Genomic DNA, 71037 nt, shown 5'->3' on the forward strand with positions numbered 1-71037 from the left:
AACAAAAACTTCACATGAAAGATCATAGAGATCGATCGCATACCATGCATATCCTTCATAGGAGCCAATATTTTTGAGGAGATGAAGTTGCTAGATATATAGCTTGAGCACTATGGAAGTGCAAAACAGTGTGTATATATAGCTTCTATGCTTTTAAAAATATTAAGTTATTGGTGATTGTAGGTTTTCGGCCCTTCGATTAAGAGATGTGCGATTAGGATAACAATGATCCTCTAGGGTTGAGTAAGCGGTTGGTTGAATAATATGATTTAACATATAAAAATAATCAAAATGCTAAATCTAACAGCAAAAAAGTTACAAGCACTGAATGCTTTGTGCTTTTATAAGTACCAACTCTCTCTCTCTCTATATATATAAATATCTATATATACTGAGGATATAAGTCAGCTAACACTTGTTTAATTGGTCCCACTGTCGCTTTAATTTTAGCTAAAAAGCATCTCTAATAGAGAATATTACACAAAATAAAAAAAGTGCAAAATCTTTGCTGTACTAAAAAGGCTATATGGATTTCTTAGAACCTGTTTGGTATTACTCCCGTATTATTTGAGAACAACTAGTTAAAAAAAATGCTAAACATTTTTTTTTTTTGAGAGAAAAAAATACTATACAAAATTAAAACGTACGAGTAAGAGGTTTTACTTTTAGACCTAATGTGCCACACTACACCATACATGCTTATTTTTAATTGCCAAAAGCTTTAGCTGAAAATAGAAACAATGGCGAAATAGAGATTACTGCATACAGAAAAACGGTAACCACTAGATAGAAATTAATAAAAACTCTAATTCAAAGCTGTCGGATCGTTGGTGCTAACTATCAATCCCAAAAGCTCGAATTGTTAGAAATACGCAACTAATTAATTCACTTAAAGCGTACAGATACAGCATCCAAAGGTATCAATTGTGATATACTCGGCCCATCCGGCCTCACACTACTTCGAACATGACTCGACCTATCCAGCCTCACGCCATTTCGAACGTGACTCAGCCCAACCCGACCTCCCGTCATATAGCAGAATGCTCACCCATTTAAGTCAACAAAAGCTTCTATTTTTGTAAGAAAGAAAAGCTGTTGAAAAAAGAGAATATAGGGCATTTCTATTTGGAAGAAGAAAAATATATCAGATATATACGTCCAGTCACTTTCCTCAGTTTCGTTTGCTGCTATTGGCGATCACACATTCGACGTACGTATCTAGCAAAGAATTTAACAACAGTAGGTAAAGGACATAAACATGCATGATCGTGCATGCATGCATGCATGGACCCCTCAAAACAATTAAAGGCGCTGTCACTATCTTAGTTTTCTCACACATATATATATAAATCATTTAAAAACATTGCATATGATTCAGCATCTATATGCTGCAACTACAATATCTATGTTATAGACGACTTGTTATAGCTTCCCATTAGAGAGATTGATCAACAAATTAATCAGAGCCCCCACAACTTTGCCTGAGAAGAAGAACACAGTGGAATGTTGTTTTAGTCACTATTTTCCAGTTTTTATTTCTTTGGAAGTATCTATAATTATCATGTCACCGTCATTTTTCGCATGCAAACCTCTCGATCTATAACTTGCTTATTGTCTTTCAATTTCATAAGATCTTAAACAACCTAATGATCAATTAATCACTTGTTGTTTTCTCTTTGGTCTTCGCCATCACTTTTCATGTACGTAGTACAAATTTGTTCTCTTTCTTATACGCTCTTCTTTGTAACCTATGCTTTTGAAAGAAAATTATTAAAAAGTGTACTCTCAAATGTACACATACATCGTACAATATCTTTTCAAGTGCGGCTAATGAATTAGTATTTTTCATATAATTAATGATTTCGTTTTTTAGACTTTGATTTCGATCGGTGTCAGACGGAGGGTACTAACTTATGACAATACTTAAAAGGATCTTCTAATGTACTCTAGATATTACTCAAAAAATTGGAGTACAATTTTTCTTTTCCCTTTTTTTTTTTAAAAAAAAAAGAAAGAAAGCACCAAGGAAAATAGCAAAAGCATACTGGCCAATGCTAGAAGTCAAAGAAAGGGAACGAACCACTTTTTATTTGCGATGGAGACCAAACATGGTCATACGTTTGTCTCCGGTGGAAAATTAAAAGAAAAAAAGTAGACCAAACATCATGGTGGTGTACAGATTCAAGGAGTTGCTGAAATTCTGAGAGCTGTGTGCATAAACTGCTAGACGTCCTACCATAACGGTTTTTTTTTTTTTTTTTTTTTTTTTTTTTTTTTTTTTTTTTTTGCACCCCTCCTTAGAGGTCCTGGCTGTCTCACCCATGTAGCCTAATTCATATTTTCAATGAATGAAGCATGTAGCGTGTTATCTTTTTTCAAAAAAAAAGTAGACCAAACATAGTCATACGTTTCCCTCTGGTGGAAAATTAAAAGAAAAAAATAAAAAAATAAAAAAAAAGAAGAGCAAACATAGCTAAATGTTATTTTACTTTGAGAAGGGACGTTTAAAGCAATTTGGTACCACCAAGCTTCTTCCGGGCTCTTGGATAGGGATGCAAACTTGGCAAATACGACTAGTCCTCTAACTTCTCGCTTTATTTTCTTGGCAGATCAGGAAAAACTCAAAATAAGTTAATTTTTAATCCTTTTTTTTATTATTATTTTATTCTGGATAGGTCGGAACTAAAGTGAATTTTTAAAATTTTTTTGATAGATCGAAATGAATCCAACTTTACTTTCTTAACAGATTTAGACCGATTCAGAATGAATTATTTTTTTTTCCTGTTTTTAGCCCCACCTACTATCTTATTCAGAACGAATTCAAAGGGATGGGGACAGAAGCTTTGTCAATACTAATCAATTGGCATCATAATTCTGGACCATTCGATGGATTTGGCCGAACGAACACGTCGATAAAGATTGCTTTTGCTTTTCGTGACTTTTTCATCCTCACTTTTCGCGTTGTCCAGCTTTGCAGAAAGGCCCGTGAAAAGACCAGCGAGCAATTATTTTGTCTAACTTTTTAAATTCTATAACAAAAAGGAGAATTACTTTTCTTATTTGATAAGTTTTCTTTTTAAAAGTTTCTTTTATTTTTTTTAATAATAAATTTAGTTGAAAATATAAACCAACTAAAATTCAAATTTGAGACTTCAGATATCAACCAACAAATTCTTTACCATTTGCGTTAGGAACAGCCGGTCTTATTTGATAAATTAAATAGCTCCCACTATTATATCATATGTAAAAATTAAGTACATGTATTTCACGTTAGAAAACAGTGTTTAAACATTTTTATAGTTAACACTTATTTAACATTTTTCCTCACGTCTGGACTCAAGATTTTTTAGTCGACCCATGATGTGAGCTTGAATTAAATGGAAGAAAATTAATATGCTAGGAGCCTGGCGTGACTCGAACTTAGAACCTCCCGCTCTAATACCATAAAAATAAAGAATACTTAGAGAAGATATATATTTCTTTCATGTTTGATAAATTACAAAAGACCTCTTTATATAAAGAGAGGTTAAACTAATACATAGTGAATCATGAATTGGTAAGAAAACTAATATAGTATATAATTATACAAGGAATGTCTAATATCCTGTAAAAAAAAAAATTATTTATATAAAGTAACATTTCATATATGAAACATAATATCTTGCATGTAAGTATACAAATCTTCTTCGTCTTCTTCTTCTTTTTGACATATTTTCAAGTGAATATTGTCATAGTCCTCTATTATTTTTTTTTATATCCAATACTTGCAGGCAGTAAATATAGTAGAGACTCAGCAGAGTCTAGGGGTGTAATGTGGGCCGTGCCGGACCGGCACGGCCCACATTTTCCGGGCCGAACCGGGCTGGAGAGTGGCCTGGCCCGGCCTGTGGCTAAATCCGGGCCGGGCCGTGCCGGGCCCGAACTCCCTACCATCCGGCCCAACACGGCGCCTGGGCCCGGAAGGCACGGGCCGTGCTCCGGGCCGGCTCCTTTTTTATTTTTTAAAAAATGTACATATAATTTAAAAAATATAAACAATAAATTATATTTATATAAACTGATATTTTGATTAAAAAATTTAAAATTTATAAAAATAATTACAAAAAATAAATATTTAAATTTATTTAATATATTTTTGTATTCTTTTTTTGAAAAAAAAAAAAGTTGAGAAGGGTTTTTGGTCCAATGGACCAAAATTGCTTTGGTCCGTTGACCAAAATCACTGCTCCCAAGGTCTTGCTAGGCAGACCTTGGAGGAGCTCTCCTTGGGAGGAGGGCCAAGCCCTCCACCCGAGGAGAGCAAACCCCAGGCGCAAGGCAACTTTGCCTTGGGCCTGGCGTTCCGGGCCGTGCTAGCCGGTTGCCTTGGGCCTGGGTTCCGGGCCGTGCTGGCCGGCTGGCACGGCCCAAACGGGCGTGCAGTACCGGGCCACGGGCCTCTCCTCGGCCCGGCACGGCTCAGGCCTGTTCAGGCCGTGCCGTGTCGGCCCGACTTCAGGCCGTGCCGTGCCGGACCGTCGGGCTCCAAATGTGAGGCCAGCACGGCCCGAAGTGCCTGCCGGGCCTGGCCCGCCCAGGTACTACAGTGGCCGTGCGGGCCACGGCCCGGCCATCAGCCGTGCCGGGCCGCGGCCCACGTGCCGCCCGGCCCGTTTTACACCCCTAGCAGAGTCTCAGATAGTCAGATATTGGTATATTTTCTCTATTTTTTTAAAATTCGACATTCATTATCCCATCGCTATGAAGAGTTGAGCCACACACACACACACACACACACACACACACACACACACACACACACACACAACCCCCGCCGCTAGAGTTGGAGCCACACAAAATTCAAGCGCACCGCTAAAAATTTGTTTGCAAGTGGAAATAGCATGACTTTTAAACTCGGTGCCGATGCCTTTGCCAGGTAACCTATGTCACCTCGTGAACTACAATTGGTGAATTGATATTTGCATCATTCCGTTCATAGAAAATAAAAAAATATTTATTATAATATTGATGCTGTGGATGTCTCGTCAAAATTACGTAAACGCCAGTAACAAAAGATGCATCATTAGCCTTGCCTTTGCTCGGTCCATGCCATATTTGTTTGGCTCGGTTTTTGCAATGATTTTTCTATTCAAAATTATAAAAGCTAAGAAATTTTGCAAACCCGTGAGGATAAAGCGTCCAAATTATAGTTGAAAGGTCCACAAGAGTAAAAAGTAGAAGTTCTCATTTAGCTTTATAATATTTTTTTTTTTTTGGTTGCAACCCTCATAACCAAATATGTTTTTTACCAACTTCTTTTCTCCCTTTACTTTCAAAGTTTTTTTTAAAAATTAATTATCATCTATCATTTGGTCAGAGTGCAATTACAAACTAATCCATCATACAACAAAAAAGGAAAATTCATTTACTGACTTATCAAATTATATAAAGTTTATAATTTCTTTTAAAAAAAGCAATGCAGATCAAGACATTACTTTCAGGATTTTATTGCTGTAACTTTTTTCCCTTTTTTTTTTACACTTTCGCTTGTGGAGTCCACGAGAATTCGAAAATCCAATTGGGCCCAAAGGGCCGTGCAATAATAAACATCCTCGTGAACATCATGTTTGGGTGCCCAGTCCACAATCACAGCAACAAAGGTTTAAATAAACAGGATAATAATCAATTAAAAAAAATATATATAGAATGCATAACTATAGAAAGGAATATTTAAGTCAATTTAATAAGCATGATTTCGACATGCAAAGAAAACAAAGCACCCACAGAGCAGACTCAGGGAGCACCTACGAAGGTTTCTTCCCTGATATAGAAAAAACATGGCACCTAGCACTAGTAAACTACGAAAAAATCGGGATAAAAACATTGTATGTTAATTGAAAAGGTTTGATTATAATTGAAAAAGTTGATTGGCGAATGAGTAAAAACATAAGAAAGCATCAAAGCTGTAACTACTTAGAAGGGCAATCCGATGTCAAACGCGAGAACAACAGTTAACATGTTAAAGCAGAAATTTAAATAAGTGGCAACCATATCTGTTTAAGCGCAGGAAACATTGTTTATTGTACCAGATCCTGACAACTATTTCTGAATTAAGGGGCGATAAAGTAAAAGAGAACACAGGCAAAGATGGGTACAAAGGGCAAAAAGAGGTCTGCTGCTCGAATCTTCTACTTACCACCAAGTGTGGGGAATTGCCCGGGATCCTCTATTGCAGGGGCCGCATGAGAGCTCGTGTTGCTGCCACCAAAACCACCTCTGAATGAACCCCTACCACGGCCTCGGCCACGGCCACCTGGTTTGTAGTATTCCTCTCCCTCTCCGGGCTTCAAAAACTCATTGATACTCAGAGACTGCAAGAAAAGGAATTCGAGTACAATTGATCTATCCATACGCTAAATGTATATACATCCTGAAGAATCATCTATTTATGCATATTCCCTGTAAAAATATGGATTATCATATCTTGTATAGTTGGAGAGTAATTCGATAAATGGGGTAAATTGGTTTTCTATCTAAGAAAAAAAGTTGCTTAAAGAGGAGTATTTTTCTCAAGTACAAAGATATATCCCTACCAAATCAAGTTTTATAGGGCAGACGTGAAGATTCAGAGATCAAAGGGGGATACATATGGATAGATAATAGGTCGAACAGCCAATTTCTTTTTTTCTCTTCTTTTTTTTTTACCTTTTTAACCCTTTCATCCCGATCGTTATCTCTTTTCTTACCAGCATCCTTGTCAGAACCCTATCAAAGATCATCATTCTGTTAGAGAAAACCTCCGCATTGTTGCTACAAATAAAGAACCAAGTAGGGCAGGGAAGCTTTACCAATTTTATGAAGATATCATCATTGTCTTTCTTTATTGAAAGCTGCTTCATAGACTGGAAATCCTTGTCAAATTCAACCTTCCTCTCTTGAGCCTTCATTACAAGTAAGGCTTTTCGCTTTTCCTCCTTTATTTTCTCATATTCCTCTAGAGTCATTTCCTGTTACAGCCAGCAAAGGTCCATGAAAACATGTGCAGAAGATCAAAGAAAAAGGAATAAAGAGCAAATTGTAGGAGCAGTTGAAACTTTGTCACTGCCTTTATAACATACTGCCTCACTTATCATATTATGTCTTACTGTTTAGTTTGTACTTTCTCAGATGAAGTTACATGTTCCAATTTTAAAAGGACCAACTTACCAAGCAAAGTTTCTATGGAATGCAAGTATTTCAGGAATGGCATAGAATTTAAAAATTGAAAATTTTACTGCATATTTCTACACTACAGCAAAATACAATCTGGATTCTGGAGTATAACTTTCATTCGTTTATTGATCCTACTCTTCAAGAGAATTGAGTTTCCTAAGCTAGTAAGGTAGATCGGTCCATAAAAAAAATGCTTAATTTGTGCATGTTCCAATAAAACAAATGAAACATCATTTGTTTATCGAATAGAAAAGAGCCTAGAGATACAGTTTGATCCTAAATCATATTTTTACAGGAAATGAAAAAAGAAGTATTTTGTAATAGAAAATCAGTTCTTCTTAGTCCATATCTTTACAATGTGAATTTTCATATACAAAGAACTTTCTAAAACAATAACTTCATGCTCATTTCATGTTTCTGAAAAATATATAAATGAGCCATTTATATAAGAATGCTCTTTCTGGGGACAGTAAAATAGTGGCATTGCCCAAAAGAAGAGATCATGGGGGGAAAAAAAATAGGTGGAAAAAACCTCAACCAAGACCTTCCTAATGGAAAGGAACCATAAGTAGGTCATCATAGATATATACAGAGAAGCCTACTTGGAGGAGATGCTGCTATAATGTTTATGCATTAACCTGTATGGCACCAAGAAGCAATGATTTTTCTTGTCAAAACTGATATCAGATATTTCGAATAGATTCACAGCTCTCCTAGATATAAATTCTCAAAAAATTAATGGGATACGAGTTACCAAAAATCACAAGGAAAAGAATAAAGGTAAGACAAAAGAAAAATCTAGAAACAAAATGGGCAGTGAATCTAATGAGTACTCGATTAACAGAAGTGAGTTATCACTATTTATGATAGCTTTAAAAGAGCAATCTTGGAGGGATGCAGTACCTTGATGCTGCAATAAATATGGGCAACAAGAGTGCACATGATGCACTAATTTACACTATCAAGACCTTTTGGTCAGGCTACATTATCTAGAAGAAAGTTAAAACAAATTAACTTGCATTTAATTTTCATCTCAACTCAGTCTGGAGTCCTTGAATCTGAGGAAAAGCAGCAAAGAAATATTAATGCTGCGAAACAAAGAAACTAGCTAGATACAGGGCGCCACTAAAAGCTCTATGTTGAGGCTCAATCTGAGTTATACAATCTATTCAGGGTTTTCATCATGATTATTTCAGCTATACTTCAACCACAAGTGCAATGAATGGCTCACAATGAGCCTTCAAAACTAGCTAGTTAGTGCCCCTGCATGTGAGTCATTCACAAAATAGGATGGCTCAATTAAAAGTTAAAAAAATATTCCAAATCCCTGCTGGAAGCAGCAGTTAGAACAGCTGAATCCATATAGATAAAAGGGCTTTTGAAGGAAGTCATTGTCCGCCTGCAACGGAACCAATAGTGGCATAAGGAAGCCATATGGTTCTCTCAAAGGCGAGAAAACGAGTCATTACTCATTAGACCTACCAAACCTGTCCAAATGGACAAATTCTGGTACCTGATTGTACATTCAATACATCATACATATACTGTGACCGGTTAGTCTTAAACCCTTAAATCCAACATGCTATTTCAATGCTCTTATTTAGTGGTTGTGTATTAAGACGTTCAATCATAGTCATTTTCTTAGGTTAATTTGTTTGTTTTCCTTGTCATTCTCTTAATGCGGCCTGCATCTAGTCCAGATGTGCATAGCCTGAAGCATCCATATAGTACAGGCTTACATCTAAGAGATGAACAAGCATCATATATACCTTATCCTCTGGTTCCTTCTCCTTATCTTCATTCTCCGCACCTTCCTTATCCTTATTTGCATCGAGTGCTGGCTCACCATCCTGCTCTGACTGCTTCTCAGGAACAACAGCCTTCTCATTGATGCCCACATTTTCATTTACCCTTCCCAAAACAAAAGTTCAAGCAAGCAAATAGGTAAAACAAAAACAAAACATCTAAGTAACATCTGTAGGATATGTGTACCTCAGAATGTACCCTAGAATGTAGCTTACAACTCAGCTTTGTGTACATGACAGCAGTTAGTTGCTTAGCTTATCAAAGTTGTAAGTCCATGTTACATGTCGTGTCTGATAATGTGAAAAGCTAAACTACCACTAGCTCCCATGTAAAGAAAGCTTGCTCATCGACAACAATGGGGGGTACTAATGCGGTAAATAGCAATACAGAACCAAGCAGTGAAAGGAAAAGTTCTTAACTGTGCAATCATATCATCATTGGTGGTTCCCCAGTTACCCCTTCCAGCTCCATCACGCTTAACCTCGTACCCACGGCCGGTTCCGCTCCTTCGTTCGTACATTCTCCGAGGCGGCTGTTCAGAATCGCCTTCAGCCTCTCTGTTCCCGTACCCACCACGCCTGCCGCCACGATAAGAAGGCCGATAGCCGCCTCGCCCCCTCTCTGAGGGCCTACTGCTATCTAAATCTTCACCACCACCTCCACCAACATTACTAGGAAAGCCATTGGCATCATTTTGCCCAAAATCCCGATTTGATCCAATCCCACCTCCTCGCCCACCCCTCCCACGCTGCGGCGGCCCACCACGGCCCGCACCACCTCGTCTCGGCGCCTCACCATCTCTTGCCTCTCTCACTGTAAAAAAACGCATTAGGTTTAACACAAACTTTGCCAATAATAGCACAACGACGAAGAGAATATGCAGTTAGTATCAAAATGTGAGCTTGACCTTTTTCCTCAACAAAATCTACAGTACAGTTCTCATCCAGTAGCAAATTAGACACGGAAAAGCACGTGCTAAAGCGTAGAAGACAACTGTAAAAGCGAAATGGTACGCACCTGCTTGTTGAGGAGGGAGCGGCTTCGAGGGGAGCTTCGCTGGAGCAGCGGCCGCAGGCTTCTTGGGGGCGATCTTCTGCTGCTGCGCGGCGATCTTCTGCTGCTGCGTAGCGATCAATTGCGAGGGGTCGTCGTTGTCGTCGTCTCCGAGGAGATCGAAGGGGTTAGCGGTGGCCATTTCCGCGCAGGGGAGGGGTCGGGAGGCGGGATCGGAAGAGGCTCGCGGCGGGGTTAGCACTCGGAGGAGATCGCCGCGGTGTCGAGCGCCATGAAACTCTCGGATCGGATAGGGAGGGGACTTGGAGGAAGAAGAGGGCTAGGGTTTTAAGATGGCGGCGGAGAGGAGGAGAGTGGAGAAGAACCCTAGCTTTGTTTCGGGTAAGCTCTTATAATAAGCGGAGATAATCTCTCATCATAGGAAAATGACGAAATTAGACGTTGATCCATTGGGGTGCCGTACATGTGTATTCACGTTTGAGTGCACTTCCACTCTTTTCCACTGAACTCGGCAATTTCGGTTATTTCGTTGCAGACTCTATTGAGGGGACTGCACAGTAAGCTGCAGAAATTGCACCATAATCCCAAAAGTAAATTTAATACGACCTGTGCATAATTCTCATGCACTAGATTCATCCACATGCTAGTTTTTAATAGAATTAATCCGTGCTGTCTGATCTGGAATTTTTTTTTTTTTTTATCCTTCATCTAGCAGGACTCTCGATAGAGTAAGCTGGATGGTGTTATATTGTTATTCGATCTTGTAACCCACGAAAACTCGAGAAAGAAAATGTCCTCTCAAGGTGGATTTTTCAACTACCTCCTTGAAAGCCAAGGTGTACACCACTTGGCATTTCTCTAGTTAACCTGTCGCGGTGTAGGGAGGTTGTGACGTTCAAAACCTTTCTTCTAAAGCCTTTTCTAATTATACTTTTGGCAGACCATGGTGTGAATAAAAAGCTTATTGGTTCTTTCATGCTTATTCATTAGAGCTAGTGAATGTTAAAGAAGGGATCATAGTTTTTCTACTAATCTGAAATATCATTAGAGTAGTTTTATAGTCCTGTTCCAATCCAGAATGCAGTGCACACGGCGTTGTACTCAATTCTAGCCCCATAATCCCCAAACTTTCGACAATTCTTATTTTTATATTTTCAAAGTTATAATTCGTGCATTCAATAGTATAAATTTTTAAAAGTGTTTCACTTTAATTTATTTACCGCTGGAAGAAAATACACACACACATACACATTTATATGTTGCATTCATCTTGTACATTAGTACACGAAAATTTACTTGTATATCATGCATCCATTGATTTTGATTTTATTTCATATTTTAGGTTTACTTTTCTTTTGACTATGTTATATTATTTTTTTTTTATACTTAGAAAATAGTCAATATGTCTGGAAGTATGAGATCGATGAAGGATTAAAATATCCTGAATAGAAATATAGATTATTTTTTTCTATAATATAGACCGAAAAATAAAATAATCCTAAAAGTTTGAGACGTGGGACGTCCTATTTATGTCCAATTTAAAAGTCAAAGGAGCAAGTACAAGATTAGAAGAACTTGGGGGAGATAAGGTGCAATTTACCCACTGGAGCTGTTTCGGCACCGAGCTCGGCAATTAAGAAGTCTCGTCACCGACTTCAGTTAACTCGGCGTCTTACTAGGAGTCGCCGACGACTTGTTCAGTAACCGGCACTTTATGTCGAAGAAGCCTCTCTCTCCTCCTCCTCTCCCCTCCCCAAAAAACCCACCCAACATTTCCTCTTTCTCGTGCTCGGTGTTTTCCGGCTCTCCTCGACCTTGCTCGAGGTATTAAAAAAAAAAAAAAAAACCCTAGTTGTAGATGTCGTTTTAGTTTACCTTGTCTATGGGAGACTCAAGTTAGGATCATCAAATTTCCATATATATGTGTTGCTGTAATTTGATTCTTATTAGTTTGTGCAATTTCATGTTCGAATTTCGTGGAGTATAGCTCAAATTCATCTGGTATTTTACGAATTTACTGGATATTTCACACTTTTGTTTCATGTTTTGTGGAGACATTAACTTCGTGTTTCGTGTTCTATACACTTCACTGCTACAATGATTCAGGAGTTCACTAATAAAGGAAGAGGAATTAGAGCATTAGAAGACACTTTATTTTCGATATAAATCATTAATTTCCAATCTCATAGTCCCTTAGATGGATAACTTTTGTGTAAATAAAACTGCTAATTCTCAATGTATGAAACTTATCCCTGCGAAAACGTGGTTAAGTTGCACTCAATACAAGAATACGTAGTTGTAGCAAGGAGGATAAGCTATTAGATGAGTTGAGTAGGTAAGAGGCTTTTGTCACCACAACAAGACAAGAAAAAGTCGAAGGATCTAAAAGCAAAGCGAAGATCCTTGAATATCAATAGATGGAGTTTTTTGAGAGGAATATCAATAGATGGAGTTGATGAAGTATTCAAGGGGTTTGTAATCGGGCCAAATTTGGCCTGATGAATTCTCGGCCAATAACTTCGGTTAATTAGGATGAGATTTGACCATATAATGCTCATGTACACAAAAGAAACTTTTCGTGGAAATTAAGTACTTCTATTAGTTGAGGGGTGTCAATCAAAATAAAGTAAATAAATAAAAGTTGAGGAGGCCGTCTTGAAATTGCCTATAGCTGAGGAGTTCTTCATACATTTTCACCTATCGGAAATTTCAATTCTTTCTCTCAGCATTAATTTTTGTTTTATTTTTTTTTTCAGAATAATTGTGGAAACTTTACTTACCATCCAACATTTGAATAATGGAAGAATCTATAGACAAATATTCAGGAACACTCTCCCCCTCTTCGACTTTCCCCAACTTTAGTCAAACTTTTTTGCTTACGCAGTTTGACTATGGGGATTTTACTGGTTAATCGCCAAATGACATAGTCAATTTTTTTCAAATTGTTAGGGCTGATGTCCAACTACATGTTGACTATGAAGTTAACAAAATGTTGCTGGTATTTTTCTGTCAGGGGGTAGATGAAGACTATTTGTAGATTGCTCACATTTGATCCGTACACCTTTTGAGCTGTTCTGTGTGTTTCAGCTACCCATCATCTATCTCAGAACTCAAAATAGGGAAGAGTTATCAATAATGAGGGGCAAAATAAGTTGATTTTATTTGTAAACAAACTATACTAGATTAGTGAAATTTTCAAATTCCCTGCTGTTTAAACCTTAAGGTTCTTTAAACTACTTTGAAGAGGGAAAGTTTTAACAAGTTATTGATGACGCTTGTGGAATCTCTCTATTCTCTAATTAACTATTATAACAAACAATTGTTTCAGTTCAGTTGCAAAGAAACAATTTCTTTTGTTAAGTTTGTTCGGTGGCTAATCCTTGTCTCTTATTTTATTAATAATATGAAGTTCCTACGTTTAATACATTTATATTTTGCCTATATAAATTCTTACTAATCAACCATTTTAATCCTTTATATATTACATTGGCAATATAAAGTATGACGAATAGAGAAGGATTTAATGTGTCCTCCCAACCAACTTTTGTCATATTCAAGCATATATTATTGGAAGAGTGTATGGGATGCTCTCTTCTGTATGCCTCTTTTGAAGAAACCATGTGTTATTCTTCTGATATTGAATTAGTTAACATAGTTACATAAGGGTTATTTTGAATATATACGCAATTCTAGTGGATTAAGATATGGATTTGTGATGGAGACTTCGATCCAAATCTGTGATGGTGATGCGCTCCTTTTGCCAGAAAAGTCATCAACGACGAATAATTTGACTTTAATCTTTTCTTAAGCAAACTATTTCTAAAGACTTTACTTCAATTGGTCATCTGTATTCATAAAGGGGAAATGTCTTTGTCACAGTGCAATATGACAGTCCCCACCAAGTAATTTAGCTCCTAATAATTAATGCAAGTTTAATAGACTTGATGTGATTACCACTAGTGTTACCGGGCATCTCTTCTATCTTAAAAGTATTCATTGTAATGCCCGTACCACTTAGGATTGGTAAAAAAATCTCAAATTTCGCTGTAAACGCTACCTCGTTAGCAATATTTTTCTTTTGCTGTCTTCTTTGCTTGAAGGTACTAAAGTTCTCTGTATCTCACTAAAATTAAATATGATACGCCCTTCTGTGATTGCCCTGTTACCTTCCCCACATGTTGCGACCATTACTTTCAAGATCTGCTTCTTTAAAAGAGGATTTTATATAAACTGGGACATTGAACATTTGTCCTAAACATACTCCACCCAGAAGTTAATATTATTAATTTTATTGCCTTGAAAAAGTATACTAATGTAGTACAAAATGCACTTACATTTACTACCAAACAGTGGCTCTTTTATTCCTTTGGCCTTTTTGGGTTGTACTGTTTTGGTTCCTTTTTAATCGCTCACATCTGTTCCAACTTTCCATTTTACTTTTAGATTTGAAATGTTGCTGCTACTTTTCTGTAAAAATTAATGGAATCTTACTGGTGACTTTATCAGGAATGTGAGTTGTAGGGAGTGCTAGGAATCTTCTACAGGAATCAACAGGATGGTAAAGTGATTATCAGATGATATGAAGGTATTTTGTAAAGAATCATGACCAGGTACATTATATTCCTCATTGTAGACCATGAGTGAGATGGCCGTACACTGCATTTTTACATCAGCAACCTGTGGTTAATTTTGTATCACCTACGTACCCTATGGTTGCTATGTAGGTTTTGCATAACATACGTCCTTTCAGTCGATCCTGCTAAACTTGAGTTTGGGTTAGATTTTGATCTACATTAATGATTAATGTGTTCGGATTGTATTTGGCTTGGACATTGATCTGAACCCAATCCCAAACCTGTTAAGCCCTTACAGAAAACCAAAATAGCAATCATAAGGCTCCTAGGTGATACAAACAAAACCATAAAACACCTGTGTGCTGATGCGCTATATCAGTGAGCTTATTAAGTTTATTCTTTTTTCTTCTTTTGCTAACATCGTGTAGGATGAGTAATAGGCTAATCATCCAAGACAATGGCGTATTAGTAATTTTAGGTGGAACCTTTCTCCTTTGTTATATACTTTGGTGGATGTTGAAGAGGCAATTTGTTTGCATAATTGAGGAAAAGACCTACCAGCAGCTTCTCTAGAAAAGTGATAGTCCAAAAAGAAGGACCTAACTCAGGACAAATATTTTTATTAAGCACTCAAGAAAGGTGGACATTAAAAACCAAGTAAATCCAAAAAATCTTTATCCTCAGTTGCATTATCTTAGAAAGATTCCCATGGATGAAAAGGCCAAGGCAGGTTGGGGTGATCTTACTACAAAAGCAAGTTATTTGAATGCCAACAACTTGACACTACCATCCTGGAGATTGTAATATTTAACTATTTTAAGTGGGTATCTGACCTTAAAATTTCTGTTTCAATAATGATTTTTCTATTAGTAGATCAGTTAAGATTATGCAAAGTAAAATATCTTTGTGCTTTTATGCCTTTAATAATGTAGATTTCTTTTGCATGCTTGCTTGTATGTTAAGAGAGCATTTTTTTAATTCATTCCCATATTATGGCCATTGGTCTTATAAACATTTTTTTTTTTTGTCTCTTTAGCATTTTTTTTTTCAGGACTGTAGGGGCCTTTTATTATTTGCCTGAAATAATTATTAACTTATTGTGCTCCCATGATGGTCCTACCATTCAGATTAGATCTATAATAACCAGTCAAAATAAATTTCATTCTATTATATCAGGTGCAAGTAAGATAAATTTTTAGATGTAGAACTAACATTACATGTTGAATCATTTAGGTGAAATTTTGTGTTTGGATTTAACAATTATTCTAGGTTTTTGGAGCTATTTGAGATAGTAATAAAGAGCAGAATTGAAATTAATACAATATTTTTGCAAAATTAATTGAAATATGAGCTAAAGTGTAGAGAATTTTTATATAGCCCAATTTTTTTTTTTTAAAAAGTGATTAATACCCTCTTTGAATTTCTTTTTTTATTTTCATATTTTTTCTTTTTTTGAGGAAACAGGGATATACCCTATTTGTACATTTTCATATTTTTTCCATTAGTTCCAACTACCAACATCAAAAAAAGAAAAAATATGAAAATAAAAAAAGAAATTCAAAGAGGGTATTAATACAATATTTTTGCAAAATTAATTGAAATATGAGCTAAAGTGTAGAGAATTTTTATATAGCCCAATTTTTTTTTTTTAAAAAGTGATTAATACCCTCTTTGAATTTCTTTTTTTATTTTCATATTTTTTCTTTTTTTGAGGAAACAGGGATATACCCTATTTGTACATTTTCATATTTTTTCCATTAGTTCCAACTACCAACATCAAAAACAATTGTTACCTCTCTTGCTCTCACACACAATTTAGGATAAATAAACTTCTTTCCTAGTGTGAAGAGCAACTAAAATATTCTTATTGGGCTAACATGTCAAAAGCATCATGGCTCACAATTTCGACATCTGGGTATTATTCTACATGCAAATACCAGTATCCAGCTCATAGAATCTCAAATTCTAGATGTAGAAAGTGTGGCCATACATGAGTACATATGTACGCATAAACACATGCAAAACTACAAAAGCATCATACTCCATGGAATTGGCTTATGTGTTACGACTTAGGAGATGTATATTAATATTAATATTAATTGACTGCTTGGTAGTATCTAATTCAAAGATTCTCTTTCTTGAACCAAATAAAAAACCACAGATTCTGCAATTTAAATGCAATTCATGTATGACATGCATGAGCATTAATACATACCACACATAATGACATATCTTATTATATACTAATGCTTGTCTCCTCAAGTAACCAAAAGAAGGGTAAAAAAGAAGAAGAATAAAGGAGGGGGAAAAAAAAGGTCTCAATAGTCTCTTCTCATTATTGGTAGTTCCCACTAATAAACCTCATCTCTTCTTAAGACAATCATACAGAAGTGAAGTGCCTCTCTTTCTCTTTCTCTCTCTAGAGTTGGATTAGAGAGAGTTGAATTAAGATGGCTAGGAAATGTTCTCATTGTGGCAACAATGGGCACAATTCAAGGACTTGTGGCAGTCTTAGAAGCCAAGAAGGTGGTGGAGTGTTGAAGCTTTTTGGGGTGCAGCTTCACATAGGAGCCCCCATGAAGAAAAGCTTCAGCATGGAGTGTTTGTCCACTTCATCTTCTTCATGCCCTCTCTCTTCTTCATCATCCCCTTCACCATCTTCTTCTCTTGTTTCAATAGAAGAAGCTGCTGAAAAGATTAACACTGGGTATCTCTCTGATGATCTTGTGGGCAAAACACAAGAGAGGAAGAAGGGTAAGTCACCACAGCAGTTCTCTTTCTCTCTCTCTCTCTCTCTATCTATCTCTCTCTCACTCTTTTTTTAATCATGAATCTCACTCTTTTGACTGTTGGAGGATGTGAGGGCTACAATTCTTCTTTCCTAATAAGAGAAACCTCTGAAGCATGTTAACTCTCCAACCCTATGTATTGTTTATATACCTTCTTTTTTTTATATATTTCCTTCTCTTTTTTTTTTTTCCAAAGGAAATGTTTGTTGTTCGTAATATTCATTTCTCTGGTATTTATCAACATCATTTCAAAGCATTGATGTGCTACTGCAATTAGCCTCTAGTGCTTCTCTTTGGATTGTAGTATGTTTTGCATACTCTGCTTAGAAATAAAACTAGATGTACACTTAAATTCTGCAAAACTGCTTACTCTTGATACATATTCTACTTTTAGATCTACCTATTGGAGCTTCTATTTTTACCTTTTTTGGACTATACCATTTAAAGAAACCTTTGTTCCTTTTTGTTCATTCCTTTGGTACTACTAGATGCTGCTTTTTCCTTTCAATCTAGTAAATTAATAGCCAACTCTCTCCTATTCTTCAACCGCCGACTAAAATTGGATTTAAAGAAACAGATCTATGAAATTTCTTCTATATTACAACCTGGGTAATTTAGCGACTACTATGATTGCCAGGAGTTCCCTGGACAGAGGACGAGCACAGAACATTTCTGGCAGGTCTAGAGAAACTCGGAAGAGGCGACTGGCGAGGGATTTCGCGACACTTTGTGACCACAAGAACTCCAACCCAAGTGGCTAGCCATGCTCAGAAGTACTTCCTCAGGCAGAACAGCCTTATCAAGCAAAAGAAGCGCCGTTCCAGCCTCTTTGATGTGGTAAATACCAAATGCTTTTACAGGTTAATTACAAATTTTATTCTCACAAGTTTGTCCTCTTTTTCAATGTCATCCTCACAGCTTCGGTTGCAACAACTTAGTCGGTAAAGTTTATTCTATGTCATAATTTAGGCGTTCAGTTAAAGTAAATTAAGTTTAAACTTCAGAAACTGAATTTGTTAAAATTAGGACACTGAATCTGAGTCAAACTTAACGGACCAAACTTGCTGCGATTCAAACTCCAATACAAAGACTCGAACTCAATTCAAACTACATCTGCTAAATTTAGATTTAACCCTACTTTCCACTGTAAGTCGTAGCTTGAAAATCTAATTCAATCACTTATCCTTTTCTTTGTTCTTTGTTTTAGGTTGATGATAGCGAGAAGGCGATTCCTACTGCTGAACTACAATTTCCTTCCCTCTCTCTTAGTCCAACTTCAAATTCAATCGCCGATTGCAATTCATCAGAACAGAACACAAAATTGCCGTCGTGTCTTAATTTCCTAGCAACTTGTCCGGAGATAATGGGCACATCACTCAGCAATGCGCCGCAATCATCTTCTTCAATGGAAAATCATCAAGGTCATCTCCAGACGCCAGATTTAGAGCTCAAAATTGCCCCCTCAAGGCCACTGGATAACAGTAAGCCATTCATAGGGACCATTAGAGTTATCTGATTATGTTCAAGAAATAATCAAACAAGTATTGGAGCTCATGACAATTTAAGGATCACTCTAGAAATACCCAAGGCAAATCACCATCTTCGTCCTCTCTACTATTACTGTTTTTTCTACACATGTGAATGATGCATCTCCTCTGGACTTGGTACTTCCCTGAATGCTAATGATGCTGCTACGAACATTTTTAATTAATATTTTCTTGTTTCCATTGTTGAATAATCAAAAAGAGTATTTATTTGAACCTCTGCTAATGTGTAATTTAATCGACAGAATTCTACCAGGAATCATTGGAACTTAACATGAAATGTTACCAAATATTCCACCTAGTTCTCTGAAATTCTGAGAAAAACTATCCTACGCATGTTTTTTTTTTTTTTTGAAGTTCACTGAAATATATGCACATCGGCGCGACTCTGTAATTCAGGTGACAGATTTCTTGAGGGATCAAATCAGAGAAACTTAATTGTTCATCAACTGTGACAGAATATAATAAATCCTACATGTGACTAATTGATGAATCATTTCTAGATTAGGGAAAGGTAATTATTTGTAGACCAACTTTGTTGCATGAACTTCAAAGGTTCCTGACCTCAGAAAAAAAATGAGCTCTTACAGCATCTGAGACAAATTCCTCTTCATAAAGCCCTACTAAATGTTGCATCTCTGCTATTTCTGGTGTGTGAAGAGCTAGGAAGGTCCATTGTCCTCCCTTTGCTTCATAAAACACTTCCATAAGCATCTCACTGTAAAACCTACTTGCCATAAAAGATGAAAACTTTATCTGCAAGGTCCCAAAAAGTGGCCCTTTAAACCTTACTAAATTAGAATTACATTAGTTGTGAGACATACTTCTAACAGTAACTGCATGACATTTTATTAACTGAGTGAATTACAAATATTAAAAAGTTATCTTTAGTTGCCAACTCTTAAACTTTTTCAGCATGAAAATGGCACTAATTACAAAAAATCATTCTCCTTTCGACATGCCGATCAATTTGAAGGATTTACGCATAAATATTTATTTATGTCGTAATCGGATAGATCTCTTCGGCTTAATAAAGTGCCCCATTTACCTCAACTTGCAAATAAAGCTACCACTAATGTAATCTTCAAACAAAAGATAGGATTAATATACAGTAGATGGTGCTTGCTAAGGGTGCTTCAGGGGCCCTACACAATGTTGGTGAAAAAGAGCTGTAATATGCATGGAAAAGGAAAGGACACAAAAACATGATATTAACCCAGTAAATTTTAGGTACTTTTGACTTGCCTTCAATCTCATGTAAAAGATCATAAAAAATATGCTAGAGAGAGAGAGAGAGAGAGAGAGAGAGAGAGAGAGCGCCCAATATATGGGATATATAGAAGAATAAGAACATCATCTTCTTGCGGGCTCCATCAATCACGAATTTTTTTTTTTTCACGACAGAAATGCTTTAGGTTCTCAACAAAAGAATTTTTATGTATTAGAATACGGGACCTCAAACCCAAATAGGGTATAGTAATGTATACCATATTAGTGTATGGGACCTCAAACCAAATAGGGTATAGTAATGTATATATTAGTGTATGGGACCTCAAACCAAATAGGGTATAGTAATGTATATTTATAGTAAGGTAAGTGCAACTATTATAAGAATACTCACAAATAATAAGATATTATAATATATATCAATATTATGTGCTTTTCTTATGCGCTGTTGATGTGCTTGCAAATTTCTTTGGTGCCTTCAATTACAAACCAAACTTTATCTTATGTATAATAACACATCGAAAATAATACTGCCTGATTGTAATTTGTGCGGTTGACAAAAGATTTAATAATTAATATCCGAGATTCTAAATTCGAAATTTAATTATTTTACATTTTTAGACGATTTCATTTTAAAAAATGAATAAAGCGAATAACATGCTATCTACCGTGCTGTTAGGAATACAATAGTCTTATGATTCTAACTTTCTAATCATTCATCAATTTTGATAGATGATAAGGATGAGAAAACAAATTGAAAAAATTCAAAAATAACAGAAATTCAGACACCTAATTTCTCTTCTCTCTCTCATTTTAACCACGCATCAAAATTGATGAATAATTAAAAAATTAAGAGCACAACAGGCTGTTGTGCTCTTAGTAATACAGTAACCTTACTCTCTCTCTCTTTATTTATTTATATATATATATATATATATATATATATATATATAAAAGAGAAATTTGGTTGAGTCCCGCAAAATGGAAACCAAAAAATGGCACGATTCTCATCCACCCAACTGTGAATGGAATAATGGGGTGGGGCTACGTTCCCACTTGTTGAGGCGTTACGATTTATTCTAAGAGGTTGGGTGCGATTTGGATTTTTGATTTGTACGTGCGAAAGGCACCGCCGCTTGGCCTCTTATGGACATAATTTATTTATGCGGTGTTGTCTATTTTTTGTTTATTTCTACGTTGCCATCTACTTAAACAATTAATCTTGGTGACGACTTTTTTTTAATTTATTTGTCTAGCTAACCACATTTTCTTTTTTTTTGAAGGACGATAACGGATGAGTGATCCACGATCCAACAACCCACCATTTAATTTAATAAGTATTATTATTATTAGCTAGGGTTGAATAGTATTGCTTTTATAAATTTTGGTTGCTCGCTCTTTTATGGTGTGCCGCCCGGCCCCGGCATGGCCATGGGCCGGGCTACAGCACGGCACGGGTGACGATGCAGCGCCCGTGTCGGCCCGCCCCGAAATTTTGGCAAAATCCATCCACCAATCCATTCAATCACTCAAATTTTTTTTTTTAAAAAAAAAAAAAAACCTGAAAAAGGAAACACTTCCCTTCAACATTTTTAATCAACTAGTCAGACTGCAGACCACATGCAGCAATTTCTGAATCTGCCAATCCCGAAAATCCGACATTTGGCCACTCTTTTTCTCAGCAATTTTCAGAACATTTTTTTAAAACTTTTTTTCACGGGAAGCTATACAAGTTATTCAAACGACATGAAAATTTGAAACGACATGAAAATTGTTTGTTTAGGGCTTTGCTGCAACTAAAGGGGTTCGCAAATTTCTTCGCGACACGGTACTGCAGCAGCATACAGGAAAGATGGAAAAACATGGAATTAGCTACCCAAATCAAATTGCCCCGGACACACCTAATGAACCAATTAATAGAATCTACACTTTCATTCAATCACAACCAACGGGAGTCCGCCATTAAAACTCTCTCGTAAACCAATCAACAAAGATTGATACATGTCATGCATGGTACATTACGGAATATGTACCCAGACATTTGGTTCAAACTTCTTTTTTTTTTTTTTTCTATTAAGGTTTCTTTCACTAATTCGAGCCGCATACAAGCAATGCCTTATTCTGTCTAGAATCTAGAGCAAGGATCAGCTCGATCGTGTTCAGCTCGTTTGTACTCCTATATCCACGTGCGATTCAACGTAGGTTAGAATTCTTCAAAAAGATAAGTCTGTTTTTAAGTCATTAATTAATTACTTTTGGCAAACATTGGAAATTTGAGTGAGTAGAACATATATAACTGGGGAGAACTGAAACCTCTTACTTAATTAGGAAAACAAAACGAAGACCAAGTAATTGGATCAACCTAGAAAATTCTCCTCCTCCTCCTCCTTTTTCCCATGACAATCGTTAGTTCTTCTTCTTCTTCTTTTATAATTGCTAAGAAGCGGTTTAAATTCTGCCTATTTCCAAATATCAGAAAGAAGCAATGGAGCGCGATTGAGCCAGTACCAGACTCCGACCTGAAAAGTCGAACTGGACTAGTCTTTAACAAAAATCAGGTCAATGAAATGAATCCATACAGTGAGGCGCTTCACAACAATCGAATTGAAGCTGAGAATTCATGGCATATGCATAAGAATTCAAGGGACTAAAATAGAAATGAAGGCTTGATGCGACTGAGTTTATTTAGTATATATTAACCCATGCGAAGCACATGAGATGAGATACAACCACGCATATATATATATATATATATAATATTTTTAACGGAAGGTCCGATCGATGTAAGGCCCGATCGATGACTTTATTTAAGTCTTCTAGTAGAATACATAACACTTGCAGCTACCAGCTAGCATAGCTAGTTGGCAGGGCGCCATGACGGATTCCAGGTCACCTTCACTAGAACGTTACCGTACCGCCCAGTAATATTCTTCTGAGATGCTCCGTCGAAGAGCGGAGGGAGCACTGCAACTCCATTTGCGATCTCACCGCCGGTAGGGGTTGTGTGGCGATCGTACAGTTCCGCCCGAATGCTGAGGGAGTAATTGGTTGGAACTGCCACCGTCTTTTTCGTCAATCCAATAGGTTGCCCAGGCCTTACGTTTATGTACTCCTCTCTCTTCTTTCGAAAGAGCAGAGTCTGCTCCCCAGAAGGATAGTTACTATAAGAAGCAGCAATCTCTCCGTAAACTTCAGCAGGATCTTTCCCACCCGCATTTACGAGCTCAACAGATATAGTCGCCTCCACCGCATCACTCAGCACCGCGTAGCAAGCTGTTGCCGAACCGTGCGCTCCTTTAACATCACGATATAAAATGCGGTCGAAGACGTTGTTGGCGGTGTCAAAAACATTCCGCACGATCGTCCCATTACTAATTACCTCATCGTCCCGACTCGGAGTAGCCTTACTCCGGAGAGAAAGATTCACAGTGAAGCTATCGTAAGCCGAGATAGCTCTACTAGGGCCGGTTAGTAAAATCTTGCCCCCCGGAGAGATGGTTTCGGGACTGCCCTTCTGTCGATCGTACATGTTCTGAGAACTCAGTCCGTCCACAACCGCGATGGTGCCGTGGAGCTGGGCAGGGTCCCTGCCACCACCGATGTTGTCGATGCGCACCCAGAACACCTCCGCCATCGGTCGTCCCTGCCGCAACGTCGACGTATTGTTGTCGTTAGCTGCCGACAACATGCGCAGGGTCCCAGCTGGCTTTCGATAGTTGAAGAATAGCAAGATTCCGAGTGCAGCAGCCGCTTCCTCAGCTGTCGTTATTTGCATGGCATTGGGTTGCGGGAGCAGAAAGAAACGGGTGGGATCCGCGTCGGTGCGCAGTAACGCATTAGAGAGATTCCCCCAGCCGTGTTCCAGCGCTGTCATCCAAGCAGGGGGTGGGGAACCGGGCTCATGATGTTTAGCCAGATGGTCGGAGATGCGACTGAACCTGATCGACTCGCATATCATTTGAATCACAACAATCAATTGCTTGGCCCTCTCCTGGCGGTTGGTAGTGGAAGCGAGTTGGTTGACAGCAGTTCCGAGCTGCGGCTGGCCGAGGTTTATGCGATCCACCGTTTGTCCGGCAGCATTTTCCAAGTCATTGTAATCGCCGTTGAAGCCCAGGAAGTTGGGTCCCGGACCTCTTCCCAACTCTAACCACTGATCAGCATTCCACATTTTGTAGCCGTCCAAGTAAAGGTTACCTCGCCGAATCCTCAGCGTGATGCTCCGTGATTGAGTTTGCAGTACCACATGGAACCTCTCGATGGGTTCAGTGCTCTGCTGAGGGGGAAGCACAGGGCGATTGTGTGAATAGCTGCCGGATGCCAATTTGTTGCGCAAGGATCCGACGAATCCCTTGTAAGCCGCCCATTCACCTGTAACTTTGTCGTCGACCTTAAAATTGAACTCCATTGTGTTGTGTTGTGTTGTGTTGTGATCTGTTCTTAAAGGAAACCTAAGCAAAGAGACATTTGCTTCCATAGTTTATTATTTAAATGAGAAAAATTGAGCTCCAATGAACAAAATAGATGTTCTACCGTATAACCAGCTCATCCAGTTGCATAATATAATTAACTAAGTGCTAATATATAATATAATTAACTAAGTTCCAATGACGCCCCGTAGGAAACTATTTTTATATTACAGAAAATCAAAACAAACATACAAATATCTATATTAATTGTAGCAAGGTTGAGAATTTACATATCTTCAAACTTACAACAGTAATGGCACCGGTGTATTGTGATTACTTTAGCACACCAAATTAAAGTAGCAGCTGCAGAAGCATAGTAGCACCCCCTCCTAACTAACAAGCTTGTTATTTTTGGGATTTTTTCTCATATGCTCCTCACTACTATTCAAAATTTTCAAATTTATCTATCTATTGTCAAAGTACCTTTGAAACGCTAAAAATTCCACTAGTAAATTTTAGAATTTTAAAAAATAATCTTTATTTTTTTAAAAAAAAATAAATACAGATATTTTGATCCACCATAGATATATTAGATATTTTCAAAATTTTAGAAATTTTCTTTATTTTGCAAGAAGCTAATTGAACTAAAAGCTATAGCTAAACTAGTAGGGAAGTGGGAGAATGCAACAGACTTACCAAAACTACTGCTGTTGCTTCCAATTCTTTCAACCTCTGTAGATAGGCCTTGTTGACAGCATAGCGGTATTATCTGTACCTATAAACATCATCTGTCTTTTCTTTATTTCCGTCTCCTTAGAGACCTTGATGCCTCACCCATGTAGCTTAATTCATCTTCTGAATGAATGAAGCGGGTAGCACGCTACTTTTTTCTCAAAAAAAAAAATTCTTTCAACCTCTGCCTTACTCTTCACACCATTCTACTCATTTATAGGCAGTGAGGGCGGCTCAGGAGCCTGGAGAGTTGGGTGCGCGCGGTGTCGGCGGGCATGTATTTCATACAAATTAAACTCTATACTTAAGAAGAGATCAGATGTGCGTGATTCATATATGGCTGAGAATCTTAGCTTCATTTCAGTACGAAAGTTTTAATACTGATAAAAAAATAACTTCCCGAATATCTTTGCACGTTACTAAAATTGTAATATTAGTTAGGAAAATACTTCACATGCGTTGATATTTGTGCACATGGCTGAAATTTTAATATTGATAAAAAGTACTTCATATGGGTATCTTTGCTGATGACTAAAATTATAATATGGATAAAAAAATTAAAATAGCTTACCGTGAGTGTTTTTGCACATGGTTAAAATTTTAATATTGATAAAAAATAACTTTACATGAATTTCTCTGCACATGGCTTCACGTGCATGGGTTATCCTCGAACCAGCTCCTCATCTTCACCTCTCCAATTCTCTCTGGCGAGAAAGTCTACTGTGTCGTATTTGTACCACATTATTAATAATAAGTCAATCATATCTCTCTTTTTTGAAAGAATGTACAATAAAAATATTTTTTTATAATTATGGTAGGACAGATAAATTAATCTGGTGCATTTTAGAATTTTTTTCTGCCCATCAGCGTCTCTTCTGCGCCCTCCCCGCTCTCTCAGCTCGGTTGGAAAACACACCACACCACACCACACCACACCATAGAGGCCTGATGACGACGAACTCCATCGTCTCGGTGATCCGTATGGTGCTATCAAGAAATGGGATCAGGACGTACTCAGTTGATCCATGTAGCTGGATCATGGTTACTTGTTCTCCAATAAAGCTTGTTATTTTCTTTGCAAGTTTTTATGCATACTCTACATATGTTCTACTGGAGATTTTATCCTGGGTTAATGGTATGGAAAAAAAAATAGTAAGGCAGAGAAGTATTGATTGAAAGTTACGTATATTCAAATTTATCTGGCTCACTCTCTCCGAGCGAAGAGAATATGACCAAACTTTGAAGGTCCGTAACTCCGTAATTTTCTAAATTATATTCAAAATTTCTCCTTAGTTTTGATATAAGTATTTTTTTATCAAAATTTAAATAAATTTAAATAGTTTAAAAAATTTTCTATCAAAATTTGAATAATTTTAGATTTTCTATACCGTTAAACCACAAACTCGCTACAGTAGTTCTTAAAAATTAACAGTTTTGAAATTAATTTTGAAATTATTTAGTCATAAAGTAAACTATGTCAAAAGAATATTTAAAATTTTATTTTTAAAAATTTCAAATATTTTAGATCAGTTTCAAATATTTTATTAGTTTTTTTTAGCTACTAGAATTATCCTATATTTTAAATCAGTTTCAAATTTATCTGGCCTTCATACTCATAAGTTGTTTTCGATAATAAAGCTTCCGACGACGATCCATACCGTTAAATATTATCTAGAGTATTTAAAATTTTTAGAAATCAAATTTTATAATTTAAAATTTTTATTCAAAATTTAAATCTAAATTTGACCTTACAATTCGAATTTAAAATTTGAATATATAATTCAAATTTAAGGTCAAAATCAAATTTTAATTTAAAACTATAAATTAAAATTTACGAAATTATTTCAAATTTCAATTTTAAATTTGGAATTATAATTTAACTAATGAATTTATATTATTTATGTTTGAATTCAAGTAATTATTAGTGGGGGAAAAAACCGTTTCTCAATTACTCCGAAATCAAAGTTCACTGGCCATCATGAAGGTGAGAGTCATTTTGAGGAATTCCAATTTTTTCGGAATAGGAATTGCCAATTCCTCCAGCTAAATACTAACAATGCGAATAACTTATTTCGATTCTTGTTCCAAGTCTTAAATATTTCAAACCAAACATGCCCTAAAGCGCTAATATATAATGCAATTTACCAAGTGCAAATAACGCCCCATAGGGAACTATTTTTATATTATAGAAATCAAAACAAACATACAAATATTTATATTGCAGCAAACTTAAAAATTTACATACCTTCAAACATGACAACACTAGTAGCACCGGTGTTCCAGTGATTACTTCAGCACACCGATGTAGTAGCAGCTGAAAATTAAAAATAGTAGCACACTCTCCAACTTACAAGCCTTTTATTTTATGAGTTTTTGCTTATATACTCCTGACTACTATTCAAGGTTTTTCAATTTTATCTTTTTATTTTTTAAATTTTAAAAATTTTGAGAACTATATTGAGTATTATTTTTTTATTTTGTAAGTAAAGTTTTAAGTGTCTGTCGGCACGGACCATATCCATCATGCCGTACTGTGCCAACAAGATATCGGCACGATACAGACCCCGTGCCGATGGTACAGCTCAAAACCCTTTATTTTTTAAATTAGTAAGTAATTTTTTCAATAAAATTCAAAAAATATGAAAAAAAGACATAATAAATAGTTCGAATGAAATTATCTAATTAGACAGTCAAGTTAGACATATGTTTCATGTACATTTTTTTTTTAGAGAAAAAATAGCACGTTATCCGTTTCATTCATTAAGTGATTTGAATATAGCATACAAGATGAAAATAGTCTAAGGTCTCCTGAAAAAGGCGAGAAAAAAACAGGCCAGGAGGATAAAAAAAGAGTAAGGAAAAAGAAAAAGAGAAAGGTGTTTCATATACATTAAACTCAAACGGTTTATGGTTGAGCCGTTAGCTTCACTTCCGTACAGAAGTTTTAATGCTAATGGAAAATAACTTCACATGATACCGTTGCATGAGGCTAAAAAATTAATATTGATAAAAACTGCTTCATATACTAAGTATCTTTGTACATGGCTAAAATTTTAATATAGATAAAAAATAGTTTCACATGAATTTTTTTTTTTTTTTTGAGAAATAGATAGCACGCTATTCATTTTGTTTATTTTATTTAGAAATAAACTTGCTGAAAATATGAATCAACTAGGATTCAAACTTGAGTCTCAAATACCAATTATCAAATCTTTTGCCACTTACTCTAGGAACAGTCGGTCACATGCTAAAATTTTAATTTTGATAAAAAATAGCTTCACGTAGGTATCTTGACACATGACTAAAATTTAAATATTAATAAAAGAACAACTTTATTATATGAATATCGATCTTTGCAAATGGCTCGACATGGGTTGTCCTCGAACCAGCTCCTCATCTTCACCTCTCCATCTCGTCAGCGCATGCACAATTAATTCCACTGTTCCTCTCTCTTTCTCTTACTATGCCCATCGCCGTCTCTTCCGCTCCCTCCCCGCTCTCTCAGCTCAATGGAAGGGGTTGGAAACCATACCACACCACACCATACCATGGAGACCTGATGGCGACGAACCCATCGTCGGTGATCCTTACGGTGCTATCAAGAAATGGGACCACGACTGATCAGTTGATCCATGTAGCTGGACTATGGTTACTTGCTCTCCAATAAAGTTGGTTGTGTTTTTTTGCAAGTTTTTATGCATACTAGAATTTCTTGTACCCTTAACTAGAATTTCTTATCTTTATTCATCCATGATGGATGTTGTTTTAGCCATGTCAAACGCGTGTTGCTTCTCCATTCAATTTACTTTACGACTTTTCTTATTTTGCTCAAAAAAACAAAAAGGTTTAGAAGAAAAAGAAGTGAAAGAAGTGGTTGTAACATTAATGGTGGACTGAGTTGAATTTTAAAGAGAAAAAAAATAATCATTAAAGAAAAATTGAGACATTTTTGCACAATTATAACAGTTGAAATTCTTGAAGGAGCATATTTGTGATGTCAAAATTGACATTTCATTTATCTGCTGTTAAAAACAGTTCTCTAATAGTAACAAATCAAAGAGACAAATATAAATATTACTGAACTTTTGTAGGAGTAACATAAAAAAGTTAAACTTTATAGGAATATATTTGCAGCTCGATATGTTTACTGAAAGCTGCATACAATTAAACCTAAATAATAATATTATATTAATATATTATATTTTATTATTGGTGTCTATATTACATTCATATTCTTATTTTTAAGAAGCTATCAAGCCATCGTATCCGAGGCGCCTAGACTTACCTATGAAAAAATTAAAGTGTTATTTTCTTTGGCCTACATCTAGTTTTCTTCTCATAAAGCAACAAACTGGAAAATTCTAGCCATATCTTTAGTGCCCATAAATGGCTTTCACTTTAGGCATGAATAATATATGAATAGTCGCATTATTATCGCGGTTCTTGTGATCGTTTTCTCCTTCCTCTTTCCTTCCTTTCTCTTATGTCGCTTTCTTAGCGAGATTTTAACGCAGGTTAGGTTTGGAAAATTCTAATGTTATCACGAGTATTAGGGGCCCAGATTCGGAAGATGTGACTAAATTAGTCTTAGTTTGAATGCCGTGGCAATGGATGCACAGTAGTCTTTGCTTCAACGAGAAACTAATCTTGTGGTTAGGGTTTAATATGCTTATTCTATTTTTCTCCTCCTTGGATCATCTCGATCTTTCACTTAGTTTGAACATCAAAATATAAAGCCATTTAATGTATTATTAAGCATAATCAACTTATGAGTTAACTTAAAAAATGTTTTATTTTACTATTATGTGATTTTCTCTTTACATTATTATGAAGACCTGCTGTTAATTAAATAGGGTATAAAAATTCAATAAGTAAAAATGCTGTAAGTTATAAATCACAAGAATTATATATATATATATATATATATATATANTATATATATATATATATATATATATATATATATATATATATATATATATATATATATATATCAGAATGGTAAAAATGCTACTGTGAATGGTAAAATATATCATTTATTTACAAACCAGAGAAAGCAGTGAGATTTTTACACATAACAAGAGTCGCTAGCTTTCATAGTCATGCAGCATATATATAATTAATATTTTTAACGGAACGATCGATGTAAGGTCCGATAGATGACTTTATTTAAGCATTCTAGTAGAATTAATACATAACACTTGCAGCTACCAGCCAGCATAGCTAGTTGGCAGGGCGCCATGACGGATTCCAGGCCACCTTCACTAGAACGTTACCATACTGCCCAGTAATATTCATCTGAGATGCTCCGTCGAAGAGCGGAGGGAACACTGCAACTCCATTCACAATCTGACGGCCGGCAGAGGTTGTGTGGCGATCGTACAGTTCCGCCCGAACACCGAGGGAGTGACTGGTCGGAACTGCCACCGTCTTTTTCGTCAATCCAATACGTTGCCCAGGCCTTACATTTATGTGCTCCTCTCTCTTCTTACGGAAGAGCAGAGTCTGCTGCCCAGAAGGATAATTGCTGTAAGAAGCAGCAATCTCGCCGTAAACTTGAGCAGGATCTTTCCCACCCGCGTTTACGAGCTCGACAGATATAGTCGCCTCCACCGCATCACTCAGCACCGCGTAGCAAGCTGTCGCCGAACCGTGCGCTCCTTTGACATCAGCATACAAAATCCTGTCGAAGACGTTGTTGGCGGTGTCGAAAACATTCCATATGATCGAACCGTTGCTTACTTCATCATCCTGACTCGGAGCAGCCTTATTCTGGAGGGAAAGATCCACAGCGAAGCTATCGAAAGCCGAGATAGCTCTGTTAGGGCCGGTCAGTAAAATGTTGCCTCCCGGAGAGATGGTTTCGGGACTGCCCTTTTGTCGATCGTACATGTTCTGAGAACCCAGTCCGTCCACAACCGCGATGGTGCCGTGGAGCTGGGCAGGGTCCCTGCCACCACCGATGTTGTCGATGCGCACCCAGAACACCTCCGCCATCGGTCGTCCCTGCCGCAACGTCGACGTATTGTTGTCGTTAGCTGCCGACAACATGCGCAGGGTCCCAGCTGGCTTTCGGTAGTTGAAGAATAGCAAGATTCCGAGTGCAGCAGCCGCATCCTCAGCTGTCCTTATTTGCATGGCATTGGGTTGCGGGAGCCGAAAGAAATGGGTGGGATCCGCGTCGGCGCGTAGTAATGCATCAGAAAGATTCCCCCAGCCGTGTACCAGTGCTATCATCCAAGCAGGGGGTGGGGCACCCGGGTAATAATGTTTAGCAAGATGGTCGGAGATACGACTAAATCTGATCGACTCGCAGATCATTTGAATCACAACAATCAATTGCTTGGCCCTCTCCTGGCGGTTGGTAGTGGAAGCGAGTTGGTTGACAGCAGTTCCGAGCTGCGGCTGGCCGAGGTTTATGCGATCCATCGCTTGCCCGGCGGCATTTTCCAAGTCATTGTAATCGCCGTTGAAGCCCAGGAAGTTGGGTCCCGGACCTCTTCCCAACTCTAACCACTGATCAGCATTCCACATTTTGTAGCCGTCCAAGTAAAGGTTACCTCGCCGAATCCTCAGCGTGATGCTCCGTGATTGAGTTTGCAGTTCCACATGGAATCTCTCGACTGGGTGAATCTGCTGAGGGGGAAGCACAGGGCGATTGTGTGAATAGCTAGATGCCAATTTGTTGCGCAAGGATTCAATGAATCCCTTGTAAGCCGCCCATTCCCCGCTAACTTTGTCGTCCACCTTAAACTTGAACTCCATTATCTTGTGTTTTCAAAGAAAACCTAGGCAAAAAGACATATTTGCTTCCATACTTTATTATTATCGAAATAAAAGATCTTGCGCTCCAAAGAGCAAAATAGACATTCCACTGTATAACCACGGACACAATGAAAAGTGTTAATTTTTTTTTTTCAATTATTCACCCATAAAAATGTACGGAGACCCCTCAACTATGGGTAATTTTGAAATCACCCCTTCACCTCAATCTTTCCTTTATTTTATTAGTTCTTTCTTAACTTTTAATTTTTTAGACTTGAGTAATTTTAATCAAATAACTTAGATATTTTACAAACTTATTGGTAATTATATCAAAATTAATAATTTTTAACTATTTTTAGCAACTAAAATTTAAAATAGTTAAACTAATAGTTGATAAATCTATTCGATTTAACAAAAAATTTAACTAATTTTACTATAATAATTCAAATAAAAAAATTATAAATTAGAAAGTTCTAATAAAAAATTGAAGTTGGCATCTATTTCAGAATAGTTATAGATTAGGGAGCCTTCAGACATGTTTACTGTAGGCTTCCAGATGAAGACTATTCCTTAGATTTAATGCACCATGTAATCTGTAGACCGCTCAATTTCATTCCTTTCTCTTCTATTTTGACTTTCAATCCCCTCACCACTTGTGATTATTTACACAAAAAAGTTTTAAATATTTAGCTATTAAATGAAAATTTAAATTTAAAATATTTATCATAAAATATTGTGTTTGGTGTACGACTTAAGAATACACCGGGTGTGAACATGTATAAATATACAATTTCTTCTCTCTCCTGGTCACATTCTACTGAGAAGGTTCACCAACTTAGAAAAAACCTTATGCTAGGTGCCTCTGATGTTTACACCCCGGCCATTTTTCAATCCTTCATTCTATATAAAATTTCAATCTAACGAATACACCTGGTGTGGGCACTAATTTTTACGGCTCATGCTGTTGGCTTAAATCAGCAGCATTCTATCAAGGAGGTTATGTTGAGTCGAGTTATATTCGAAATAACGTGAAGCTGGACGGGCCGAGTAATGTTCGAAGTGGCGTGAGGCTGATTGGACCGAGTCACAAGCGAAACCCGTGGGCACTGTATTTGAAAAATTTAGATAAATTAGTTGCGTATTTCTAATTGTTCGTGTTTTAGGGTTAATGATTAGCGCCAACGATCCGACACATGCAACCTTCTTTGAAAACAAATCCAATTTAATCTTTCTTTTTTATACCGGTTTACTCTCCGTTAGTATTCCGGTAAAGCTCTTACTTAAATACCCTTAATTACTTTTCAAAATTTTTAAATTTATTTTTCTATTTCCAAAATATCCTTGTAAACTAAGTGCTAATATATAATATAATTAACTAAGTTCTAATAACGCCCCATATGGAACTATTTTTATATTATAGAAATCAAAACAAACATACAAATATTTATATTGCAGCAAACTTGAAAATTTACATACCTTCAAACATGACAACACTAGTAGCGCGGGTGTTCCAGTGATTACTTCAACACACACCGATGTAGCAGCAGCCGAAAAATAGTAGCACACTCTCCAACTTACAGGCTTTTTATTTTATGAGTTTTTGCTTATATATTTCGTACTATTATTCAAGATTTTTTAATTTTATCTTTTTTTATTTCCAAAATATTTTTGCAAACTCTAAAATTTATTAGTAAATCCTAAAATTTTGAAGATATTTAAAAAAAATTGAAAAATTAATAAAAACGCTTTGATCCGATCCACCAGACATACATTAGATATTTTAAAATTTTCAAAAAGTATATATTGAGTATTATTCCTTTATTTTGCAAGAAGCTAATTGAACTTAAAACTAGAGCCAAACTACTTGGGAAGTGGGAGAACTAGAAAAGGCAGCGGAGGACTTACCAAAACTAGTGCTGTTGCATGTTTCTAACTCTTCCGGCCTTCTGCCTTGCCGTTCACATCCTCCCACTACTTATTTGTAGGCGGTGGGGCAGGGGAGACTGGAGTTGGTCAGGTGCTGACGTAAGTTGGATGAAGTCAAGGAAGCTTCGAGCTGCTTATACTGTAGTTGAAAAATGTGAATTAACTAGGATTCGAATTTGGATCTCGGATACCAACCATCAAGTCCTTTGCTACTTGCTCTAGGGACGGTCGGTGAGCTGCTTATACTATAGAAATTAAGAAAAGTGTGGTACAGGTCTAGCTAACAAAATCCTTCCGATGAAATTATCTAATTAGAAAGATTAGCATGCTATTCATTATCTTTATTTTATTTATAAATAAATTTAGTTGAAAATATGAATCAATTAGGATTCGAATTTGAGTCTCGGGTACCAACCACCAAGTCATTTTGTCATTTGCGCTATGCACGGCCGGTGTGTTTCATATGTATTAATATAAAATCTAATATATATTAGAAAAGAAATCAAATGCGTTTATGATTGGGCCGTCAACTTCACTTCCGTACAAATACTTTAATAATGCTAATGAAAAGTAACTTCACATGGATATCTTTAAACGGGCAAAAATTTTATGAACATCATTTCCAAACTAAAAATTTGAGGACAACGCGGATGGCCGCCGCGTTGCTGCGCGCGTCCATCCTCGCACTCCCCTATAAAGTAAAAGAAAAGCGTGGGCCTCAATTTTTAAAAAGAGAGAGAAAGAATTTGATGAAGAGGAAGGGAGGGCGAGAATGAGCGTGCGCCGCCCACGTGGCGCTCATCCACATCATCTCCAAACTTTTAGTGAGAGAAGGATATCCATACAATTTTTACCCATTGGTATGAGGCTAAAAATTTAATATTGATAAAAATTGCTTCACATAAGTATCTCCATAGGTGGCTAAAATTTTAATATAAATAAAAAATGGTCTCACATGAATATTTTTTGCCATGCTGAAATTTTTATCTTGATTAAAAAAATAGCTTCACATAGGTATCTTTGCACATGACTAAAATTTTAATATTGATAAAAAAAATAACTTTTTTATATGAATACCTTTGCACGTTACTCCACATGGATTGTCCTCGAACCAGCTCCTCATCTTCACCTCTCCCGCACCCGCTCCTTTCCCCTTCTCTCCCTCTAATTTTTTGTGGGCGCGCACAACCCGCTTTTTTCTTTTTTCTTTTTTTTTTTTGGTTTATGGTCCTAACTTTGAAGGGTATGATTAAGGACTCTCTCAAGGATCCTTATGGTGCTATCAAGAAATAGGATGTTGATCCATCAATAAAGTTGGTTGTTTTTTTTGCAAGTTTTTATGCATAATCTATATAGATGCGTTTGGTTTGGGTATAAATAAGAACTGTTTATTTCAGTAATAAATACAAGTTCAGGTATAAATACCAATTTTACGTTTGGGTGAAAATTGGGTTGTTACTAGGAATAAGATAGATAGTATTTGAATGATTAGATTGGAAAAAAAAAAAAATAAGAATTATAATTTTAAATTAAAATTATTTTATTTAATTAATTAAGGCCAATTTGCATAAAAAATTCACTAGTTTTGAGCTTTTGCAAAAGTGGATCACCTTTTTTGTTTTTGCAGTTACGGTCCGATTTTTCAGCAAACTGACCAAAATACCTTATACCTTTTTTTCTCTCCTCTTTTTTTTCTCTCGTTCTTTTTTTTCTTTCTCTTCCCAGAGAGCGACGGAGGCAGAGGCGGAGGCGGAGGCGGCCCGCTTCGGTTTTGTCCGGCGCATCCTTACCCTCGCCTGCGCACCCCCGCCTTCTTCGCCTCCGACGCCACCGAGACCGCGCTACGATTTTTTTTTTCCCCTCTCCGACCCTCCTGCACCGCCTCCGACGATGACGCCTATCTCACTCTTTCTCGCCCTTCTCGTCCTTTCTCTCTCTCTCCTCCTTCGCCTCCTCCGCCGCCTCCGACGACGACTCCTCTCCGCTGACATCGGCGCCGTGGAGGTCGCTGTGACACGGCAGCCTCGAAGCGAGGGGTCTTTAACGGTGTCGTCGCCGGCGCCGTGGTCGTTGGCGGAAAGGTGTGACAAAAAAAAATTATAGAAGAGGAAGAAGAAAAAATAAAAACAAAAAATTATATAAGAAGGAAGAAGATGATAAAATTACACTGTTAAAATAAGATTACACTATTTTAAAATAAATTTATACTATTTTAATGAAAATTGTACTATTTGATACAGAAATTACACTCTTTTGGAATGGATTTTACACTCTTAAGGCTAACGTTGTACTATTTAGAAAAATTTTGCACTATTTCTTTCCTTTTCTTTTTCTCTTTCTCTTTTTCTTCTTCTTCTTCCGCTGCTGCCTCCTGCCCGACCCGTGAAGGCGCGGTGAGGGCTATTGCCGAGTTCGAGGAGGCTCCTGACAACCAAAAGGGACATCCTCGAGCTCGGAGATAGCCCCCACCGCGCCTTCCCGGGCCGGACGGGAGGCAGCAGCGGAAGAAGAAGAATAAGAGAAAGAGAAAATGAAAAGAAAAAGAAAGTGCAAAATTCTCCTAAATAGTGCAACGTTAGTTTTAAGAGTGTAAAATTCATTTCAAAAGAGTGTAATTTTATATATCAAATAGTGCAATTTTCATTAAAACAGTGCAAATTTATTTTAAAACAGTGTAATCTTATTTTAACAGTGCAATTTCATCATCTTTTTTTTTCTTATATAATTTTTTGTCTTTATTTTTTTTTTTCTTTCTCTTCTTTTTTTTTTCTGTCATGCATCTCAGCCAATGGCCACGGCGCCGGCGACTACGCAGCTAAAGAGCCCCCGTTCCGAAGCTGCGGCGCCCAGCGACCTCCGCGGCGCCGATGTCCGCAGAGAGGCGTCGTCGTCGGAGGTGGCGAAGGAGGATGGAGAGGGAAAGGGCGAGAAGGGAGAGAGAGAATGAGATAGGCATGGTCGGAGGCGGTAAAGGAAGGTCGGAGAGAGGAAAAAAAGGCGGGGGGGATGAGCGGGCGAGGGTAAGGATGCGCCGGACAAAACCGAAGCGGGCCGCCTCCTCCTCCGCCTCTGCCTTCGCCGCTCTCTGCGAAGAGAAAGAAAAAAAGAACAAGAGAAAAAAAAAAGAGGAGAGAGAAAAAAGTATAAGGATATTTTGGTTAGCTTGCTGAAAAATCGGACTGAATCTGCAAAAGCGAAAAAAGTGGCCCACTTTTGCAAAAGCCCAAAACTAGTGGATTTTTTATGCAAATTGGTCAATAATAAATTATAAAGAATTATAAATAATTATAAATTATAAATTAATTAATAAAAATTAATTAGATAATAAATTATAATTAAAAATACTAATAATTAGAAATTATAAATTAATTAATAATAAATTAATAAATTAATAATTAATAATAAATAATTATAAATAATAAATTATTAATTAATAATAAAATAAATAATAAATTATTAATTAATAATAACTAATAAATTATTAATAATTATACATAATAAATTATTACTAATTATAAATTATCAATTAATTAATTAACTAATTAATAATAAAATTGTTAATTAATTAATTATTAATAATTATAAATAATTAATTATAAATGATTATAAATTACAAATTAACTAACTGATATTAAATTAATTAATTAAATAATTATTAATATTAATAAATTAAATAACTATTAATTATAATTAATTAATAGTAAATTAATTAATTAAGAATAAATTAACAATAAATTAATTATTTATAAATTAATAAATTAATTAACAAATTAATTAATTAATTAATTTATTATTTAAGCAATACATAACGATTTAAATATGTTAATTAAATTAATTAATTATTTAATATCATAATTAAAATTATTTTTAGACTTTAATTAACTTTGTTTTCACTTGAGAACAAACTTGTTCCAGAAAAAAAAAAAGTGGAACAGCAGTTCCAGCCTTATACCGGCTTATTTCAGAAACCTGAGAACTACTGTTCTCGGATACCAAACACACCGTTTGGAAACAAAGGGGGGAACAAGGACTTATTCCCCCTTGTTTCTGAACCAAACGCTATCTATATGTTCTACTGGAGATTTTATCCTCGGTTAATGGTATAGAATGGTAAGACAGAGAAGTATTTTTTTTAGAAAACAAAAGTAAGGCAGAGAAGTATGGAAATGTGAATTAATTATGATTCAAATTTGAGGTCTCGGATACCAACTACCAAGCTATTTGCCACTTGTGCTAAGGACGATTAGTAAGACAGAGAAGTATTGATTGAAAGTTACGTACATTCAAATTTATGTGGCTCACTCTCTTCTAGCGAAGAGAATATGACCAAGCTTGAAGGTCTATAACTCTGTAATTTTCTTACTTTTATTCAAAATTCTCCTTAGTTTTGATATAAGCATTTTTACAAAATTCGATAAATTTAAATAGTTTAAAAAATTTTTATCAAAAGTTGAATAATTTTATATTTTCTATACCGTTAAACCACAAACTCGCTATAGTAGTTATTAAAAATTAACAATTTTGAAATTATTTAGTCATAAAGTAAACTATATCAAAATAATATAAAGTTTTGTTTTTAAAAATTTTAAATATTTTAGATCAGTTTCAAATATTTTATTAGTTTCTTTTAGCTACTAGAATTATCCTATATTTTAGGGTCAAATGTTGGTGTATCCTTCATATATAACTAATATATATTTCTTTGAAATTTAAGTCAACTTGTATATATACGTAGCTCTCCACATTTCTAAAACCTTACAAAAATATCCTTTCTCTTTAATCAAAGTTGTTGAAGTTCCTTTAGCTTCCTCTCTTCTCTCTTCTCTCTTCTCTCTTTTTTGTTCTTTTTCTTTCTTTTTTTTCTTTTCTTCATCTAGAATTTTTTTTTTATTTCCAAGCAGGGTGATTATTTTATTTTATCTTTTCCATAGCTTTATGGTTTATAGAATTATTTTTTTAATAGAATAGAAGATAAAATTTCACAAAATATTCTCTTTTCAATGCATAATAATTTGAAATCGGATAGAAAAGAGTGATGTAGTCAATCAGTACTCGGATGGGAAGCTAAAGAAAATTGAACGAAAATTAATAAAAATTTAATTAAAAGAATACTTTTCTAAGGTATCAGAATTTGGATGAATATATAAGTTGGCTTAAATTTTGGAGTGATATAAAAGTTATATTTAAACTTTAGAAAAGTACACTAGCATTTAATTCTGTATTTGAGAAAGTTTCTTTTAGCATCTATAATTACCATTCGATTTTATCAGTCTCCTAAAAAGTTGCAATAATCGATCGGAAGCATGTGAGTATATATAGTATTTTTCTCCTATTGCAGATATATTATTAATTTATTTAAATTATTAGTTCCAATATTGACTCTATTCATATCAGATTGATAGGATTATTAGGGGCAATGCTAAGTACATGAAGCTATGTAAACGCCGTCCAAATTGTCTATGAGGTGTAGTTACCATTTCTTAGTTTTTAGGGAAAACTTCAAAAACCCCCCCCTGTGGTTTCATGCATTCTCACTTTACTATCCTGTGGTTTAAAACGTATCAATTTGCCCCCCTGTGGTTTCATTTTTATTTTTTCGGAAGCTTTTTCGTTAACATTTCGTTAAATTATATACAAAAAACTTCAGATAACCATCTATATTTATCGAATATTCACTTTAGTATCCTTTAATTTTAACTTTGTCACTGATTTAAAAAAAAAATAATAATAAAATTGATAACAAAAAGAGAAAAACGAAACCACATGGGGGCAAATTGATACGTTTTAAACCACAGGGTACTAAAGTGAGAAAGCACGAAACCACAGGGGGGGTTTTTGAAGTTTTCCCTAGTTTTTAAAACATAATCTCTATGCGCAAATGGATGGTATAATGTTCGCAGCCCATACATCACATTGGGGAATCAGGCGAAGAAGACAAATAAGCAACAGTGATTCTTTTCCTCTTAGTTTTTTTAAAGGGACAATTATTTATATATTTCTGAAAAGTTTCTGTTTTTTCGATTTATCCCTCTTAAAAGGCTAATATGGAAAATACCCTTACTACGGTCCAACCTATTTCTAATATACCCATAGTGTTAAAATATGTTAATTAATTCTGTTATTTCTGTAAAATTACTATTTTGTCCTTTCAAATATACCCTTTCACCATCATTGTCTTTTTTATTTGCTCTTAAAGTCGTGACACAAAAAGTATTTTGACTTTTAGTCTTTTCTAATATACCCCTCTACCGTCACCAACATTTCTTATTTGCCCTTAAACTAAGTGTAAAATTGGCATATTAATTTTTTTTAACTGTGCTAAATATTTAACTCACGTTTAACCTAAATTAACTTAACAGGAGATAACTGTAGGGATATTTTACAGTTGAGTAGACTTTTCTTCAAACGTATGAGGGGTATACAAAAGAATAGATGTAGACTTTTCTTCAAACGTAGCTCTCCACATTTCTAAATATTTAGCACAGTTAAAAGCAACCATATTTAACTTAACCCAAAAGAAAAGATGTAGACTTTTCTTCAACATTTAATCAGCCAGTCAGACTGCAGACCACGTGCAGCAATTTCTTAATCTGCCAATCCCAAAAATCTGACATTTGGCCACTCTTTTTCTCAGCAATTTTTAAAACATTTTTTTTTAATTTTATTTTCATTGGAAGCTATACAAGTTATTCAAACGACATGAAAATTTGAAACAAGATGAAAATTGTTTGTTCAGGGCTTTGCTGCAACTTAAGGGGTTCGCAAATTTCTTCCCGACACAGTACTGCAGCAGCATATAGGAAAGATGAAGAAACGTGAAATTAGCTACTCAAATCAAATTGCCCCGGACACCTAATGAACCAATAGAATATACACTTTCATGCAATCACAACCAACGGGAATCCGCGATTAAAACTCCTCTGTAAAGCAATCAACAAAGATTGATACATACCGACCGTCCTTAGTACAAGCGGCAAAGGGCTTGGCGTTCGAGGTCCCAAGTTCGAATTCCAGTTGATTGATATTTTCAACTAAGCTTATTTATAAAAAAATAAACGAAGTGAGTAAAATGCTATCTTTCTCTTAAAAAAATATGTGCCCACACATCTGGGTTGGAGAACCAATTCGCGCCAAGCTCACAAATTGATCAACCTCGATAGCTCTGCCAACTTGGTTCTTTTTTTTTTTTTTTTTCAGTTTCTTTCACTAATTCGAGGTGAACACAAGTAGACCTTATTCAGGCTCGAAATTAATTCGAGCCAGCTTGAATTCGGCTCGAATTCCATCATGTTCGGCTCGTTTGCTCCCCTACTTGCGATATGCATTAGAATTCTTCTTTTAATAGGAAAAAGATATGTTTTCTTTTTAAGCTATTACTTCCGTAGAATATTGAAAATTTGAGTACGCAGTACATATATATATAACTGGGGAAAATTGAAACCTCAACTAATGAAAACAAAACGAAGACCAAGTAATTGTGGATTAACCTAGATATAATTCTGCTCATTCTTCTTCTTCTTCTTTATCCGATAATCGCACTTCTTATTTTAGAATTGCTGAGGGGTTTAAATTCTACCTATTTCCAAATATATATCAAGAGGCCGATTGAAAGAAGCTATGGAGCGCGAGCCGTAACTAGACTCCAACTTGGAAAATCGAACGGGTCTCCAATAAAAATCGGATCCACCAAATTAACAAATCCATATACAAGGAGCTTCGCAACATCAGCCAGGCTGAAATTTTTACACACATAATTTTTGGACGGCAACATCAACCGAATTGAAGCCGATAATTCATGGCACATGAATAAGAAGTCAAGGGACTAAAATAGCAAATAAGGTTTGATGCGACTGAGTTTATTTATCATTATTAACCCATGCAATGCACGAGATATAACCTTTTTTTCTTTTTTTCTTTTTTCGAAAAATAGATAGCAAGCTACCTGCTTCATTCATTAAGTAAAATAAACGAAACGTACATGATGGAGAGAGACAGCTAGAGCCTCCTGAAAGAGCCGAAAAAATACAAGATCGATACAAGCTAAGATATAACCATATATTACATATGATAAAGTTCGCTTTTATTGTCATACATCCATACGCATATATAATATTTTTAACAGAATGATACGAGTTTCGGTCGCGATTACTTCACAACATAAGCATTCTAGTAGAATAATACTCACAGCTCGTTACCCCATGACTTATTCCAAGTAACCTCCACTCGAATTTCACCATACTTCCCAGCAATATTCTTCTCAGATGTTCCGTGGAAGAGCGGAGGGAAGTCTGCAGTTCCATTTGCAATCTCATCGTCGGGAGTGATTGTATCGTGATCGTACAATTCTGCCCTAACACTGAGGGAGTTTTTGGTTGGAACTGCTACTGTCTTCTTCGTCAGTACAATGCATTCCCCAGGGCTTACATTTATGTACTCCTCTTTCTTCTTACGAAAGAGCAGAGTCTTCTCCCCAGAAGGATAATCGCTATAAGAAGCAGAAATATCTCCATAAACATCAGCAGGGTTTTCCCCATCTCCATTTATGAGACGAACAGCAATAGTCGCCTCCACCGCATCACTTAACACCGTGTAGCAAACTCTTGCAGAACCGTTCTCTCCTTTAACATCAGCATATAAAATGCTGTCAAAGACATTGGCGGTGTCGAAAACATTCCATGCGATTTCCCCATTACTTACTTCATCATCCCAACTCACAGCATCCCTATCCAAGAGATGAAGTTTCACAGTGAAGCTATCATAAGCTGTGATAGCTCTACTGGGGCCAGTTAGTAAAATTTTGTTGCCCGGATAGATGGTTTCGTAACTATCCCGTTGTCGATCATAGATGAACTGACACCCCAGTCCATCCGCAACCGTGATTGTGCCGTAGAGCTCGCCGGGGTTCTCGCCGTCGATGTTGTCGATGCACACCCAGAACACCTCCACCATCCGCCGTCCTTGTGGCAAACACATATTGTTGTCCTCAGCCGCCAGCAACGTGCGTGGGGGCCTAGGCTTTCCAAAGTTGAAGAATAGCAAGATTCCGAGTGCAGCAGCCGCTTCCTCAGCTATCGTTATTTGCATGTCATTGGGTTGCGGAAGCCGAAAGTAATGAGTGGCATCTGCGTCGGCGCGTAGTAATGCTTCAGAAAGGGTCCCCCAGCCGTGTTCCAGCGCGGTCATCCAAGTAGGGGGCGGGGAACCGGGGTTATATTGGGTAGCCAGATGCTCGGAGATACGACTAAATCTGATTGATTCACATATCATTTGAATCACGACAATCAATTGCTTTGCCCTCTCCTGGCGATCTTCAGTCCAAGCAAGTTGGTTTACAGCAGTTATGAGCTGAGGCTGGCCGAGGTTTATGCGATCTATCGATTGTCTGGCAGCATTTTGTAAGTCATTGTAACTACCGCCGAAGCCCAGAAAGTTGGATTCGGGATGACCACTTCCAAACTGTAACCACTGATCAGAATTCTCCATTTGGTAGCCGTCCAAGTAAAGGTTATCTCGCCGAATCCGAAGCTTAATCTCATGTTGTTCGGTGTTTTGTATGGTTTGCAGTACCACCACACAGAACCTCCTGTTGGTATCATTAGGATCATCAATTTCATTAGGATCATGAAGCACAGGGCGACCGTGTGAAGACCTACTAGATGCCAATTCGTGGCGCAAGGATTCAATGAATTTCTTGTAAGCCACCCATTCATGACCTGTACTAACTTCCACCTTAAATGTGAACTCCATTATGTTCTGTTTTTGAGAAAACATAAGCAAAAAAAAAAAAAAAAAAAAAAAAAACCTTGTTAGAGAATACATGGGTTGAAAAAGGACCTAGCAATGAATGAATCACAATGATGGAATTGAGCTTCTATGTTTTTAAAAGTACAAGTTATTAGTGCTTGTAGATTTTTTATCATTGGACTAAAATATGTATAGTTAAGATGATGTGAGTGAGATAGTTTAAAAGATCTAAATTATGTTTAATGATATTGATCGTTGATTTGAAAGCTTCATCATTGAAAATAAATCAGTAGTAATAAAGTCCATTTATTACTGATAGCATTTCAGCTCAACTCTCTCTTTATATATTTATATAAGTTTGTACTGTAGCAAACTTGAAAATTTACATACCTTGGGGCTTACAAACAAAGAAAAGGTAGAGCGGCACATATATTCTAGTGATTACTTTAGCACGCCGAAATAGCAGCAGTTGAAAGGTAGTAGCACACTGTCTAAGGGCCTATTTGGCCTAACTTCTGAAAAAGTGATTTCTGAAAAAGTGATTTCGGTTTGGAAAAGTGATTTCTGTTAAAAGTTGTAGAGCGTTTGGTGAGTCTGATATAAAAGTGATTTTGCTGAAGTGATTTTAGAAAGTTGTTTGGCAAATTTTTTTGCTGAAGTGATTTTGTAATGCTGTTTCACAATAGTCATTTTAAAAACTAATTAATATTACATGCCAATATTTCAAGTTATCAATAACTATTTAAATATAAAAAATTGTAGAATGATAAATATTCATTTGGATAACAATTTATCTAAAATCATCAATGATGCAGCAATACGATCGCGAGTTTGGATAACAATTAACCACATTTTTCCATCCAATTCCTATTAAAATGAGTATTAGGTCGGTTCCCAGCATTGACCTCTTCAACACATATTTCGCAAAAAATTTTGAGCAATAATGTATCCCACGTAGCTTTAATTTTTTTTTTTCTTTCGGGGTAGATGGTTCTCCTTGTGATGGATTTATCTTTCAACTTTCTAATAAAAAAATTATGTATTAAAAAATACAAACAACACAAATGCTAAACAAATAATCGAAATATCGCATACAAACTACACAATACTACAAATTAAATAAAATTTTAAAATATTACACACTACAAACTAATCAAACAATCAAACACACATGCTAAGTTGAAGTGATTAATAAGCAACTTGAAGTGATTAATCAACCAGTTGGGCTCCAACGGACCACAAGTATCATGTACCATTAAGTGAGAAATGCGGAGAGAAGTGCCATAAAAATAAAATCTCATCAATGGCTGCAACTTTACTGTAAATGGGAGTTGAATTGATGGATAAGTGAGAAATTCAACTTTAATGTAAATGGCTGCAACTTTATTATATGCTATCCAACAATCCCAATAGGTGGAAGCCACCATGTTACATGGCAAAGAGCTGGGTCCATTGACCATAACAAACTCACAATTAATTAGTAACCTGAAGCATGAGCACATCTTATCTACTCTGAAAAAAAGACAAGAACTGCCACAAGAAGATAAAACTAAAGCTTTTAAGCCTCAAGAGAAGTGCTCGCAGAGCACAGTGGAGGAATTTTAGTGAAAAAGTTAATAGCACTTCCTCCCTCTCTGTCTTTGCCGGATCCGGCCCCGGTGCGGCTGGACCCACGCCACGCCGGCAACGACCCCGGATCCGACCTCGGATCCGGCAAAGACAGAGAGGGAGAGAGAGAAAGCTGTAAAAAAAAAAAAAAAATAAAGTATCTTCTTTGGAGGTTCGCCGGAGAGAAGGTTCGCCGGTAAGAAAAGATTCGCCGGAGAGAGGTGGCGCCGGAGAGGAAGAAGGGAGAGAGATGGAGGAGAGGAGAGGAAAGTGAAAGTGAAATTTTTAAAACTTCAAAAACCCCCCATGTAGTTTCGTGCATTTTCACTTTGCTACCCTGTGGTTTAAAATATATCAATTTANACGACCCCGGATCCGACCTCGGATCCGGCAAAGACAAAAAAAAAAAAAAAAAAAAAAAAAAAAAAAGAGAGAGAAGAGAGTACCTTCTTTGGAGGTTCGTCGGAGAGGAGGTTCGCCGGAAAGAAAATATTCGCCGGAGAGAGGTGGCGCCGGAGAGGAAGAAGGGAGAGAGATGGAGGAGAGGAGAGGAAAGTGAAAGTGAAATTTTTAAAACTTCAAAAACCCCCCATGTAGTTTCGTGCATTTTCACTTTGCTACCCTGTGGTTTAAAATATATCAATTTATCCTCCTGTGGTTTCATTTTTATCTTTTCGGAAGCTTTTTCGTTAATATTTTGTTAAATTATATACAAAAAACTTCAGATAACCATCTATATTTATCGAATAGTCACTTTAGTATTCTTTAATTTTAACTTTGTCACTGATTTAAAAAAATAATAATAATAAAATTGATAACAAAAAAATAAAAACGAAACCACAGGGGGGCAAATTGATATGTTTTAAACCACAGAGTAGCAAAGTGAAAATGCACGAAACCACAAGGGGGTTTTTTGAAGTTTTCCCTTTTTTTTTTAATGTTGGAGAGAAAAGGTTGGCTGTGGTAAATGAGAGAGAGAGAGAGAGAGAGAGAGAGGGAGGAGGGTAGTTGCAAGTGTATTAAATGATAAAACGTTAAAGTAGAATTATATTATTTGTTTAGGGATAGTTTAGGTATTTTTATAAAAAATTTTAAGTGAGAAAATTATTTTTGTGGGTATCAATTTGAGAAGCTGCTTTTTGCTGCTTCTGTTTTTAGAGGTTGAAAATTTAATTTTCTGGTTCTCAGAAGCAAAATTAGATTTTAAAATTTTTATTGCCAAACACTCTACTTTTAGACTCAGAATCACTTTTAAAAAGCTTGGCCAAACACCTCCTAACTCACAAACTTTTTACTTTACAAACTATAGCTAAACTAGTTAGGAGGATTGAGAAGGCAGTCAGACTTCTAAAACTATTACTAATGTTTTTAATTCTTTTCGCCTCTGCCTTGCTCTTCACGTACGTCCTTCTCCTTATTTATAAGCAGTGGGACAACAGATTTTAGAGCATTTCAAATCCGTGAAAAGATTTTGGAGATACTTTTGTGTCTCAAACTTAATTTGGTATTAAGACTTATCTGACGTTATTAGATAAAATAAAATTAGAATAAAAATATACTTCTACATTCTCCGATAAAATCGTAAAAAATATATCGTAACGTTCGAAAATAAATAGAATATTTTTTATCATACGTTTTTACCGCACATAACGCAATCTGTTCATAATTCCAAAAGAAATTTTAAATGCATTCCTAGCCATCAAAATGTTTTTCAGCAACTTCAAAACCTTTTCTTAGTTTTTCTTTTTCATCGCAAGCTATAAAGCTGATCCAAACACCATCAAAATGTTTGTTTATGACTTCACTGCAGCTAAGGGGTTCGCAAATTTCTTCCTAGAACACCATAGAGGAAAGATGCAAAACAGGGAATATGTTTACCAAAAATCAAGTTGCCTCGGACAAAACTAATGAACCAATAGAATCTACATTTCCATTTAATCACAACCAATGGGAATCCGCCGTTAGAACTCTCCCATAAACCAATGAACAAAGATCGGCACGCGTCTTGTTACATTACAGAATACCCACATATTTGGGTCGAAGAAACAGCTCGAGCCAAGCTCACAAAATGATCAACCCCTCTGACTCAATCAACCTTGTTCATCTTTCTTGCCTTCCTGCGCTATGGACAGATCTCCACATAGTGGATGTAAGAGGAAATTGAATTACATTTCCGGGCCCTCCCAAACAAGCCAAGGCTGAGTCAGACATCCTACTTCCATGTACTTGAAATATTGAGTGATGCTCATCTCACTTAACCGCATTTTGCTTCATGTACTTCAAACTTCTTATTTTCACGAATCATGAGAACCTTGCACCATCAAATTTATCCGCTTAGCGCTATCTACCCAGAGGCTATCGCTTTTATAACTCATCTGAAAGTAGACTTGATAAATAAATAGATCAGAACTGAAGCAATGCATGCAGAAAAAAAATAAAATAAAAAAGTTGGAGATTACATTATTAGAGATTATGGAACTGTACCTCTATCATTTGAGTATCTGGCGAGAACCATCGCACGAGAACACCGAGATGAATCACAGCGGGAATCAATTTGAAAAGTAATGGAGTTGTCACCTGCATGCATTCACAATATACCATCAATACATTAAGTTAATTTTCTTCTAACCTCCACCAGAAAAGTAAAATATTTCAGATAAGTACAGAGGTATTAGATGGTAATTACCAAACTTAAAGCAGTAGTTCCCAGAAGTAACAGGTACAATTTACCCTATAAAAACATGTAGCATGCAGTTGCCCAATCAAGTTAAACAAGAAAACTCACAAAATAAGTATAAATGTGCTTAAATTTAACAAAATACCAAACAAAATCCATGTGAACCACTAAATTGACCGATCACCTCATCTATATGCAAACCTAAGCTACTTTGGCGAGCTGTGTCAACTGTTGTAGTAAAATAATAGAAATAAAAATACCTCCACGAGATGAAGGTTTGAAGCACGACTTAGTAACACAAATGCAAATTCCCCTATCTGGGCCAGTGACATACCAACCTACAAAAGAAACAGGAGAGTCAAAGTTTATGACATGTATAAATAGTTTAACAGAAAAGATATCACTTGAAATAAGGCCTACAAGAAGTGATGTCTTGTGACTGTAGCCAAACCCCTTGACGACTATAGTGACGACAACCGTCTTAATGATGATAACCAGAATTACAGATGCAAGTAAGATATCCACGTGGTTCCAAAGAAAATGAACGTGGATCAGCATTCCGATGCTTGCTAGGAAAAGAGCAGCGAAGAAGTTGCGGATGGGTTCGATCTGCAGAAAGAACAAACCTGAAATAAGAGAACATATAATGGATTACTATATCTGGACTTCCGTTTTATTTATTAGAAAAAAGTGGTGAGGTGCACTGTGCACATTAAAATACAAATTTATCATAAAAACACATAAAAGATTCCCATCACCAGTAATACAAAGGTATAAAACTGACAGTTGTAACTATTAGCTAGCAAAGCCCATGATATAAAACATATTGTTTCTAAGCTCACAATTCCATTGAGATGTCATTTAGACATAGGCATTCGAAATGAGAGATCAGACATTTTGTTGCATGCCACGTGCCTAATAAAAGCACATATATTAACCTCCTTGTTTAAATGCAGCACGTGATATATGATGTCCCTGAACAAAGCTTAGCACCACATGACACAAACAACATAAAAAATTGAAAAACTTACCTGTTCAAGGGTATGCTGTGAAAGATCGGTGGTTGATATCATCACTCCAGCAGCAAAGGAACCCAATTCAAGACTTAGACCCAACTTGTCACTACACTGAATCAATATAAATTCTATATGAGAAAAAAAAACCAAAAAGCTCGTGCACATTGAGGAGAACAATATATGCGGTCACATAAAGTGAATTCAAACTACTGTTGTCGTCATTCAACTAGTACAGAGTAAACAGTGGAGGCACCAAGGTTGCCCATCGAGAAAAAAATGAATGACTCAATGTGTGAGTACGTATGCCTGTTATTCATAACACAGTTTCTAGTCACCAATGAAGTCAAGTACATATTATTTGAGTAACTTTGAATGAAACCTACTGCTCCTCTCAGCCACATGCTGCGAATAGCTACTAGAGCGTCCATAAAGATCACTAGTATGAAGAATTGTACATAGCTATTTTGATTAGCTTTGAGTAAAACCTACTAATCTCAGTGACGTGATGAAATCATATATCAGATTAATGAGTAAAGATTAAATAAAGTAGAACAAATCAAATGGACAAATGCATAACAAGTCCAAACCGTAAACAACAAAAAAAAGTTTCAGAACATCAATAAAGGAATTTTCTAATACAAAAAGTCTTGATGTAAGTAAATGAAAGTAGAGAATATGCTGACAGAAAACGACCACTAACCCAGGCAACTAGCAAGCAGAAGGCAACAGATGCCAGCTGATATAATTCATTGGTCTGCATTAATGGCAAGCTAGTCAGAAATTACCAACCACAGAAATGGAAGCGTCTGAGGAGATAAGATTAATGCTACAAAGAAAATATCATATAATTTCGCCTCCAAAAATCAAAATTACCTGAGATGAAAGGCTCATCATCAGCTTAAGAAACCATGGAATGCATGTACGGGATAGTATGGAAAGAATAGCCAGGAATGTAAACAGCAGTATCAACCTGGTGTAATATTTTAAAATTGCAATTATCAACACCATGTATTTTAACCATATTAAGGCACAGAAAACTTTAGAAAAACTAAAAGACACAAAAATCCAGCTCAACCAAAAGAAAAACTCATATGAATAAATCATGTTATGTAATTCTTTGACAAAGTAATTGCATGATTTCATTATAAATTCCACAAAAGAATTGGCAAACAATTTGGGAGATTTGCCCATACGATTTTGACATTGATATGACTCCTTGAAGGATGCCAGATGTGCCTCCCAATATGGGAAGTAATGCAAACAGCAAACCCACGGCGCAATCCTGGAAAAAAAGTGTCAATTCAAAACAAAGTAAAAAGCACAACGTAAGAGAACAAATAAGTAAAATTTAGGATATAAGATGTACATTCTTAGATGAGTCAACAATCTAAAGGGCATTATTAACTTGGTTGTTTGTTACATTAACTTTTCACCTCATACGTGTTTACATCCAGCTTTGCAACAAAAGCATTACCCATCACAAAGATTTAGCAGGGCTAAAATTCAAATTACCTGTAATATAAGGGTGCCGACTGTAACTTGACCATGAAGCGCATTGATACTATTTTTTTCCATCAAAAATTTTAGAACCTGCATACAAATGGTTCACCCATTACAACTATTGCAATTAAAAAAAGTATGAATGCTTCATTCATTTTAGTAGTCCTAGACATATTAAGAAACATACCACAGCTGTTGAAGACATGGACAAAAAGGCACCAACAAAGATACCCTCTGAAACTTTGCCTCCACATAACTGCATCCAACCAATAAGCAGATAGGCAATAAAAATGAGTAATCTTGCAGCCAGATGTTCATTCTCAAGCTAGGCATTAAATAAACAACAAAGAAACCAATTTTTGAGTGTCCCAAGTTTCATCCTCTAGTAACAGAAAACAATTGTATAGAGTTTTTCCAGTTATCTAGTTGTACGGTTTGCAATAAGGCACAACCAACATTTTCAGTGATTCATACTATGATAAACAATAAAGAACATTTCATAGAAAAGGATTGAAAGAAAAGGAATTCGAAATCTCAGATGGAAATATACACTTAATATATATGCCATTAAACATAGAGCTTTGGGAAAGTTTGAAATTAAAAACAAGTTCCTCAAACATTGTTTGTTTAAAGAGATTTTGTTATAATATGAGCCAAAAAATCACCCCACTAAAGCTTTTTGAAGCAAAGTAACGAAATAGGAAATTTTAGAAAACAAAATGCCAGGCATATAAAGCTAGAAGCATACCGAGGCAGTTACGCCACACAAACACATAAATAAAACAATTTGGAGCAGGCCTCCAAGTACAGCAACTGCACGAACAACGCGAAGCTGTAATACAACAGCAAGACTTCAAACATTTAATAGATAGCCAAAGAGGTAGCTAAAAGAATTCTTGTCTAAAAAAGCAAATGAAAAATAGTTGAGGAAGATACTTTTGTTGCAGAGAACTCCAGGCCCAATGCAAAAAGGAGAAAAATCACACCAAACTGAGCTACTGTTTCAACCTACAGATGAGAAAAAGAGTAGCATAGTAACATACAGAGGTGCACATCCACTGACATAGTTGGTATGGGAGAATGCATAAAATGATGCAACATCAAAGAAACTCCATAAAGGTCCATACAGAAATTAACCTTCTAACAAGCTATTACAGCATAGAATACATCCTTGGCTGCCAACTAGGCACCTCAGGCAGGGAAGACTCTTGCTTTCTCTATGCTGGGACAACGTAAGCAAGCACCTAACCTTTGTCCACAACAGCTGAGCATGATGCATTGCCGTATCATTGAAGAGACATAAGCATATCATCTTTTTATTCAAAAATACATCTTAAAGTATGAGTTCCATATAAGATAAGTTGCTTTCTTATTGTTTTTTGGTGTACACCTGTGTATTTACATTTTACTGTTTTGTCAGTAGCTTTTCAATAATTTTAGCCTAAATCATGGTAAGTGAAGTTTGATTCCTTTTGCAATAGATTAGAATGCACAGTTTCTATCATCTAATTTACCTGTCAATCAAATTTACTATTTAGTCTATCATGTGTAACTTTTGATGACAGAAATGTTCCAACACTATAGTCATGTACCAATTTCTCTATAGATAAAATTTTTTGAAGCTTTAGATGCTCAGAGTAAGGAATTAAAAAAAAAAAAAACTGAATATTACGAATTACAATTTCTGATTTGATGTGCTTTTAGTGGGCAGACACTAAACTGAAGGAGCTGCTCAACATACAAGTACAATGAAACAGCAAAAAGGCATACCAAGTTCAAAATACAACTACAGACGACATATCACTGCAATTCCAACAAAAGCAAAAGCACCTTACTTGCACCATTTCACTGACAAAGCTAAAGCCTCCAGGTCCAATCACAGATCCTGCAAGTAAGTAACCAGTAATTACCTGCAAAAGAATTTCAAGAACTCCTTTCCATGAGGCTTTTAGATATGAAAGACTCATAATGTTTTGACAAATCTAAATACAAAGAACTACAGAAAGAGATTATCTTTAATTTTTTTTAAAAAAAAATTAAGTTGATGCAGCACACTCGATTCAGAAGAAGATAGAATCTATAAAACATACCGGTTGTCCAAGACAAGCAAAGGCGATTCCACCACATGCCGCAGATACAATGACCACAACAAGATCTGATATCAACCTGCGATGATTTCCAACTGGTATATCACACAGCCACATTGACGGCAAAATCTTAATAGTGTTTTCAAATATTTTGCAGTCATACCTTAGATCTAACTGTAGCACAGGATATTTTGACTTTGGATTTGATATAATGAAAACATTGTCCTGCAAAAAACAAAAAGTTTTAAACACTTGCAATCTCCATATTTGAAGCTGTAAAACAGAACGGGTTGATGAATAAAATTGATTTCGCATTAAATTTTTTATACATTACTGTGTAATAAATGATAAAGAAAGGCTCGTTAGAAGAAGTTTGAAGCATAACAATAATGCCATATACCTTCCGATCTATCAAGGTGGGTATTTCCTCTCCTCGATTTTCAGAATCCAGATTGAAAACATCATGCAATTGAAATGACCTGTTAATTTTAAGGATTAGAGACTGCTTAGTTTAGGAACTTTCCGTACTGGAAAAGCAAGATTCATAAAGAAAACATATTTAGTGGAATGGTAAGACGAAAACAAAGAATGAAGTTTCTCATAAAAGAAACAAGTACTTCTCATCTCTAGTCTCATTCTTCTTTTGTGTAACTCTAGCTACAGTTTCGAGAACCGCCTGGCAAAAGAAAAGAAAATGAGATTAGTTCTCAATTATGGAGATATGTTTGCATTATATGTAAAAACCAATTCGAAATAAATTGTTATCAACACTTTTGACAAAGTATATGATCTTATAATGAAGAATTTTATGTCCCAGACTAGATATCAGTTAATGTAGGCTACATAGTGCTCTTCATGCTTTATCAGTGACATAATTAACAAATGTGATAGAAAGGTGCTCACTCCAAAGAAGATCCAATAAGAAATACAGTAGATAGACAACGTATGCAACAAAAGGTACATCCAAAAGGTACGTTTATTGCACACATTCCAAAATTTGCATCTAACTTCAATTCTGTTTATATCGAAAGATTCTAAGGCAAATTTGATACCATTACCCCATAATGATCAAATTCGTAGCACAATATTGTCAACTCAACTGCAATTCAGTTAAGTAACCAAAGAAAGGCAGCATGAGAAATGATCAACTAGGCTAATATTGCTAATGGCATTAACCGCACATGCATGCTGATAATGTAACCTAATTGCTAATAGCATTGTAACAGCAATAATAGCAGCATATTAACATTAACAGCACCTTCATTTCTCTTGTTGAAAAGCTACATAATGACCGATATTCTTGATCTCATGAACACCCATTAAATGTGGCATCTCAATATACAAAATATCTACATCTCCCATCTGAGTTACTTCTCGTGTTGATGTTTAAAGGGCCAAAGAACTAGGACGTCTTCAGAGAGTTCTCAAGTTGTTCAATGCCATTCCATGGGAGGCATCACTAATCTAGCAGCCTCTAAGTAAGATTTTATTGGGGAACTAGCCATAGATACATAACTTAATCTAAGAATGTTCATCAACGGTGCTGACAAATAGACTCTCGAAAAAATCTAGCGCAGACAATTTGGTGTCCTCGTCAATAGTTTCGTACACAGCTTGCTCTATCTCTGATTAAGCAGCACAATGCAAGTTGCATTACTTCAGATTTACAAGAACAGAAAAGATTAGACAGCAGAAACATAATGAAAACATGGTATCTTAAGTCGTTCTAGGTGCTATTAGAGTATACATGGTCATAAGTTGACATACATAAACTTGACATTTTCATAAAAGAGACTAAAAACAATCAACAGTGCAGTGCTTCTAATTATCTGTGAGTTCCAAGAGAGTAGCAAGCATAACCTGATTTCCAGCAACGCTGTTGTTAAAGCTACCCACGTCGGTTTCTGCAAAATTGAGTGAAAAGGATCCATTAAACCATCGTATCATTCTTCGATCATTGTGAAATTCTTGTTAGGCAAAGGTAGCTCGACTCCTCAAGAGCCATGAGATATTTAAGCTTCCATAATGATTACATCCATAGTGCTGATAATATAACAAAGATCTAAAAAGGCAAGTAATTATACTCAATTACCAAGATAGCATACCTAGTGGGTCAATGTTATAAAAGTTTTCCAGTTCTTGACTCTACTTTTGGAAGAAGCAACTCTCATTCATAACAGTAGTAGTAACTCAGATCTCATTGTTAAACTAAATATGTGGAAAGATTAAAGCGTAAACTGCAGTAAGCCTAATCGAATTTACACAACCGTCATCGCATCAATAGCGAGAAATCTGTAGCGAAACTCCCTCAAATTCTCGATTAGGAGGGCAAAGAAAGGATCGAAAGAAGAATCAGAGCCAAGAACCATCCTATGTGATTCTAGTTGACCCAGATTCAAGAACCAGAAATCCTAGCCCTCCAAAACCCTAGCTCTACACCCCCTCCACCACATCGCACCTCGGAATCAGGATGGAATGAACGACACAAAAGAGTCAGATCTAGGAGCTACGAACCTCCGCCGCCCTGCTCGCTCTCGGAGAACTCCTTCTGGAGCGCCCGATCGATCATGTCCGCGAAGCTCCCCTCCTTCGCCCCGCCGGAGCCGTCGACGACGCCCACCTCCGTCGCGTTGCGCGCCTCCGTCTCGCCATCGGCGGCGACGGCGCCGTCGTCGACCGCCGTCGCACCAGGGGACGCGATCAGGAAAGCGACGAGTAGCAGCGCGAGGGATCGGAGGCGACCGCGGCTCCCCATCGCTCCCGCGAGTAAAGAGAAAGTGGAGAAGGAGCTTTTTGGGAGGGAGAGAGAGAGAGAGAATAAAAAAGTGATGGGAGTGAGAAAGGGATCGCGATTTCGCGATCGAAGGGGGTATGGAATCGGGGGTATGGAGTGAGGGGAGAGCGGGGTGAGTCGGGTAACCGCCCACGCCTCTTTATTCCTCGATTCTGGCGGTGTCGACGACGCCTAGTGGAAGCTGGACGCGATGGTGGGGTGCATAATTGGGCGGAGCACCGGATACCGGTCGCTCGCTCCTCTTGTGATTGAGTGGAATTATTTGCGTGGACCCCGGTCTATAGACCGCAGTTTCCTACCAAACTCAAACATCGACAGGCACGCAATTCCACACCACAGTTGGTTAAAAATTTAATATGCTTGGTTTCAGGTACTATGATTATATTATTTTTAATTAATTTTTTTTGTAAAATAAAAGAAGTATATAGTTTACTATTTGTTTTAAAACAAAAAGTTCTCATCCAAAGAGTGAAGGTCGTCTCAATTCTAGATAATGAGCCGTTGACCAGCGTGAAAGTCCAATTAAGTGAATTAGTTAGTTACATCGCTGCCATCTTTCACTTATCACTTAGATCAAAAATAAATTTTTTTTTATGATTAGAAAAATTTTATTAACAAATCTATAATAAATTTACATCAATTTAAAATAACTTAGAACTCATAGACCATTGCCGTTAATCTTTAAATTTTTTATAAAATATATGTAAAAATATTATAGTAGTATTAAGATAATTTTACTCTGTGTATAAAATCTGCCGCTAGAATTTTCATTATTGACGTACATAGCGTTAGAAAATTTTATACCCTCTTTATTTGATAATTTATTTTTTAAAACTAATCTTATTACATCTTTATATTTTTTTTAATATTGTAATATGCAAGTGTTGTATAAAATTATGGATAAATTAGATGTTAAATTTATGCCAAATGTTTAAATGTACAAGTAGTATTTCTACTCTTACCTTTCAACCTTGCGTTAAGTGATGAAAGGACCCGGTTTATAGACCGCAGTCCGTACAAAACTTTCTCGTTTGTTAGGCAGGAGAAATTCTTTTCACGACCGTCGGATGGGAATTGCGCGGGAAATAGTAGGGGGCGCAGGGATCGGACGGCTAGCATTTCGCAGTGCGTGTGATGGGATCTGGAGGCATAGAGACCAGCGAGGTGAGGTGAGTGTGACGGATAGCTAACGGTCCAGAGTGGAAACTGTTCCTTACACCCGGTTCATCAGCACATCCCACAAACCTCTCCATCCATCCAACTCTTCTTTGTACTAATTATTATATATTAATTTTAAAATCACCACTGTTTAGTACAGATAGTAAGTACTCCAACACCGACTAAGTGATCGTCGGAGACGGTGCAAGTAAGATACAAATCGGGAAGGATTATACATGACCGGTTTATGGGTATATGGATGCACTTGGTCCAGACGATTAGAGTAGGTGGCCGTGGGGCCCACGTCTCGATCGGGCCGTTCAATAGGCATTAAAAACTCGTGTCGGTGGCTTCTTTTGGAGCGAAGCGGTTTACTACTGCTCGGAATATACTGAGAAAATATTGTCCGCACCTGAGTGCATACTTACATCCGCACACGTATCTAAAAATGTGAAACAATTAGATTTCAAATTTAGAACCATAAATACAAGCCATCCGGTCCTTTACCACCATAGCAATTGCTCTCTTCTCAAGGTATGCTGATCAAATTTGTTTTATGATCCACTGCCAACCATTCATCGGAGCGAGTCCATGTACTTCAGCCCACACCGCTCGGAAATTCATCGGAGTCCACACACGCGGGACCTGCGTTCCTCGGGCCCAACTGCACCTAATCACAAATGATGGATTGTGGGCTGAAGCCTTTTGGTGATTTTTTTAGGCCCATAAGATTGGGCCTAACGGTAGAAAAGTTGCAATAACACGAGAATGGGCCGCCAATGAAACTGGCCCACCATTTTTAAGCCAACAAGCTACGCTGTTTATTTTCGCCGAGGACATTTAAAAAAAAAAAAAAAAAAAAAAAAAAAGGCCACACCAGCGGAATGTTGTCCAAAAGATAAAATTGTAGAGTTCCTACTGAGATTGAGATGAGACGGTGATAGGTTATAATGGAAATCTCAATTAGTTTGGCTTCTCGCAAAATAAAAGATAAAGAAAAAGAAGTGATAACAAGAAGTTAGAAACGAGACTTCATATTTCAAAAATGAGAAGTTTTCAGCGTCCTCGTCACTGCAGCAAAACTTTCGTCAAAATCATTATTATTGCCGTTTCAGATGATAAATGATTAAGCAACATCTTCATAAAAGCGCCAATTTAGCTAGCATATCTATTTAGCATCAAATATCAAACATTTACAACAACAACTGGAAATCCCCAAACATTACATATATCTTTAAGATCAACTGAATCTGAAACCTATGATGCGCCCAATTTTATTTGTTTTCGCAAGTCCTTAGTTCACTGCTTGCATTTCTTAAAATAACTCGTCACGGAACGGCAACATCCCCACCATGTATAATAAAAATAACAAAATATGAAAAAAAAAATAAAAAAAAAACATGTGAAAAATTCAACACCTATTGTCATTAGACGACCACGTCATTATGGCTCCATGCTCAAAATTTTGGTGCACATAAAAATAAAGGAAGTTAGGCAACGCCATAAGTATTGTCACATACACATACCTTTTAAGGGCGTTTAATTGTAATTCCCTTTTGGTTTTAACAACAACTATTTATACTTAACCTTATGTTAGGGTAGAGAAATTAAATTTTCTTTTTTAAAAACAAGTGCACTACATCCTACGAACAAATTCATCGATATGTTAAATTATTGATGGAGATTTACCGAAAAGGCCACCACTCTGGTTGTACCATTATTAGATATATTTATTTATCAAGCATTATTTTAAACCGTTATTTTAATACATCATTAATATGTTGGCATACAAAATATGATAGTTATTAATTGGCTTACACATAAAATTCAAAAGTATCGTGTATACGTATTATTGCCAGAACAATATTTTGAGGACAAAAGTATTTCTTACTTATTTGTTTGGAAAATACTTTGATTATCCTGTAACAATATTTTATGTATTATTGATATACTGGCAAATACAGATAATTTTGTTTGACTGTCTGTCTCAACCTGCTAATACAGATCTCTAATAGCATGAATGTCAATATATTAATAATATAAAACAACCGTTCCTAGCGTTAAGTGGCAAAAAACTTGATGATTAATATCCGAAGTCTCAAATTTGAATCTTAAAATTGATTTAAGGTTACAGCATATTCTTTACCTCTCACTTTTTTTTCTCTCTCAAACGAGTCTCCAACAAACATCCAAATGCGCAAAAGCAAATTGGGGAAAAGGCAAAGAATAGAGAGTGCGAAAAATGAATGATGCTAATTAAGGGCACCTGCAGAATCTACAATATAGTTTTTCTGCGGCCATATAAAAAGTGTTGAATAAATAAATGACTAAAATACAGATCTCTGTCCATTTAGTTTTTAAAAATCAAATAATTATTTAAAAACGCAGCTAAATAATATGATGACATGATATATGTCATTAATTTATATACTGCTGTAATATGGCATAAAAAAATAAATTGCAAACATAGCAAATAAATTTGAGAAATAATTTGATTCTTAATTATATAAATAACAAAAAATTAATCATTAATCAATAAAAAGTAAAAGTATTATTTTAATTTACAGTAAGTTAAAAAATAACTTTATATTCAAGATATTTTTATTTACCTTAACTTTACCTGTCAATAACGAGAATAAAGAATAAAAATATTATTTTTATTATTTTGTTTACCATAGCTTTATCTATCAGTGAAAACTCAAACTCTCCTAATACTGTAATTAATTTTAGCAAGTGGCAAGGGACAAAGGGGTTGGTGGTTGGTACCCGAGATCCAAATTCAAATCCTAGTTGATTCACATTTCCAGCTAAGTTTATTTCTAAATAAAAAAAAAAAAACGAAGCAGGTAACGTGTTACCTATCTCTAAAAAAAAAAATTAGCTTATTTCAAACTAAAGTCAATTACAAATAATAATAATAGTAATAATAAAAAAAATATTAATCATTCTCGAACAATTTCAGTATTTAGTTTATTCACTTTGTTTCAAATAAAAAAAAAAAACTAAAACACTTTTATTCCATAACTTATAAAAAAAAAAATTCCCAACTTCTATTATACTACTGGCAACTGAACAAAACATTTCCTTTCGAGGACGGGGTGTCGAAGAGCCGAACACGGGGCTGCTCATGTTCAGCTCGTTTCATAGACAAGCTGATCTCAAGCTATTTCATTAAAGTATCGAGTCAAAAAATCTAACTCGTATTTTATTTATTTATTAACGAGTCAAGCATGAGCGGATCCACGAACAACAAACTAAAAAATTAAAAAAAATATGCATAAAAAATAAATTTACGAAATCTTATCCATTAGACTTTGATCTAATGGTTGAAAGTTACACATAAATAAAAAAATTTTATGATTGAGTTGGATTTTATATTTAGATCGAATTAAAAATTAAATAATAAAAATTTATATTATATATATAATTATTTATATATATATATTTATATTTATATTTATATTTATATATATATAGAGCAGGGCTGCTGTGCTCTTAGGAGCACGGAGGCCTCCGTGCTCCTGAGCCGTTTTCGATGATGGAGTTTTCGAATCGACGATTGGCTCCGTTAAACTTGATCTAGCGTATTTAAAGTTTCTAGAAAATAATTTTTGCGATTTTTCGATATGATTTACCTAGCAATCGAAAGGATTCAAAATCAATAATTTTTAACGGCTGAAAATAAAAATTCTATAAAAAGTGGTGATATAGCACTAAAATTTTCGATCAGAAATATAGATCTTGTTGTAGATAGTATAAAGAATTTTCTATCAAAATTTCATCTGATTTGAATACTTCTACACCGTTAAACTTGAAAACGGCAGATATCAACCATTAAAAATTATAGATTTTGAATCCTTTCGATCACTAGGTAAAGGATATCGAAAAATCGCAAAATTATTTTCTAGAAAGTCTAACGGAGCCGATCGTCGATTCGAAAATTCCATCATCGAAAACGGCTCAGGAGCACGGAGACCTCTGTGCTCCTAAGAGCACAGCAGCCCTGCTCTATATATATATATATATATATATATATATATATATATATATATATATATATATATATATATATGTATTTAACTGTTATTGAGCTGAATACGAATAAACTGATCTCAATTCGTGTTCGACTCAATTATTAAACGAGCGTTTTAAACTACAACTTATTTCGAATCGGATAGAAGCTGACTCATAAACAACGAACTGAATTGCTACTCTATAGGCGTGGGAATCTCGAGACCCCCCAAACAAGGGCTAACGACCGCACACGTGGCGAGTTCTCCGTTCGCAGGGGATCACGTGACGGTGCGCGTGTCATTTAGATCCTCCACATGGTGAGGGTGGTGGTTGGATGGGGGCCACGTGTACTTTTCCACTTGCTGATGGGGCCCGCGTCTCGTGATGCGAACCGCCGCGTGGCGCGAAAGATGTACGTCCCGCATTCATGGCGGATGCCGACAAATGATTTTTCTATTCCTACGGGGCATGCGGTAGCCGATAGTGCTCGCCCGGATAAAGTATACGCGAACCGAGCGCACCACGTCAGTCGTCGACCGAAGACCTCTCGACCGTCCATGACTCCACGTCATCCCTTCCTTGAAATCTGCACCGTCCACCCATTAAACTTTACCCAACGTAATCTCAGAACTATTTTCTCCTAATACAGCGAATATTGTTTTAAGGAAAAATTTTAAAAAACCCTTTTGTGGTTTTGTAGTTTCTCACTTTACCTTCTTGTAATTTAAAATATATCAATTTGCCTCTCTGTAGTTTCTTTTTTCTTTTTTCTTATCAATTTTATTATTTTTTTTCTTAAATCGGTGATAAAGTTAAAATTAAAGGGTACTAAAGTGAATATTTGATAAATCTAGATAGGTATCTGAAGTTTTTGTATATAATTTAATGAAATATTAACGAAAAAGCTATCGAAAAGATAAAAATGAAACCACAGAGGGACAATTTGATACATTTTAAATCACAGTGAAGCAAAGTGAGAAAATACGAAACCATAGATTGGTTTTTTGAAGTTTTTTCTTTTTTAAAAAGCATCAGTATTTGACCGACCTTTTGAGATTCAGAAATTTTTTTTTTCTTTTTTGAGAATAAAATACAGGAGTGAAAAGTAAAATCCAACAATGGAGAAGTGTGCACCAAAAAAAATAGGGTTAATTTCCCCAGCAGCCTCACAGAGTTGTGAAATATAGTAAACACCTTTTAAATTTTTTAAAATTCACAAACTCACTTTTAAATATAATTTTGTTTTTATAAATATCCTTCCCGTTATCAACTACTAACATCCGTTAAGTTAACATATTTCTTATTTTACTTCAAAATATAAAATTACTATTCTACCCACAACTTTTCTGCACTATTTCTTTAAAAATCAAAGCTTGCATGTTCATTATTATTTTTCAGTGCTTACTAAGTAAAAATATTCAAACTATAGACCATTTGAGTAAATCCTTGAAATTTTAATTAATATTTTCTTTGTTTAACAGAAACCTTTGTTTAGTTTTTAATTTTTTTAGAATAAGACATATGGACTATCTACACATTGCGATTTTATTCTTATACATGTTAAATTTTGTATGTTGCGAAGATACTAAAATTATTAAATTATAGAGTTTTATATACTACATTGAATAAACTTTTTAATTTAATTAATAAAAAAATTTCAATTTCAAGACAATAAAATTTCAGAATGCTTTAGTTAAAAAAGGTTAGTTCACAACAGGTTGTAGTAAAATGGTCTCCATATATTCAAAAATTTTGCCAGAATAGTGAGAAGAATGAAATAGAGTGTAAAGTTAGTATTTTGAAGTTCTCGTCCCTAAACATGATGGAATGTTAGCTATGGAGGTATTTCTGAAACTTTTTCATATTGCTGAAGGATAAATATAAAATTTTAACATTTTAAAGGGTATTCATAAAAGTAAAGCTATTTGAAAGGGTATTGAAGAAATTTACCCAAAAAAATACTTACCTAGCACAAAATTTGTTCGGGATTTTTTGCATCCACATCAAAATTAAACAAATTAAAATAAAAAAAATATTTAGCTAATAACGTTAGTCATGAAACATATTAATTAATTAACTTTTTTCTGAATTTCCTTTATTTTTTTCATGTAGATGTGTGAAATAGTGTCACAACAGAGGAATGACCACCGACTATACATATCATTGGTAAGGTGTACTTACTCTCATCACAGGGTTCTATTTTGGAGTATTTATCCTTCACAACGAGATGGGCTTAATTGGGCGCTAATTAAGTTTTTGTTTTTTCATTCCTTTGAGACGAAGCACTGCGGGTAAAAGTGCTTATCCGTAGCTATTGTTGTAAACAATAAGCAACTATTTATATATACTTTTGCAATGTTACGACAAAGTACTCAAAGCATGCATTACTCTTTTCACATGCTCCTGTTCCCCATTCACATGCAAGCTCACTTACGTGTCCATTCGCCTCCCTAAACTATCAAACTTTTCATTATAAGTAATAATAATACAAATAATAATATGACAATATTACTGGATCAAAGAGATACATGTACTATTGGCACAAAATTTAGAAATATTTCTAGTTGAATTTTGCTAAGTTTATATTTATATTTATATAAAATATATGTTGTGGAGAATATTACGTGCCTTTATTTCAGATATGTCACGTCGCTGTTTCGGTCATCTGACCCCTTGATTACTTAATACTTGGCCAATTGAGTTAAAAAACAAAGTGGCTCCCTCCATGTGCTGCTACAAGCTTTGGTGGGCATGCACTTTGACAGGTGAGGCACCTGCTCGACCAGTTTAACTCGGGTTTAACTAACACACCTCGAAGCTTCTTGAGTCCGACAGAGTACTACCAACAACTTTAACATGGCTAACTCTCTCGCGCACCACGTAGCGGCATTGTTGATACGTCTAAATTTGTGTGCCACGAATCTATATATGTTTTTATTCTTATGTCTTATATCTATGTTGTGCTCGATAGTTTCTTGCCATAAATAAATATATTAAAAGCATTGATGCTAGAAATAGTAGTTAGTATTGTTGGATGGGTGGGTTCTTTCCGGTGGGTATCATTTTGGGCTCGGAGCTTCAGCATTTGAGATCTAAACACTAGTTTTAATCATACGTGATAAAAGTTTCCATGCTTTTTTTTTTTTTTTTTCTTGTAAAGGATTCTGCTCGCACAGTTATAATTTAATGCCTTATGATTTGTTTTGTTTTTGAAAGCGAGATGTATGGTTTAACTAGCGAAAGAGACGATTCGAACAACACCTCACTCGTCTCACTGAATAATGCACAATTAATAATTTAGTAAGTGTTAAGTAATAGTTTTCTTAAGAGCCGCTGATGTATTGATATGCTGTTGTAGTACATGTATTTATTGATTTGACTAGTATATGTTACTCTTTTTGAAAAGTTACAAACACCGTTGGAGACGATAGGATAGGTTAGACCTAAAAGAGAGACACCCGGTCCTCGACGACGACGACGACGAGGAGAAATTAACTGTGTGGTGTGATCCCCCGGCATGAAATTCTCAATTCAATGCCACTCAATGCAGTGGGACTCACCATCAACAGCAACCGTCCTTATTGTTTTGATCAGCAAATGGACGGTTCGTGATGTTATATTGTTTTATCTCCGCAGAGCCAACACGCTCTTGTACGATTCCATTGGACCAGACCGGTCCGAACCTGCCCAAATTAACCCAGGCCCAGCACTTCGCGTCCTTCTCTCTATTACAGTGCTCAATTATATATGATCTGTAGCTTTCAGTGCTGGAACCTAATTTGCACCGTCCAAATACATCAATTTTAAACATTTTTCTTCAAAAAAAAAAAAAAAACCCCTAAAAAAAATTGAAAATTAAAAAGATTTGTTAACCATAAAATAGTAAGAACTTAGAACAGTTAAACTTAAATAAATTTCATTAATGATCAGCTCATTTAGTTAGTCTTAATTGTTGAGTTTCCGTATCCTCCCAAACATCAGTGTTAAGGATGACGACTCGGTTAATTCTAAGCAGGTCAAGCGTTGCGCCAATGTTAAATGACCTACTTCTCCACAATGTGGGGCCCACCTTGAGCCAAAATCTCCGCCGAGTCACGGTTCGTATAATTAATTTCAATGCCGAGATATGGAAAATCTTGGCACGGATAGCAGGTTAAATGCGGGGGCAAGGTTCATGTGATTGGGCTGTTACTGACCCACGCATTGACTCCTCCCCCCTCCCAGTTAAGAACTTCCACGTGGACGCCACTCTGTTGCTCTCCCAACACCCAATCGAGCCAAACCCGAATATCAAACTGACCCGGAATAGCCCAACCCTGCTATGAAACTAACGAGTGAACTTCAATATTTACCGTATTTTTTGTTTTTTATCATTTTGTAATTTCAAATAATTTTATATTATTTTTTATTTTACTATAAAAATTTATTGTAAGCATTCTGATAGAGTAATTTTTTATACTATGTCGTGCTGCTTATAAATTGTAAAAAAATATTATTTTCATATAGTATTTAATTGTAGAATTTTATTAGTAAAAATAAAAATATTTTTTTAAAAAAATTATAGAATGGGGAGATAAAAATATGTTGGTAAACCGTACAGAATAAAGTGAAGCTTAATTTCCACTCATGTAACATTTTTTGTCATATAGTATTTTATTTTAATTTAGCGAATAAAGTAGGGTTATATTGTCTTATCCAGAGCATTGTGGGGACCAGCGAAAGGGAAGAGCACAAGGGTTCCCGGAAACGTGTCCGAGCACCGCGAACCCAACGAACCACCCCGCCATGCGCATGTCTGACACAGCCCTCTCCGCCCTCCACGTGTCCCACCACCTCATGCCCCCCTCCTTAAAACCGACAAATCATCGCATGCACCCGGTCTACACCTACGGTTCGCGCAGCGGGCACCAAATTGCCGCTGTGGAGAGGGGAGTTATTGTTAGGGGCGGCGTACGGTGCACGCGGTGCATGCAGTAGCTTCCCGTTCAAAACCGTCTCTCATAACTTGGCCCCGTCCGTTACAGCACCCCCCTTCCCTAACGGGTTTCGTCACGCCCCATCCGCGCCCCGCGCCCGGACTCCACTTCCACCGCCTCAGTCTCTGAAGCATCCAAACGGGCGTCAGTTTCTAAACCTTCCCCAACTCCACCCCCACCCCCACGGTTAACTTTTTAACTTAACCCCGGTCATATCATCCTATCCCGAGTTCCAAAGTTCCCAAGTTCCCAGCCCAGTTATATTTATATTCTCCCCAGTATCTCCCAGAGCCCTCCCCACAGTGTGTGCGAAGAAGATACTAGAAAAGCGGGGAAGGTTGACGTACGCTTGCTGTTGGGGAAGGAGGAGGATGATGATGATGGCGATGGGGGGAGAAGCAGCAGCAGCAGCAGCAGCAGCAGCGAGAAGAGCCCATTTCAATCCGACGGTGGAGATCCCTCCTCCGTGGTCCCCGCTGGACGATCCTGCGGCGGGAGCGTTGGGGATGGGGATGGGGATGGGGATGGGGATGGGGCTGAGCCCCTCCGCGGGGGGGGAGTACGCGGCGTACCTGGTGGGGGAGGAAGGGGGGGAGGAGGGGGATCTTCCGGAGGAGGCGGACGTGTACGCGAGCGACGATTTCCGGATGTACGAGTTCAAGGTGCGGCGGTGCGCGCGCGGGAGGAGCCACGATTGGACGGAGTGCCCCTTCGCCCACCCGGGCGAGAAGGCGCGCAGGAGGGACCCGCGCAAGTACCACTACTCGGGGACGGCGTGCCCGGACTTCCGCAAGGGGAGCTGCAAGCGCGGGGACGCCTGCGAGTTCGCGCACGGGGTGTTCGAGTGCTGGCTCCACCCGGCCCGGTACCGCACCCAGCCCTGCAAGGACGGCACCGCCTGCCGCCGCAGGGTCTGCTTCTTCGCCCACACCCCCGACCAGCTTAGGGTTTTGCCGCCCCAGCACGCCAGCCCCAGAGGAGGCGGCGGAGGAGCAGCCGGACCACCAGGGACCGCGGCGGCGGCGGCGCTGGACTCGTACGACGGGTCGCCGCTGCGCCACCGCGCGGTGGAGGCGGCGTACTTGGCGAAGGGGCTGATGTCGTCGTCGCCGACCTCGACACTGATGTCGCCGCCGGTGTCCCCGCCGTCGGAGTCGCCGCCGATGTCGCCCGGGGCGGCGGCGGCGGCGGCGGCGGCTGCTGGGGTGAGGAGGGCGTCGTGGCCGGCGGTGGGGGCGTCGGTGGGCGATTTGGTTGCGTCGCTGAGGCAGATGCAGCTGGGCAAGGTGGAGTCGCCGCCGAGCGCGTGGGGGTTTCGCGGCGGCGGGGGTTTCACGCCGGTGGGGTTCTGCAGCCTCCCGACGACGCCGACGAGGGCGGTGGGAGGTGGTGGGCGGATGGAGAAGGTGAATCCAGAGGGGGATGCGGAGGCGGTGGAGAGGGTGGAGTCTGGGAGGGCGCTGAGGGCGAAGATCTTCGAGAAGCTCAGCAAGGAGACGCCCTCGTCGGCCCTCGCGACTGCGCCGGATTTCGGGTGGGTCTCGGAGTTGGTGAAGTGAGAAGAGAGAGAGAGAGAGAGGGAGAGAGAGGTAAGAGAAGTGAAGAGGGGAAATGAAGCCGAAGTTACGGGGAGGTTTTTGAAAAAAATTATAAAAAAAAAAAAGGAAAAGGAGCGTAGTATTATTCGATGTTATTTTGGGTAGTTACCTGTAAATATTAATTAAGCAACGAAGTTAAGAAAGGGAAAAGAAAGATGCCACTATTTTGTAGATATATGTTGTGTTTATGTGAAGGGCAGGGTCGGAGGTGCATGGGGATGGAAATGGCTAAGCGGTGGATTTGTTTTGGGGAGGAAGAAGAAGTTTAAGTTGAAGATGACGATGATTGATGAAGATGATGATGGTCTTCTTTTTTTCTTTTTCCCCCTACTCTTCCTTTTTTTTCTTTGTGGTCAGTGTACAGGGAGCAGTAACTAAGTTGGATTGAGTGCTACCGAAGACGAAGACGGGTGGCATCAAAAGCCGTGCAAATTCGCTGATGATTCTGATTCATATTTCTGGGGACATGATCGTGATCTCTCCTATTCTGCTTGTTTTGGTTCAAGTTCTTATTTGGTGTTTGTACTAGATCAGTTACCATTATCCTTCCTGCTAGCCTTATATTTGCATGTTATTATTTTATTTTCATGTCAAATATTTGTAACCACTCCTTAAAATGAGATTGTAATATATACTTGTACTACTTGTTCTTTTATATATATATATATTTATATTTTTCCCTCAATAAGTTAATTGATTGATCCTCTGTTGAGAGTTGAGACGAGGGATTGTTTGCATCATTAAAATTGCATGGACAGTTGATGGTGTAGAACAGACGGTGGACGTCGCTTTTCCGCAATGTCGTGCAGGATGATAAAGAGAGATCGGACGGTGACGTACAGACGTGGCACCTCTCTATTCTGATGTATTAGCCTTTTGTTGATTGTTGATTGCACTATTTATTTTATATATTTATTTATTTTTTTGAGAAAAATTAGCCATCATTTTATTTATTTAGAATATAAATTCGGCTACAAACTATCACTTCATTCATTTAGAGTATAAATTCGACTACAAACTGAGACATCTAGGCTTCGAAGCGACACACAAAAAAAAAAAAAAGAAAAAAAAAAGAAAAAGTTAACGCATATCTCATATCTTATTATTGCTCCATCAATATCTTGTTATTGCACTGTTTTTGGTCATCAATCAATCTTCATTATTTGTAATTACATAGATTTCTAACTTTCAAAAGTATTGAATTTGTTAGATGTCTCCGATTCTAAAATTGCAAAAATTTTTAATTCTGTTATGTTTGGATTATATTCTATGAAATTTAATTTTATTGAGATTATTTTTAGTAAATATATATTTTTTAAATTCGTTAAAATTTATTTTTTTAAATTTATTAAAATATATTCTATAAAATAAATTTTTTTATATAAATTATATTTTTAGTTATGTTAAAATTTAGCCACTATTCAAAATATATATTTTATTTTATTAATTTTCTGAAGCAAATGAAAAAGAATGAGTGTATTTTGGGTTTAGAATTTTATAAGAAAGATATTTTGTATATTATTTTGATTATAGTTAAAATTTTCACTACGTATTTGTCTGTGGATATAGATTAGTGGCTGAATCACGTAAATATTTATGTATTTTATTTTTAAAAATTTTTTAGTGTTTTTTATTTAGAGAATAAATTTTTAATTTCATCATAATAAATTAGTATCACAGAAAATTAGATAACAGTATAAGTGGCGGACTTTTAGCAGTATTATTGCTTTCTAATTTTTTTTTTTTCACTTAAATTTCTCACCTTTTATCCTATGTGTGTTTGATCACATCATCATGCAATCACATCATCCTTAATGATGTTTCATGTGGTCCTCGACGGTTATGACGCTCTCCGTTGGGTACACGGTATCAGTAATATTTTTAGAATAATTAATATCATAATTAAATATATTTAAATATAATTATTTTTATCGAGTATATTTTTTATTATTATTTTTTTTTATCTTTCTTTACTCTAATCGATTTCGGCCCACGATGGGACGATATCAATTATGCCATTTTAGATTAACTGGAGTTTCGATCGTAACTCTTTTACGGCGAACCAAACAACGAAAGTTGTTAGTTTTTACTAAAAATCACTTTCTTCCTTCCACTTCCATCCCACTTCTTTGCAAACAAACAGACTCCTAATGAGCGAGTAGCCTCAAAATGAACAGCTGAAAATAAAAATTTCATAAAAACAGTAATAAAAACTCAAATTTCAAATCGAAAATTTTGTTTTTACTTTTGATATTAAGTAGAATTTTTTATTAAATTTTCATATAATTTGAATACTTCTACACAGTTGAACTTAAAATGTACCACATAGACCATTAAAATAGTCATTTTTAGACTCTGTGATCGCTTGGTAAACTAAGCCATCCATTTTTAAGATGTTATTCGATTTTAACCGTTCATTTTATACCCGGTTGATGGACTTTGTTATGATTTCGAAAAATTACGAAATTTATTTTCTAGAATTTTGAAATACTCTAAATCATATTTAACGAAGCAGATTATTGATTGGAAGCTCCTTAATTGAAAATAATTTATGATTACGAAAGGTTTTATACTCATAAAAGTATAGTAGCCCTAGGCTATATATATATAGCCTGCTCTCTCTCTCTCTCTCTCTCTCTCTCTCTCTCTCTCTCTATATATATATATATATATATATAGAGCTAGGCTCCTATACTTTCGAAAGTACGGAGGCTTCCGTGTTTGTAAGTTGTTTTCAATGATGGGACGTCCGATTCGGCGATCGGTTCCGTTAAATATGATCCACGCTATTGGAGCTATCTGAAAACCAAATTTCATAATTTTTTGACTTCGTTTGCCTACTGAACGAGTAGTCTCAAAATGAATGGTTAAAAATAAAAATCTCATAAAAAACAGTGATAAATGAGTCAAATTTCAAATCGGTAGTATTGTTCTTACTATTGATGTTAAGTAGAATTTTCTATTAAAGATTTCATGTAATTTGGATATTTCTACACCGTTGAACTTAAAAATGTGCCACATCGGCCGTTAAAATAGTCATTTTTGAGACCCTGTGATCGCTTGGTAAATGATGTCGAAAAATTATAAAATTTGGTTTCTAGATAGTTCCAATAGCATAGATTATGCCTAACGGAGCTGATCGTCGAATTGGATGTCCTATCATCGAAAACAACTTACAAGCATGGAGGCCTCCGTTTTTTTGGAAAATACAGAAGACGTTCTATATATATATATATATAGAAAGAGAGAGAGAGAGTTGGACTGGAATATTATTGATAGTAAAAAGGGTCAAATACTATTAATAGTATTCCAGCCCAACTCTCTCTCTATATATATACTCCTACACCAAAAGCTAATATTTTGTACTTATTTAACCATATTTTCTTTTAATTATTAAAATTTTAAAAATTTAAGAGTGCTTGCGATAAGATGTATACATTTTTTGGGTGGTAAATCGTAATAATAATTTATGCGCATAGATGAGTAACTATTACCTTCTAATTAGTGAAAAAATTAATATAAATTATACTATTGATTCTCAAACTATGAGCTGCATGATACTTTGATTTTCAAACTTTAGTTTACTATAATTTGTAGCTTAAATTTTATAAATTATTGGAATTAAGTTGCACAATACAATTTATTAAGCTAAATATTGACGAGATGCTGATGTGAAATAACTATAACATACTAATTATTTAAGTATATATCATCATCATAATACTATTATATTATTTTTACATTTTTGATACATTAATATTTAACTAATTAAATAGAATTATATGACTTATTTATAATAATTCAAAAGATTCAAGCTGGCATCTTTATAATAAATTAAAATTTGAGAATCAAAATATTACCAATCTTCTAGTTTCAAAGCAAAAACTG

The 71037-nt window shown here is 36.3% G+C and overlaps 8 protein-coding genes across 14 annotated transcripts in view; 2 read left to right on the forward strand and 6 right to left on the reverse strand.

The window, feature by feature from the left end:
• The window catches only part of LOC109710498 (ABC transporter C family member 8-like), an 11243-nt gene extending 11152 nt beyond the window's left edge, over window positions 1–91 (reverse strand). Inside the window, exon 1 of one of the 2 annotated variants that reach the window (XM_020233116.1) lies at window positions 44–91. In XM_020233116.1, the coding sequence (XP_020088705.1) occupies window positions 44–59 (16 nt within the window). In that variant the 5' untranslated portion in view covers window positions 60–91. The remainder of the gene's footprint in view (window positions 1–43) is intronic. The other variant, XM_020233115.1, reaches the window with a different exon arrangement.
• On the reverse strand, window positions 5950–10398 carry LOC109710471 (RGG repeats nuclear RNA binding protein A-like). Its single transcript, XM_020233070.1, has 6 exons — window positions 10015–10398; window positions 9417–9810; window positions 8961–9102; window positions 6828–6986; window positions 6685–6744; window positions 5950–6350 (listed from the first exon to the last, which is right to left on the reverse strand). The coding sequence occupies exons 1-6, from the start codon at window positions 10190–10192 to the stop codon at window positions 6168–6170; spliced, it is 1116 nt and encodes a 371-aa protein (XP_020088659.1). The 5' UTR covers window positions 10193–10398; the 3' UTR covers window positions 5950–6167.
• On the forward strand, window positions 16299–19191 carry LOC109709790 (transcription factor MYB1R1-like). Of its 2 annotated transcripts, none has more exons than XM_020232112.1 (3): window positions 16299–17339; window positions 18012–18234; window positions 18582–18868. In XM_020232112.1, exons 1-3 carry the CDS (start codon window positions 17036–17038, stop codon window positions 18718–18720), a joined length of 666 nt encoding a protein of 221 aa, XP_020087701.1. In that variant the 5' UTR covers window positions 16299–17035; the 3' UTR covers window positions 18721–18868. The 2 variants fall into 2 exon arrangements, with proteins under 2 accessions (XP_020087701.1, XP_020087700.1); XM_020232111.1 differs by having other exon boundaries at window positions 16308–17339; window positions 18012–18211; window positions 18582–19191.
• LOC109710496 lies at window positions 22801–25650 on the reverse strand. 2 transcript variants are annotated; one of them, XM_020233110.1, is made up of 2 exons: window positions 25251–25650; window positions 22801–24596 (listed from the first exon to the last, which is right to left on the reverse strand). In XM_020233110.1, exon 2 carries the CDS (start codon window positions 24551–24553, stop codon window positions 23003–23005), a length of 1551 nt encoding a protein of 516 aa, XP_020088699.1. In that variant the 5' UTR covers window positions 24554–24596; window positions 25251–25650; the 3' UTR covers window positions 22801–23002. The 2 variants fall into 2 exon arrangements, with proteins under 2 accessions (XP_020088699.1, XP_020088700.1); XM_020233111.1 differs by lacking the exon at window positions 25251–25650 and adding an exon at window positions 24861–24882.
• LOC109710497 lies at window positions 30303–34095 on the reverse strand. Of its 2 annotated transcripts, none has more exons than XM_020233113.1 (2): window positions 33957–34095; window positions 30303–32074 (listed from the first exon to the last, which is right to left on the reverse strand). In XM_020233113.1, the coding sequence occupies exon 2, from the start codon at window positions 32049–32051 to the stop codon at window positions 30510–30512; it is 1542 nt and encodes a 513-aa protein (XP_020088702.1). In that variant the 5' UTR covers window positions 32052–32074; window positions 33957–34095; the 3' UTR covers window positions 30303–30509. The 2 variants fall into 2 exon arrangements, with proteins under 2 accessions (XP_020088702.1, XP_020088701.1); XM_020233112.1 differs by having other exon boundaries at window positions 33528–34095.
• LOC109710015 lies at window positions 42019–45895 on the reverse strand. The gene is made up of 2 exons (XM_020232428.1): window positions 45776–45895; window positions 42019–43730 (listed from the first exon to the last, which is right to left on the reverse strand). Exon 2 carries the CDS (start codon window positions 43722–43724, stop codon window positions 42159–42161), a length of 1566 nt encoding a protein of 521 aa, XP_020088017.1. The 5' UTR covers window positions 43725–43730; window positions 45776–45895; the 3' UTR covers window positions 42019–42158.
• LOC109710495 (K(+) efflux antiporter 6-like) lies at window positions 47180–55516 on the reverse strand. Of its 3 annotated transcripts, none has more exons than XM_020233108.1 (20): window positions 55124–55516; window positions 54470–54513; window positions 53227–53285; window positions 53010–53088; window positions 52773–52834; window positions 52613–52688; window positions 52358–52432; window positions 51459–51530; window positions 51271–51354; window positions 50710–50778; window positions 50535–50612; window positions 50216–50304; window positions 49896–49992; window positions 49723–49776; window positions 49038–49133; window positions 48427–48615; window positions 48267–48344; window positions 48016–48060; window positions 47814–47906; window positions 47180–47640 (listed from the first exon to the last, which is right to left on the reverse strand). In XM_020233108.1, exons 1-20 carry the CDS (start codon window positions 55362–55364, stop codon window positions 47584–47586), a joined length of 1737 nt encoding a protein of 578 aa, XP_020088697.1. In that variant the 5' UTR covers window positions 55365–55516; the 3' UTR covers window positions 47180–47583. The 3 variants fall into 3 exon arrangements, with proteins under 3 accessions (XP_020088697.1, XP_020088696.1, XP_020088698.1); XM_020233107.1 differs by having other exon boundaries at window positions 47180–47704; window positions 55124–55515; XM_020233109.1 differs by having other exon boundaries at window positions 47573–47715.
• LOC109710828 (zinc finger CCCH domain-containing protein 2-like) lies at window positions 65628–67834 on the forward strand. Its single transcript, XM_020233608.1, has one exon. It carries the CDS (start codon window positions 65923–65925, stop codon window positions 67108–67110), a length of 1188 nt encoding a protein of 395 aa, XP_020089197.1. The 5' UTR covers window positions 65628–65922; the 3' UTR covers window positions 67111–67834.

Source organism: Ananas comosus, linkage group 5, assembly GCF_001540865.1.
Source record: "Ananas comosus cultivar F153 linkage group 5, ASM154086v1, whole genome shotgun sequence".
NCBI lineage: Eukaryota > Viridiplantae > Streptophyta > Magnoliopsida > Poales > Bromeliaceae > Ananas > Ananas comosus.

Coding starts and splice junctions, on each gene's coding strand:
- LOC109710015 (XM_020232428.1), bottom strand. CDS start 43,724: ATGGAGTTCACATTTAAGGTGGAAGTTAGTACAGGTCATGAATGGGTG.
- LOC109710828 (XM_020233608.1), top strand. CDS start 65,923: ATGATGATGATGGCGATGGGGGGAGAAGCAGCAGCAGCAGCAGCAGCA.
- LOC109709790 (XM_020232111.1), top strand. CDS start 17,036: ATGGCTAGGAAATGTTCTCATTGTGGCAACAATGGGCACAATTCAAGG. Junction 17,340..18,011: donor AACACAAGAGAGGAAGAAGG/GTAAGTCACCAC, acceptor TATGATTGCCAG/GAGTTCCCTGGACAGAGGAC. Junction 18,212..18,581: donor GTTCCAGCCTCTTTGATGTG/GTAAATACCAAA, acceptor TCTTTGTTTTAG/GTTGATGATAGCGAGAAGGC.
- LOC109710471 (XM_020233070.1), bottom strand. CDS start 10,192: ATGGCCACCGCTAACCCCTTCGATCTCCTCGGAGACGACGACAACGAC. Junction 9,811..10,014: donor GCTCCCTCCTCAACAAGCAG/GTGCGTACCATT, acceptor GTTTTTTTACAG/TGAGAGAGGCAAGAGATGGT. Junction 6,351..6,684: donor GGGATGAAAGGGTTAAAAAG/GTAAAAAAAAAA, acceptor CTTTTCTTGCAG/TCTCTGAGTATCAATGAGTT.
- LOC109710497 (XM_020233113.1), bottom strand. CDS start 32,051: ATGGAGTTCAAGTTTAAGGTGGACGACAAAGTTAGCGGGGAATGGGCG.
- LOC109710496 (XM_020233110.1), bottom strand. CDS start 24,553: ATGGAGTTCAATTTTAAGGTCGACGACAAAGTTACAGGTGAATGGGCG.
- LOC109710495 (XM_020233107.1), bottom strand. CDS start 55,364: ATGGGGAGCCGCGGTCGCCTCCGATCCCTCGCGCTGCTACTCGTCGCT. Junction 49,777..49,895: donor TGATGAGCCTTTCATCTCAG/GTAATTTTGATT, acceptor CCATTAATGCAG/ACCAATGAATTATATCAGCT. Junction 47,705..47,813: donor CAGATACTCAAATGATAGAG/GTACAGTTCCAT, acceptor GTCTACTTTCAG/ATGAGTTATAAAAGCGATAG.